This window comes from Porites lutea, chromosome 13 (genome assembly GCF_958299795.1).
Source record: "Porites lutea chromosome 13, jaPorLute2.1, whole genome shotgun sequence".
Lineage (NCBI taxonomy): Eukaryota > Metazoa > Cnidaria > Anthozoa > Scleractinia > Poritidae > Porites > Porites lutea.
Window position 1 is genome coordinate 2952001 of NC_133213.1, and position 72089 is coordinate 3024089.

The 72089-nt window shown below is 38.5% G+C and overlaps 9 protein-coding genes and 1 pseudogene across 9 annotated transcripts; 2 read left to right on the plus strand and 8 right to left on the minus strand.

Annotated features, from left to right (window-relative positions):
* Positions 1-6515: 6515 nt before the first annotated feature.
* On the minus strand, positions 6516-7418 carry LOC140923585 (adenosine receptor A2a-like). The gene has a single exon (XM_073373661.1). It carries the CDS (start codon positions 7416-7418, stop codon positions 6516-6518), a length of 903 nt encoding a protein of 300 aa, XP_073229762.1.
* Positions 7419-12866: 5448 nt separating this feature from the next.
* Positions 12867-13778, minus strand: LOC140923586 (adenosine receptor A2a-like). The gene has a single exon (XM_073373662.1). The coding sequence runs from the start codon at positions 13776-13778 to the stop codon at positions 12867-12869; it is 912 nt and encodes a 303-aa protein (XP_073229763.1).
* A 3447-nt stretch (positions 13779-17225) lies between these two features.
* LOC140923587 (adenosine receptor A2a-like) lies at positions 17226-18137 on the minus strand. Its single transcript, XM_073373663.1, has one exon. The coding sequence runs from the start codon at positions 18135-18137 to the stop codon at positions 17226-17228; it is 912 nt and encodes a 303-aa protein (XP_073229764.1).
* A 3236-nt stretch (positions 18138-21373) lies between these two features.
* LOC140923588 (adenosine receptor A3-like) lies at positions 21374-22360 on the minus strand. Its single transcript, XM_073373664.1, has one exon. It carries the CDS (start codon positions 22358-22360, stop codon positions 21374-21376), a length of 987 nt encoding a protein of 328 aa, XP_073229765.1.
* Positions 22361-42173: 19813 nt separating this feature from the next.
* LOC140923443 (melanocortin receptor 5-like) lies at positions 42174-43085 on the minus strand. Its single transcript, XM_073373537.1, has one exon. The coding sequence runs from the start codon at positions 43083-43085 to the stop codon at positions 42174-42176; it is 912 nt and encodes a 303-aa protein (XP_073229638.1).
* A 4045-nt stretch (positions 43086-47130) lies between these two features.
* On the minus strand, positions 47131-47964 carry LOC140923590 (adenosine receptor A2a-like). The gene has a single exon (XM_073373665.1). The coding sequence runs from the start codon at positions 47962-47964 to the stop codon at positions 47131-47133; it is 834 nt and encodes a 277-aa protein (XP_073229766.1).
* A 3621-nt stretch (positions 47965-51585) lies between these two features.
* LOC140923592 (adenosine receptor A3-like) lies at positions 51586-52497 on the minus strand. Its single transcript, XM_073373666.1, has one exon. It carries the CDS (start codon positions 52495-52497, stop codon positions 51586-51588), a length of 912 nt encoding a protein of 303 aa, XP_073229767.1.
* A 7407-nt stretch (positions 52498-59904) lies between these two features.
* LOC140923593 (adenosine receptor A3-like) lies at positions 59905-60816 on the minus strand. Its single transcript, XM_073373667.1, has one exon. It carries the CDS (start codon positions 60814-60816, stop codon positions 59905-59907), a length of 912 nt encoding a protein of 303 aa, XP_073229768.1.
* Positions 60817-64023: 3207 nt separating this feature from the next.
* LOC140923594 (uncharacterized) lies at positions 64024-64821 on the plus strand. The gene has a single exon (XM_073373668.1). The coding sequence runs from the start codon at positions 64024-64026 to the stop codon at positions 64819-64821; it is 798 nt and encodes a 265-aa protein (XP_073229769.1).
* A 6185-nt stretch (positions 64822-71006) lies between these two features.
* LOC140923595 (adenosine receptor A3-like) lies at positions 71007-72088 on the plus strand (annotated as a pseudogene).
* Position 72089: the final 1 nt, after the last annotated feature.

The window sequence follows — 72089 nt, forward strand, 5'->3', positions numbered from 1 at the left end:
ATTATATTAAAAGCACATTTCCAATAAACTTCCGTCCTGCAAAGGTGGTGTGCATTACCCAGTATTTTTTTTTTCATGTTTTTTTTTTCACATTTTGTGAAGTCGCATGGTTTTTATTAGCACAAAGTCAAAGTTAAAGCCCTTCCTAGAAGCCTCAGAAAAACGAATAAACGGAAGATTTGTTTAACTTCGTATTCTGCATCAGTTTTGCTAGAGTTCTTTGTATATTTTAGGGAAAGAAAATTACTGCTCGTCTTAAAAAAGGGGGAGATAGAGGGTTCCGGATTCAACAATTTCCACGTCCACACGTATCCGTATTTAAATCGAATTTTCCTACAGGTATCCGGATTCACTCTAGTTCCTAGGACTCCCCTGGGAATATTGGTAGCAGAGGGCTACCAGTGGGTTGATATATTGTTTGTGTAAATGCGTCATTTGAATTCAGCAATTTCCTTGTAATAAGCTCTTAAAGAAGATTTTTCTGCCTCGCTACAATTACTTGTGTGGTGTCAAGGTTAAATTTTCTGGTAGTTTTCTTGTCCTTGTGCTTGTCAAAGTTAGAACACCTCCGGTTTTGAATTGTCGTTTCGCCAACAAGTTGTTTCGCCTACTCTGAGGTCGATTGGCCTGCAAGTTCTTAATTGATAGGCTTCATTGACGTTTTACATAATTTACAATCGTCGCTAAAGAAAAATTACAAAATGCGGCCGGATTTGCGATGGATTTTGTGATTTAATATTTTGCCATTTGCTTAGTCGATTAACTTGCGTGATCAAACTTTTGTTTTTTTGAAAAAATATTTCAAGAACCAACATCTCTGTGAGTATTATGTTTTACCGATTAGTTACAATCTATTTTTGCACTTCGATAGATGCAGTCGGCGTTGGTTGTACAGCTGTATGCTATATCCCATTTTATAAATTAACGTAGATAGTAGGTGCACTCTGATTGGCCGAGAGGCGTGTTTGTATGAAAGTATGTAAACGTGGTTGTGACGTCAATGATGTTTTGCACAAATTTGAAAAAGGTTTTGAGTTGAAAAATTCGTCGACCAGTTTACTTTATTTACCCATTTCCTTGTCGGCTGAAACTTGGAAAATCTTTAGAAACATGCTGTGTTAATTTTTTTTGCTCTTGAGCTGACATTGTAAGCGGCAAAAACCCGTATTTTGGAAAGCATCTTTCTTGCAAAATAAGAACTGATTACGCGTACAAGCTTCGTGTACAAGACTTCGCGACTGGTAAGAATTTCTCTTTTAATCAGTGCTCTGAACAAGAGAGTTTGGATTTTTTTTCCTCGGGAAAGTTATTTCATAAAAGCAATAGAAAACGTTTTTTGCTGTGTTTGCATATCCTGATATAAACACTCGAGGGACTGAGAGAATTCTCGACCGTTTTTGCAAACCCTCGACTTCGTCTCGGGTTTGCATAACTGTCTCGAATTCTCCCAACCCCTCTCGTGGTTATATCAGGCTATTGAAACACGGAAAACGTTTGCTATTGCTTAAATGCCATTTAAATGCGATAAACGCTCTTGCCAACAGTACGACTTTCAGGGGTCTCCCGGAAGGGGGGGGGGGGGGGGGTATTTGTTCCCTTGTTCCCTTCCAGAATTGCCCTATATTCGCACGTTCCCACACGTTTTCCTTATTCGTTCCCCTTTTAATTTTTTTACTTACCACTTATCACCGCACTCAACGGCGACTGTTATTACATTTACTACAGGTATTACAATTCACGACATTATTACAAATCACGACAGAACAGGGGACCTTAACTACAGTCTGCAATGACGCACTAAACGCCAAAAGAGCTAGTATACAAGTGGATTTACCATATAGCGTAATTTTTGTAAAGAGTTGATCTGAGTCTAAGGACATCTAACAATTAGAAAAATGCAAAATTGCGAGGAAATATTTACAAGCATAATTAGCTCGGTGGCTGTGAATTCCTTTTGACGAATCATAAAAATAATGTTAACTCTGTTTTTTAGAGCTTATGGCGCTGATACATTGAAACATTACAGCAAGGAGCCCAAAAATTTGACCGCTTTTGATTTTATTCACATTCTTTCATGCAGATTTAATCCAATCAGAAGCCAGCTGGAAACTGTCCTCAACTTCTGACTTCGGCACCTTTGAGTGTTATCGAGAAGAAGAAGAAGAAGTGTATTGCCACTGATGATGACAGTGGACAAATAGCTGGTTGTTTTCTGTATCATGAGAGTCTTATCATTTATTCAATACTACAGCGCGTCCTACCTATTTACTTGTCATAAATATAGGTCGGTGCATGCTACGTTAACAAGAACAAATAAATCGGCCGAGAAACAAAAGTCAACTGTCGCTTAAACATGACACAGGAAAACTGTTATAACTTCCTCTACGACTTGTGTACTAACAGTGTCTAGAAAGATCATGTCATTTTTCAAAGTCTGAACCTTGTCAGTAAAATTTAACTTTCCTAAGGCTGAATGCTGTTAATGAAATCTACCCTTCCTGAATCTGATTCTGGCTTGCGATGATCTTTCCTGTATTACATAACAAATAGTGCATCATTCTTTCCTAATTTAAAATTAATATTTATCCGCCCTGCCAATCACACGGCACGTTTAGTTCTTCCGCTTCTACTTCCGACTCCGACAATACACATTTGGTAACGTCAAGGCGCATGAAAAAGGGAAAAGGGTTTCACTTCCGGTTGACATGCGCAGCTCAAAAACTCTTTGCTTAAGCTCTCTAATAAATTAAAACTGACGACGTATATCAATGGCTACGGAGTTAACCTCGCTTTGAACAAAACGGCAAATGAAAACCTGAAAATAAAAATAGAGTCGTCTTGTATTTCCGTCCTCCAAATAACGTGAAATTAGGCAAGTTCAAATCGTAGTCGTAAATTAAGCTCGCTATTATGTTAACGGTTTTCAGAAACTTTTAAGGATGATGACGTTGATCATAACAAATCGTGCATCATTCCTTTCTAATTTAAAATTAATATTTTTGTGAGGTTTATCAATCGATTCACCAGAAAATTCTACCTTAAGTCAGACTGTTATATGTCATTCAAGAATGATAATTATAGAAAACTGAGAACTTTTAACTTATAGGTTACAGGTGTACGAGGTTATCTGCATAATATTGTTTTTAGATTAAAGTTCTAACTTGTGCCAATTTTTTGTCACCCAAATAAAACTCCAATTTATAATACAAATCTAAGAGCAGAAGTTACAATACGTTTGGAGTTTTTTATGTAATAAAGGACGAATAAGAACATCAAGAACGAATAAATCGGGAGACAAACAAATGTTTAGGTCTATCTTTTTAATATGACACGGGAAAACTATTATAACGTCCTGCACGATACGTATACAGACTGGAAAGGTCATGTCGTTTTTCAAAGCCTGAATTAAGTTAGTAAAATTTAACCTTCTTGAATCTGGTTCTGACTTGCATATGTGTTGTGCAGAATGTTCTTGATAGCGCGTCGGATGCGTCTAAACTTCCAGCAGTAGACCAGAGGAAAAAGGGATGAACTCAAATATAACAGCGTCCGAGCGTAAATTAACAAATGTTCTCTCATCTTATTCACATGTCCGACCAGGATCACAAAAGCGATTGGCAAGTGGCAGTCCAAAAACAACAGATAGACTTAAAGTTTAGCCTTCCTGAATCTGATTCTGACTTGCGAATATGTTGCACAGAATGTTCTTGACAGCGCATCGGATGTGTCTAGACTTCCAGCAGTAAACCAGAGGAACAAGGGATGAACTCAAATATAACAGCGTCTGAGCGTAAATTTTGAAATGTTGTCTCTTCTTATTCATCTTTTGTCCGGTCAGGATCTCAATAGCGCTTGGTAAATGACAGGCCAAAAACAACAGATAGACTTAAACTGACCAACTGCTGTTTTTCTCAGTCTTTCGAAATTTGAGCGATTTTCTTCGTTCGGTGCCACTGCTTGGGCTGGCTGTGCATGAACTTGAACGGTGTGGCGACGTACGACTATGTAAATCTTGAAATAGATTAGACCCATGGTAAGGAGACAAACCAATCCCACAGACACCCCTGCAAGGTTAGAAACATGTTCGCTGCTTAAAACTTCGAATTCGGTTAGTGCCAGGGAAGCGCCGAGAAGCCAGCTTAAGATCACTGTAGCCACAATACGCTTGTAAGTCACAATTTCTTGGTAGGTGAGAAGGTCCTGGTGTTTGAGGTGAAGGTGGATAGCAAGGAATCTGTCAACGCTGATAGTTGTGACACCGAAGAATGAGACATAAGCAAGGGTGCGTCCTATGACGTTAACTATTTCGTTATAAGTTTCCTGGTTGTTAGTGTTTTTCATGTCCATAATCATGCGAGCGATGTGCAAAGGCTGGAAAAGTATTCCCATACCAATATCAGAAACAGCCACGCTAAGGATCAATGCCTTTAGAGTCTTTGGCAGTGATGAAGTCCTTCGCAGCGCGAATATTAAGACGATGTTCAACATCACTGTTGCGTAAGACAGGAAGGAATTGACGACGCAGTTTAGGACGAGGGAAGCCTTTTTCATTGTGACCATAAGAACTTTAGCGGAGTCAGGAAGGCACGCTCTCTTAAATAAGTTTGCGTTTATGAGGAATACTTTAGATGAATCGATCGGATGAAGCACTCTCTCCCTTCACTTACGCCTCTGCCTTAGTCTTTCCTTCTTAGAGCTGTTCAAAACCGGAGTCCAGGTGGCCTTGAAAGATGTAACAAGGAACTGTTTTAGGATCGAATTAATGTCCTAGGGATGGTCACGTGATGAAACCTTCTTGCTGACGTTTTGAAACGTGTCACAAACTGGGGTAAATTTGGACGTAAGAAATATGAAAATCTTTGAACGTCAAGGCAATTACATTAACCCTTTTAAGCCCTAAGAGTGATCAGCATCAAATTTCTCCTTGTGATATCAATGCTTTGTAAAACAGAGTGGTCATGAGAATTATGGACATGATCACACAAGATGAATTTGCTTGATATTTTATCAACTTCTCCCCACTACGTCTCTAGGAAATGAACAGAGGAAAAAGTGAGAATTCAAATTTTGATCTTAGGGTTTAAAGGGTTAAAAGCCTATTTCCAATAAACTCCTGTCGTGTAAAGGTGGTGTGCATTATCCGATGTTTTTGTTTTGTTTTGTTTTGTTTTTTCACATTATTTGTCTTGTTGCATGGTTTTGTTAGCACAGATTGCTTTAACTTCGTATTCCCCATGAACTTCCAGCTGATTCCTATTCCTATTCCTATTGTTTCATTCCTCGAAGCCTTGGCGTGAAGTGTGAATTATTGCAGTGGTCTGGCTAACAACCTCGTTCCCAGAGTCCTTAAACTCGACTTCCTCCGTCGAACGAGAATGAGGTTGTTTGAGTATTCCTAAGCTCATTAATAATTCAAGAAGAGAAAACAAAAACAAGGAAATCATTACCGTATCGGAGGTTGGACAAAATTAATTACCATAAAATTTTGGGAACTTTTATTGCTTTGAATTTCTTCAAGAATCATTGTTCATTGAGAAGCTGTGTTAAACACAACATTTAGTGTTTTATCTAATATCCAGACGACTTAAGATGTTCGGTACAGCATAGTCCCTAGCTGCGAATTTAGGACATGATCACACAGAATGTATTTGCTTGATATTTTATCAACTTCTCCTCACTACTTCTATAGTAAATGAATAGGGGCGACAAAGGAAAATTTTAATATTGATCCTAGGATTTAAAGGGTTAAGGATGATGACTTTGATCGCTCTTCATGATCTTAACTTTATTAGTTAAAACTAGTACTTACATAACAAATCGTGCATCATTCTTTCCTAATTCAAAATTAATATTTTCGTGAGGTTTATTAATAGATTCGCCAGAAAATTCTACCTTAAGTCAGACTGTTATACATGTATGTCATTCAAAAATGATAATTATAGAAAACTAAAAATTTCTAATTTATATGTTACAGGTGTACGAGGTTATCGGCGTACTATTGTTTTTAAATTAAAGTTCTAACTTGTGCTAATTTTTTGTCACCCAAATAAAAGTGCAATTTTTAATACAAATCGAATAGCAAAAGTTACAGTACGTTTGGCGTTTTTATATGTAATAAAGGCCGAATAAGGCCATCAAGAACGAATATATCGGGAAACAAACATATTTAGGTCTATCGTTTAAATATGACACAGGAAAACTGTTATAACTTCCTGCACGATACGTATACAGACTAGAAAGGTCATGTCATTTTTCAAAGGCTGAATCAAGTTAGTAAAATTTAACCTTCGTGAATCTGATTCTGACTAGCGAATGTGTTGCGCAGAATGTTCTTGATATCGCATCGGATGCGTCTAAACTTCCAGCAGTAAACCAGAGGAAAAAGGGATGAACTCAAATATAACAGCGTCCGACGGAAAATTCAGAAATGTTCTCTCGTCTTAATCACCTGTCCGACAAGGATCACAAAAGCGATTGGCAAGTGGTAGACCAAAAACAACAGATAGACTTAAAAGTTAGCCTTCCTGAATCTGATTCTGACTTGCGAATATGTTGCGCAGAATGTTCTTAAAAGCGCATCGGATGTGTCTAAACTTCCAGCAGTAAACCAGAGGAACAAGGGATGAACTCAAATATAACAGCGTCTCAGCGTAGATCTTGAAATGTCGTCTCTTCTTATTCGTCTTTTGTCCGGTCAGGATCACAATAGCGCTTGGTAAATGGCAGGCCAAAAACAACAGATAGACGTAAAAGGTACCAACTGCTGTTTTTCTCACTCTTTCGAAAATTGAGCGATTTTCTTCGTTCGGTGCCACTGCTTGGGCTGGCTGTGCATGAACTTGAACGGTGTGGCGACGTACGGCTATGTAAATCTTGAAATAGATTAGACCCATAGTAAGGAGACAAACCAATACCACTGTCACCCCTGCAAGGTTGAAAACATTTTCGTGGCTTAAAACACCGGTTAGGGCCAGGGAAGCGCCGAGAAGCCAGCTTAAGATCACTGTAGCCACAATACGCTTGTAAGTCACAATTTCTTGGTAGGTGAGAAGGTCCTGGTGTTTGAGGTGAAGGTGGATAGCAAGGAATCTGTCAACGCTGATAGTTGTGACACCGAAAAATGAGACATTAGCAAGGGTGCGTCCTATGACGTTAACTATTTCGTTATAAGTTTCCTGGCTGTTAGTGTTTTTCATTTTCATTTTCATAACCAGGCGCGCGGTGTACAAAGGCTGGACAAGTATTCCCATACCAATATCAGAAACAGCCACGCTAAGGATCAATGCCTTTAGAGTCTTTGGCAGTGATGAAGTCCTTCGCAGCGCGAATATTAAGACGATGTTCAACATCACTGTTGCGTAAGACAGGAAGGAATTGACGACGCAGTTTAGGACGAGGGAAGGAGTGAAATCTCTCATTGTGTATTATAACTTCCTTTTCTCTCCAAGAAAAAGAAGCGGAGTCAGTAGGGTATGCTCCCTTGAATAAATATACGTTTGTGAGTAATACGTTGGACGAATAGATGGGATGAAGGACTCTCCACGAATTCCTCTCCTTTATTCCGCCTTTCCTCTTTAGAGCTGCTCATAACCGGAGTCCAGGTGGCCTTGAAAGATGCAACAAGGAACTGTTTTAGGATCAAACAAATGTCCTAAAGATTGTCACGTGATGAACCTCCTTGCTGACGCTTTGAAACGTGTTGCAAACTGGGGTAGATTTGGACGGAAGAAGTATGAAAACCTTTGAACGTCAAGCAATTACATTAAAATCCTATTTCCAATAAACTCCCGACGTGGAGGTGGTGTGCATTACCCGATGTTTTCTTGTTTTGTTTTTTTTCACATTTTGTCCAGTCGCATGGTTTTTGTTAGCACAGATTAGTTGAACCTCGTATTCTCCATCACTCTTGCTTGAAGTCTATGTTTATTCTAGAGGAAAAAAAATTAATGCTCATCTTGAAAGAGAGAAACAAATTGATAGATTACCATATTCGTTTAAAAGAAAATGATTTATCTTTCTCGAGAGCTCCAGCCTTAAGGCTGGTAATGTGCGCGGTCTGATCATGGATGTAATTATGTACAGTAAGGATGCAATAATAAGGAAAAAACTTAAACGCTGTAAGTCTCGTGATCCAGACTAGGTAGACAGCAAACAATCAGGTTTTGTAAAGATAACATAAATATTACTTTGTTCTTGAAACATGCGTTATTATTGCTTTAAATAAAGACAGGTTAATTCTTGTCACCAATCTGCCTTATAAAGCGTTGATACTATTCAAAAGTAGGTTGATTTTGATCGTCCGGGTGAACGTAGTCCTGAAATGACTCCTGGGTTCAGACCTTTCACAGTTTCACCGTTGATACTATTGCAAGGAAAAAATGGAATCTGATCACTCTAAAGGATTAGAGGGTTAAAAACGGAGGTGTTCTACCTTCGATAAACAGAAGGACGGGCAAAATGTCATAGAAAAGTTAATACCAAATGTAACTTGACAATAACACACAAGTTATTGTAGCGCGGTATGAGATACTGCTTTTTTTAAGAGCTTATTACGTGGAAATTGCTGAATACGACAAATAACGCGTTTACGCAAACAATATATTAACCCACTGGAAGCCCTTTGAATTATTTTCTGCCTGTCTTAGTGAGATAACACAAGATATAATAACGAGCTGATGAGTTCAGTCAAAGTATAGTAACTAATAATTAATTAAGAGACGGTCGCGCCTTTAATTTATAGATGGGGAACGAATCCGAAGAGGAAAACGCTACTTCTTCCGTGACATTTAATCTAACGACAGTGACTATTATTTTTTGCTCTTTTAATATTCTTCTTTCAATCACGGCATCTCTGGGGAACGCTCTGATCCTGATTGCTCTCCGTAACGTAAGTTCTCTTTATCCACCGACGAAACTGTTGTTTCAATGCCTTGCAGTGACTGATTTTGGCGTTGGTCTCACTTCGCAGCCATTCTATGCCATCCACGTCTTATACTCTGCGATAAACGCCAACCGGGATATCTTTCTTTTTTCCTTTATAAGTTGGGCTTTATCAATTTGTCTTTGTGGAGTTTCCCTGTTCACAACAACTGCCCTGAGTGTGGACAGACTTCTCGCCCTTTTGTTGAAGCTAAGATACAGGCACGTCGTAACACTAAAGCGAGTTCGTATAGTTATTTTCTACTTTTGTTTAATTTCTGTTTTGTGTAGTTTCATGTTCTTGTTCTGGGATAGAAACATCGCCGTGGCAACACTTACAGTCTTGGGAATGCTTACTATCATCACCTCACTTCTTTCTTACACCACGATATTTATCAAGCGGCGTCTACATCAAGCTACTATGCACCGTACTTTGCAATGCAATGATCATCATGGGCAACCAGTCGGAGAGGGAATTCCGGCGTGGAACATAGCACAATATAAAACAACCGTTACCAGCATTGCTTTGGTGCAGTCGGCCTTAGTTATATGCTATATCCCATTTGTTATTTTAAATGCGATATTGTTTCAACATTGCCTCAAATCGTGTGTTTTCAACTCTCGTCTACTTAAACTCATCACTTAACCCGTTCCTGTACTGTTGGAGGATCAAAGAAGTTAGACAAGCCGTGAAGGCCACAATTAAAAAGATGTACTGTATTTGTTTACGCTGAGTCTTTTAACCCTCAACGGCAGTAAACCCAAGGAAAAAGGGATGAACTAAAATATAACAGCGTCCGAGCGTAAATTAAGAAATGTTCTCTCATTTTATTCACCTGTCCGACCAGGATCACAATAGCGATTGGCAAGTGGCCGGCCAAAAACAACAGATAGACTTGTTTAGCCTTCCTGAATCTGATTCTGACTTGCGAATATGTTGTGCAGAATGTTCTTGACAGCGCATAGGATGTGTCTAAACTTCCAGCAGTAAACCAGAGGAACGAGGGATGAACTCAAATATAACAGCCTATGAGCGTAAATCATCAAATGTCGTCTCTTCTTATTCCTCTTTCGTCCGGTCAGGATCACAATAGCGATTGGTAAATGGCAAGCCAAAACAACTGATAGACGTAAAATGTACCAACTGCTGTTTTTCTCAGTCTTTCGAAGTTTGAGCGATTTTCTTCGTTCAGTGCCACTGCTTGGGCTGGCTGTGCATGAACTTGAACGGTGTGGCGACGTACGGCTATGTAAATCTTGGCGATTTATGGAGAAACTGTCTGATTTTTTTGGGAAAATCGCTTTTCAATCAAACGAGTATATGTTAAAAGAAGCAGTACACAAAATAAGGACTTACTAGGGATATTGACAGATAACATGGGGGACAATTATCGGTTCTTTTATCTTTTATGAAATCGATTTCAGGAAATGCCAGCTATACAGTAAATGTAAGCTTACGGTATATTGTTAATGTGAGCCTTATAGTACATGTAAATAATGAGGAAGAGCTAATTGTGACTAGATATAAATGTTGGAGGTTGGTTGTACGAGCAACTCGCTCGCTATCGAAGAGGTACTGAGAATCTAGGATCACATCTTGGAGGACTTTATTCTCCACAGGCTCGCTTACGTTCTTCTACAACAGATCCAAACATTATCGCCCCAACTTAACCGCTAGTTGACTACCAAGGTGGGTTAACACAAGCCTGCATGGTTGAACATGCCAAGTGTGCTTGACCTACGGAAGTTTGATAACCCTCGAGGCACTACCCGCTCAACTACTGAATCATGAACTACGATATAGGCAAAACCCAACGTTGGACAATTGCAAGCAAACCGATTCCACGATCGTAAAAGCACTGTTTTTAGTGGCTTTGGCAAAGGAAATTAAATCTTTGTTAATATTGTTAAAATGTTCAACATCATGGAAGTGTAAGAAAAAAGGGCGTTAAAGCTTTACAAGTCACAGCTGGCGGTCAAAGAGATCTCCATATTCCCTCACTGCTCGAAAAGTACTCATTCCTGAAGTTCTGTCCATGATTACACTTCCCGAGGCGCACGTGCCGCGAGACTGACCGGACGCTTCAGCTAGCGCTCCGCGTTCTTGCTTATATGTATTTGCTGTTAGGCTAGTTAGGATCGTCTCTTTTTTCTTCGTTGGCTAATGGGAGTCAGAGTGAAAGCGTTAAGAAGAGAAAACGATGATTTAAAGAGACAATTGAATGATCTGAAGAAGGAATTTCAGTCTATCAAGTTTATCAGTAGTCTCTAGTCATTAGAGAGATTAAGATTCACGTTTACGCCAAACGGCAAACGTCAGATTCAAGTTTAGAATTTCTCAGAATAGAAAATAAGCAGATAAAAACTGTCCAGGACAATTGTTATGTATAAAACTGGCGTAAAACTACTTACTTTTTAGTTGAAATAATAAACAGTTAACGACAGTTAAGGGAAAAACTTAGTCACGTGGTACAAATTCACGTTTGCCGTTTGGCGTAAACGTGAATCTTAATCTCTCTAATATTGTCAATTTTACTTTCTTTAGTTCTCTTGTTACTTTTAGCTTTAAACATGACCCGCCTAGATTAGCCTAGCTATCCGCGGGCATGTTATTGTACTTTTAACTCAAAACACAATAAAATAAAATATATGTAAAAAAAAGAGGCTTGGGAAGTGACCTTTTTTTCTTTTTCACTATCTAGCGAAAAAAAGCTCTTTACCACCTGACGTGTCTAGTGGCATGCTTAAACTCAGTAGAATATGGGATGACATTTTACCATTTATCGCTTTCGTAAATCCTTACATTAGCAATGTTGTAAGAGAAAACTGCACATAAAGTCATGCATTTGAATCCAACTCAAGCATCGGTCAGGTACCCGAGCCTCACTGGTGTTTATTGTAATCGTATTTTTTTAACTTAATTTCTTGCTAAGCTGGGCGAATAAACAGATGTCTCCTTTCTTCGACCTTGAATGGGGTAAACCGACTTAGCCAAGCTGATGGTGAGCATTTTAATAAGTTTCTCCACTTTGAAATGTATAATTACTTTCTTTTTGAAACAGCGACGCCATTTAAGTGTTCAAAATTTCACTTCGAGTTATTGTAATTTTTTTTTCTGAAAACAATTGAGCCAAAAGATACAATAATATCCAAATTTATAGCCCATGGCTTTGGGGAAACCTCTGCCCTTGTAACCGTCAGTAGATAGTCATACTGCTTGATCGTTTTTACCGATTTTAGTTTAAGCCTACAACTAATACGCTTAAAAACATGCTGTTTACAGTGAAGGTCTCGATCTACGTAAAGGAGGATGAGGAGGTGAGCGTTTGGGAGACGGGACCTTAACTACAGTCTTTAATGACGCACTATACTTCAAAAGAGCTAGTATACAAATGGATTTTACCATAAAGCGTAATGTTTTTAAAGAGCTGATCTGAGGCTAAGGACATGCATGCAACAATTAGAAAAATGCAAAATTGTGAGGAAATATATTTATACAAGCATAGAATTAGCACGGTGGCTGTGAATTCCATTTTAGAAATCATAAAATGTTAACTCTGTTTTATAGAGCTTAATGGCGCTGATACATTGAAGCGGAGACATTCACATTTGAGTCTTTTTGAGAAGAAGTGCCACTGATGATGAAAATGGACAAATAGCTGGTTGTTTTCTGTATCATGCGAGTCTTATCATTTATTCAATACTACAGCACGTTCTACGTATTTACTTGTTATAAGTATAGGTCGGTGCATGCTACGTTAACAAGAACGAATAAATCGGCCGAGAAACAAAAGTCAACTGTCGCTTAAACGTGACACAGGAAAACTGTTATAACTTCCTCTACGACGTGTTTACTAACAGGTTCTAGAAATGTCATGTCATTTTTCAAAGTCTGAATCTCCTCGGTAAAATTTAACTTTCCAAAGGCTGAACCATGTTAATGAAATCTACCCTTCCTGAATCTGATTCTGGCTTGCAAAAATGTCTCGCAGAATGTTCTTGATAGCGCATCGGATGTGTCTAAACTTCCAGCAGTAGACCAGAGGAAAGAGGGATGAACTCAAATATAGCAGCGTGTGAGTGTAAATTAACATATGTTCCCCCACCTCATTTCTCCGTGTCTCCAAGATCACAATAGCGATTGGCAAATGGCAGGCCAAAAACAACAGATAGGCGTAAAATGTACCAACTGCTGTTTTTCTCACTCTTTCAAAATTTGATCGGTTTTCTTCGTTCGGTGCCACTGCTTGGGCTGGCTGTGCATGAACTTGAACGGTGTGGCGACGTACGGCTATGTAAATCTTGAAATAGATTAGACCCATAGTAAGAAGACAAACCAATCCCACAGCCACCGCTGCAAGGTTACAAACATATCCACCGCTCAAAACACCGGTTAGAGCCAGGAAAGCACTGAGAAGCCAGCTTAAGATCACTGCAGCTACAACACGCTTGTACGTCAAAAATTCTTGGTAGGTGAGAAGTTCCTGGTGTTTGAGGTGAAGGTGGATAGCAAGGAATCTGTCAACGCTGATAGCTGTGACACCGAAGAATGAAGCATAACCAAGGGTGCGTCCTATGGGGTGCACAGCTCTATATATATCTTTAGAAGTTTCGTGGTCGTCAGTTTGTTGTATTTGCATAATCATGCGAGCGATGTACAAAGGCTGGACAACTAATCCAATACCAAGATCAGAAACAGCCACGCTAAGGATCAATGCTTTTAGAGTCTTTGGCAGTGATGAAGACCTTCGCAGCGCGAATATTAAGACAATGTTCAACATGATTGTTGTGTAACATGAGACGGAATTGACTGCGAGGTTTATGATGAGGCGGGGAAAGAAATCTGCTGCCTCTTTCATTGTGTATTATAACTTCCTTTTTAATGCTCTTGAATGAGTTTACGTTTATGAGGAAGACGTCGGATGAAGGATTCTCTCCCTCCAAGAATGCCTTTTTCTTACTCTTTCCTCCTTACTCAGCTGACGTTTTGAATCATATGTTGGGAACTGGGTAAATTTGGACGTTAAAAGATTTTAAAACCCCTGGACGTCAAGGCAATTAATATTAAAAGCGCATCGCTAATAAACATCCGTCGTTTTAAGGTCGTTTGCATGATCCTGTTTTTTTTTTCACGTTTCGTTTAGTGGCATGGTTTCCATTAGCAGAATTCAAAGTTAAAGCCCTTCCTAGAAACCTTAGAAAAACGAATAAACAAGAAGATTAATTAAACTTCATATTCTCCACAGTCTTGCTTGAAGTGTACGTTTATTCCAGAGAAGGAAGATTGGTGCTCATCTTAGAAAAAAGAAAAATTTACAAAATGATAGATCACCATACTCGTTTAAAAGAAAATGAAGATTTATCTCTCTAGGGAGCGCTAGCCTCAAGGCTGAAAAGGCGCCATGTTTTGATAATACGCGCGGTCTAATCATCTGATGCCTTTAATTATGAGTAGTAAGGATGTGCAATGTAATAATAAGGAAAAAGCTCAACCGTCATATGTCTCGTGTTCTAGACTAATGAAGGACGAGTGAATCAATTGATGCGAACGTAGATTGCAAAAATTCAGCTTTTGTTAAGATAACAGAAAAAAAAAAGGGTTAAATCCAGAGCAAAAATTAAACTAATTCAACAGGCACCTCTAGTCTGTAATATTAAGTTACACCCTCAGGGTCCACGCCTGTTTTTTGCCAGGTGACACTTATTTAACAATTAATGGCTGAGTATCTTATGAATGAGGCTGAGTATCTCGGACCCTCCTCGATCTCCATAATTCTTCATATGATACGAAAGCCGAATTCATTAATTGTTTTATTATTCATTCAAAATAATTCTTAGTTTAAAAACATGGCTAAAACATGCTTACCTCCATCGATCCATCGATGTTAAGTTCATCTTCGATAGTGCACGTTTAGGCTTGTCCAGCTCCGCAAATATTCTCCAAATAGCAGATGTCGCCCTTCGAGTTGTCTTCTTGCTGTTCTTGCCATGTTTTTAGCTATTTTTTCGCCTAGTTCTTACTCTTAAACGAGTGAAATGTCAGCCATTTTTCAAGTTCACAATCAAAACAACTCAACCTCGTCCCCAGGTCTTCTCGGTTAACGGTGCCTTAACCTGGGAAAACGCTGCACTTTTGACTTCATTTCCCCGTTAAACACAAAATTCTTCCAAATTTGGTCATGAGTAACTGGTTATGGTGAATTAAACGTGTGCTTTTAGCCAATCAGAATCGGGAAAATATTTTGAATGAATAATAACATGAGTTAATGTATTGTTTGTGTAAGTACGTTATTTGTCGTATTCAGCAATTTCCATGTAATACGCTATTAAAGAAGCAGTATGTCATACCACGCTACAATAACTTGTGTGCTGACTCAAGGTTAAATTTGATATGAACTTTTTCTATGACATTTTGCTCGTCCTTCTGCTTGTCAAAGGTAGAACACCTCAGCATCACATTTCTCCTTACAACTGATCAATGCTTTATAAAGCAGATTGGTGAAAAGAATTAAGGGTATAATTATATGTATGATATAACCCAAGGCGGGGTACTGCCATATATGTCCTAAAGTACCCCCGTCCCCCCCCTCCACAACCCGCCCTCTCAGAGGATATAACGCGCTGATACTTCCAAAACTGCTCCCACTACTTAAAGAGAAACCGTACAGGTGCACCGGTAAGGATTTCAATTTTGATATAAGAGGCTTTTTTAGGAATAATGTGAAACGGACGAAGTAGGAAATAATCACAGGTACCCGAAACTCACGAAAGAAAATCGTTGTTACGTAACAGAACTATTATATGGGTTTGTATGGGGATTTTACCGATCGTTATTTAGGACACTGAAATAGAAATGAAAATACACCAAAAATTCTTGCCTCACCTCCCTGTTTTATTCATGGTATGGTCTTAGCATCGCATAGAGAGAGCAGGTGAACAACGGCAGAACTAAAACTCGCTAGAATCGCGCTGACTAGGCCAGAAATGCTAGGATCATACATGAATAAAACAAGCAGGCAAGGTAAGAAGTTTTGAGGTATTTTTATTTTTTATTTTAGTGCCCTGAATAACTATCGCTAAAATCCCCTAACCAACCCTTATAATATTTCTGATTTCTGTTACCCAACAACGATTCTCGCTCCGGAGCTTGGGGTAACTGTGGCGTAACTAGTCGTAAATTGCGTGTGGTGCGGGGTTATATCAAGCTGGATTTTAATTTTCGATTTTAGTTGCAGCTAATCTACGTGGCTTCATTAACCATTCTAAAATGTTTTATTTACCTTCAAGCCAATGACTAAATGGTTTTGTAATCGTCTGCCTTGTGATAAAAAATTAATTGTCTTCTCAGCGCCATATCATGATGTGAAATAGCACTGCTACTGATGTGTTAGAAATCTCACAGCAAACTCAAGACAATATAAATGTTTGAACTTATTCCTAAGCTCATTGATTATTCATGAAAAGAAAACAAAAATAGGAAATCACTACCGTAACGGAGGTTGGAAAATATTAATTACCACAAAATTTTGCGAACTTTTATTGCTTTGACTTTCTTCAAGAATCATTGTTCATTGAGAAGCCGTATCAAACACAACAGTTAGTGTTTTATCTGATATCCAGACACCTTTAAGTCGCTCCTTTCTTGAAGGATGTTCGGCTTAGCATAGTCCCTAGCTGAAAATTTAGGACACGATCACACAGAATGTATTTGCTTGATATTTTATGAACTTCTCCTCACTACTTTTATAGTAAATGAATAGGGGCGACAACGGAGAATTTTAATATTGATCCTAGGGTTTAAAGGGTTAAGGATGATGACGTTGAATGCTCTTCATGATCTTTCCTTTATTAGTTAAACCCAGTACTAACATAACAAATCGTGCATCATTTTTTCCTAATTTAAACTTAATATTTTCGTGAGGTTTATTAATCGATTCGCCAGAAAATTCTACCTTAAGTCAGACTGTTATACATGTATGTCATTCAAAAAGGATAATCATAGAAAACTAAGAATTTCTAATTTATAGGTTACAGGTGTACGAGGTTATCTGCATACTATTGTTTTTAGATTAAAGTTCTAACTTCCGCCAATTTTTTGTCACCCAAATAAAAGTGCAATTTATAAAACAAACAAACCTAATAGCAAAAGTTACAGTACGTTTGGTGTTTTTATATGTAATAAAGGACGAATAAGTCTATCGTTTAAATATGACACAGGAAAACCGTTATAACTTCCTGCACGATGAGTGTACAGACTAGACAGGTCATGTCATTTTTCAAAGGCTGATTTACTGAGTTAGTAAAATTTAACCTTCTTGAATCTGATTCTGACTTGCGAATATGTTGCGCAGAATGTTCTTGATAGCGCATCGGATGTGTCTAAACTTCCAGCAGTAGACCAGAGGAAAGAGGGATGAACTCAAATATAGCAGCGTGTGAGTGTAAATTACCATATGTTCCCCCACCTCATTTCTCCGTGTCTCCAAGATCACAATAGCGATTGGCAAATGGCAGGCCAAAAACAACAGATAGGCGTAAAAGGTACCAACTGCTGTTTTTCTCACTCTTTCAAAATTTGATCGGTTTTCTTCGTTCGGCGCCACTGCTTGGGCTGGCTGTGCATGAACTTGAACGGTGTGGCGACGTACGGCTATGTACATCTTGAAATAGATTAGACTCATGGTAAGGAGACAAACCAATCCCACAGTCACCGCTGCAAGGTTGCAAACATATCCACCGCTCAAAACACCGGTTAGAGCCAGGAAAGCACTGAGAATCCAGCTTAAGATCACTGCAGCTACAACACGCTTGTAAGTCACAAATTCTTGGTAGGTGAGAAGTTCCTGGTGTTTGAGGTGAAGGTGGATAGCAAGGAATCTGTCAACGCTGATAGCAGTGACACCGAAGAATGAAGCATAACCAAGGGTGCGTCCTATGAGGTGGAGAGCTCTATCTATATCTTTAGAAGTTTCCTGGTCGTCAGTTTGTTGTATTTGCATAATCATGCGAGCGATGTACAAAGGCTGGACAACTAATCCAATACCAAGATCAGAAACAGCCACGCTAAGAATCAATGCTTTTAGAGTCTTTGGCAGTGATGAAGACCTTCGAAGGGCGAATATTAAGACAATGTTCAACATGATTGTTGTGTAACATGAGAAGGAATTGACTACGACGTTTATGATGAGGCGGGGAGAGAAATCTGCTACCTCTTTCATTGTGTATTATAACTTCGTCTTTCCAAGAGAACGACAGCGGTGTCAGGAAGGCGTGCTCTTGAATGAATTTACGTTTATGAGGAAGACGTCGGATGAAGGATTCTCTCCCTCCACGAACGCCTCTTTCTTACTCTTTCCTTCTTACTTAGCCCACGTTCTGAAACATATGTTGGACAGTAAAAGGTTTTAAAACCCCTCAACGTCAAGGCAATTAATATTAAAAGCGCATCTCCAATAAACATCCGTCGTTTTAAGGTGGTTTCCATTATCCTGTTTTTTTTTTTCCCCACATTTAGTTTAGTGGCATGGTTTCTGTTAGCAGAATTCAAAGTTAAAGCCCTTTTTACAAACCTCAGAAAAACGAATTAAATAAACAAGAAGATTAGGTAGACTTCATATTCTCCACAGTCTTGCTTGAAGTGTACGTTTATTCTAGAAAAAGAATATTAGAAAAAAAGAGAAATTTACAAAATGATAGATCACCATACTTGTTTAAAAGAAATTGAAGATTTATCTCTCTAGGGAGCGCCAGCCTCAAGGAAAAAGGCGCCATGTTTTAATAATGTGCGCGGTCTAATCATCTGATGCCTGTAATTATGAGTAGTAAGGATGTGCAATGCAATAATAAGGAAAAAACTCAACTGTCGTAGGTCTTGTGATCTAGACTTTATGAAGGACGAGTGAATCAAATGATGCGAACGTAGATTGCCAAAATTCAGCTTTTGTTAAGATAACAAAAATGTTTGTACTTGAAACATGCTTTATCATGCTAGAAAAAAGAAGGGTTAAATCCAGAGCAAAAATTAAACTAATTAAACAGACGCCTCTAATCTGCAATATTAAGTTACACTCTCCGGCTCCACGCCTATTTTTTGCCAGGTCACACTTATCATGATGCAGCAAATAATTCGCAGGGCTTCCAGTGAGTTAATGTATTGTTCGTGTAAATACGTTATTTGTAGTATTCAGCAATTTCCATGTAATAATTAATTTCTTAAAGAAGCGGCGCGTCATACCACGCTACAATAACTTGTGTGCTGACTCAAGGTTAACTTTGATATGAACTTTTTCTATGACATTTTGCTCGTCCTTCTGCTTGTCAAAGGCAGAACACCTCAGCATCACATTTCTCCTTGCAACTGATCAATGCTTTATAAAGCAGATTGGTGAAAAGAATTAAGGGTATGATTATACGTATGATATAACCCCAAGCGGGGTCCTGCCCCCCCCCCCCCCCCCCCCTCAGGGGATATAACGCGCTGATACTTCAAAACTGCTCCCATTACTTAAAGAGAAACCGTACAGGTACACCGGATGAGGATTTTAATTTTGATATTAGAGGGTTTTGTAGGATTAATGTGAAATGGACGAAGAAGCAAATAATCACAGGTACCGCAAGCTCACGAAAGAGAATCGTTGTTACGTAACAGAACTATTATATGGGTTTGTATGGGGATTTTACCAATCGTTATTTAGGCCACTAAAATAGAAATGAAAATACACCAAAAATTCTCACCTTGCCTCCCTGTTTTATTCATGGTATGGTCTGAGCATCGCATAGAGAGAGCAGGTGAACAACGGCAGAACCAAAACTCGCTAGAATCGCGCTGACTAGGCCAGAAATGCTAGGAACATGCCATGAATAAAACAAGCAGGCAAGGTAAAAAGTTTTGATGTATTTTTATTTTTTATTTTAGTGCCCTGAATAACTATCGCTAAAATCCCCTTTACCAACCTTTATAATATTTCTGATTTCTGTTACGCAACAACGATTCTCAGTCCGGAGCCTGGGGTACCTGTGGCGTTACTTGTCGTAAATTGCGTGTGGTGGGGGGTTATATCAAGATGGATTTTAATTTTCGATTTTAGCTGCAGCTAATCTACGTGGCTTCATTAACCATTCTAAAATGTTTTATCTGCCTTCAAGGCAATGACTGAACGATTTTGTAATCGTCTGCCGTGTCATAAAAAATTAATTGTCTTTTCAGCGCCATATCATGATGTGAAATAGCACTGCTAGTGATGTGTTAGAAATCTCACAGCAAACTCAAGACAATATAAATGTTTGGACTTCGATAGATCCAAAAATAATTTAAACTTCTTTTGTATTGTACCTTAGGTGATTCCTATTGTTTCATTTCCCCAATCCTTGGGGTGAGGTGTGAATTATTGCAGTGGTCTGGCTAACGACCTCGTTCCCAGAGTCCTCCTCCGTCGAGCGAGAACGAGGTTGATTGAGTTTTTCCTAAGCTCATTAATAATTCATAAAAAGAAAACAAAAACAGTAAATCACTACCGTAACGGAGGTTGGAAAATATTTAATACCACAAAATTTTGCGAACTTTTATTGCTTTGAATTTCTTCAGGAATCATTGTTGATTGAGAAGCTGTATCAAACACAACATTTAGTGTTTTATCTGATATCCAGACGCCTTTAAGTCGCTCCTTTCTTGAAGGATGTTCGGCTCAGCATAGTCCCTAACTGAGAACCTAGGACATCATCACACAGAATGCATTTGCCTGATATTTTATCAACTTCTCCTCACTACTTCTATAGTAAATGAATAGGGGCGACAAAGGAGAATTTTAATTTTGATCCTATAGGACTTGAAGGGTTATCGATGATGACGATGATCGCTCTTAATTTCATGATCTTTCCTGTATTATTAAAACTAATACTTACATAACAAATCGTGCATCATTCTTTCCAACTAATTTAAAATTAATATTTTCGTGAGATGTATTAATCGATTCGCCAGAAAATTCTACCTTAAGTCAGACTGTAATACATGTATGTCATTCAAAAATGATAATTATAGAAAACTAAGAATTTTTTAATTTATAGGCTACAAATCGAATAGCAAAAGTTACAGTACGTTTAGCGTTTTTATATGTAATAAAGGACGAATAAGGCCATCAAGAACGAATAAATCGGGAAACAAACAAAAGTTTAGCTCTAACTATCGTTTAAATATGACACAGGAAAACCGTTATAACTTCCTGCACGATGCGTATGCGGACTAGAAAGGTCATGTCATTTTTCAAAGCCTGAATTAAGTTAGTAAAATTTAACCTTCTTGAATCTGATTCTGACTTGCGAATATGTTGTGCGCAGAATGTTCTTGATAGCGCATCGGATGTGTCTAAACTTCAAGCAGTAAACCAGAGGAACGAGGGATGAACTCAAATATAACAGCGTCCGAGCGTAAATAAAGAAATGTTCTTTGAAATTAATCTTATTCATCTGTCCGACCAGGATCACAATAACGATTGGCAAATGGCAGGCCAAAAGCAACAGATAGACGTAAAGTTTCGCCTTGCTGAATCTGATTCTGACTTGCGAATATGTCGCGCAGAATGTTCTTGATAGCGCATCGGATGTGTCTAAACTTCCAGCAGTAAACCAGAGGAACAAGGGATGAACTCAAATATAACAGTGTCCGAGCGTAAATCAACAAATGTTTCATCTTATCCATCTGTCGTCCGGTCAGGATGACAATAGCGATTGGCAAATGACAGACCAAAAACAACAGATATACATAAAATGTACCAACTGCTGTTTTTCTCAGTCTTTCGAAATTTGAGTGACTTTCTACGTTCGGTGCCACTGCTTCGACTGGCTGTGCATGAACTTGAACGGTGTGGCGACGTACGACTATGGAAATCTTGAAATAGATTAGACCCATAGCAAGGAGACAAACCAATACCACTGTCACCCCTGCAAGGTTGAAAACATTTTCGTGGCTTAAAACACCGGTTAGGGCCAGGAAAGCACTGAGAAACCAGGTTAATATCACTGCAGCTACAACACGCTTGTAAATCACAATGTCTTGGTAGGTGAGAAGTTCCTGGTGTTTGAGGTGAAGGTGGATGGCAAGGAATCTGTCAACGCTGATAGCTGTGACACCGAAGAATGAGACATAACCAAGGGTCCTTCCTATGAGGCGCAGAGCTCTATCTATATCGTTAAAATTTTCCTTGTCGTCAGTTTGTGGTATTTGCATAATCATGTGAGCGATGTACAAAGGCTGGACAACAAATCCAATACCAAGATCAGAAACAGCCAAGCTAAGGATCAATTCCTTCAGAGTCTTTGGCAGTGATGAAGTCCTTCGCAGCGCGAATATTAAGACAATGTTCAACATGATTGTTGTGTAACATGAGAAGGAATTGACTACGACGTTTATGATGAGGCGGGGAGAGATATCTCCTGCCTCTTTCATTGTGTATTATAACTTCGTTTTTCCAAGAGAACGGGAGCGGAGTCAGGAAGGCATGCTTTCTTGAATGAGTTTACGTTTATGAGGAAGACGTCGGATGAAGGACTCTCCCCCTCCACGAACGCCTCTACTTAAAGTTGTTCAAAAGCGGACTCCAGATGGCCTTGATCATGAAAGACGCAACAAGGAACTGCTTAAGGATCGAACAAACGTCCTAAAGATCACGTGATGTAACCTTACCGCTGACGATTTGAAATATGTTGCGAACTGGGGTAAATTTGGACTTTTAAAAATTTGAAAACCTCTGAACGTCAGAACAATTATATTAAAAGTCCATTTCCAATAAACATCCGCCATTTAAAGGTGGTGTGCATCATCCTGTATTTTTTTCACATTTTGTTTATTCGAATGGTGTCTGTTAGCACAAAGTAAAAGTTACAGTCCTCCCTAGAAGCCTCAGAAAAACGAATAAACGAAAATATTTAGTTTAACTTCGTATTCTCCATCAGTTTTTCTTGAAGTCTACGTTTATTCTAGAGAAAGAAAATTGATGCTCATCTTAAAAGAGGGAAACAAAATGATAGATCACCATACTCGTTTAAAAGAAAATGAAGATTATCTCCCTAGGGAGCTCCAGCTTTAAGGCAAAAGGCACCATGTTTTAATGTGCGCGGTCTAATCATGCATGTAATCATGTGCGGTAAGGATGTGCAATTCAATACCGTAAACGATCTAATAAACGCCCACTCTCAAATAAACGCCTCTTATCTCCTTACGCTGGTAAGTTAGTATTAAACGCTCCTCTCTAATGAACGCCCCCCTTGAGAATTGCCACCAAATACTAGGAAATGGCGAAATTGAGCAAAATCAATCAATTTAACATCAGTTTGTGTATTATGTCATGTTCAATTTCTAGATAAGGCGTCAGCCCGCAGTCGAGATTCTGTTAACACAAAAACGTTTTTAGCCGAAAGCATACTGTATACAGTTTTGTTGAGTTCGTTAAAATGAGTTACGAGAATAAACGCCGCTCTCTTTTAAACGCCTCCCATCTATTAAACGTCCCCACTTGGACCCCTAAAATTAAATAAACACCCCGGGCGTTTATTAGAGTTACACCGTCCGACTCCTCCGGCTCCACCCCTGTTTTTTGCCATGTCACACTTATGAAACAGCAAATAATTCACAGGGCTTCCAGTGGGTTAATGTATTGTTTGTGTAAATACGTTATTTGTCGTATTCACCTGAATGTCCATGTACAGTGTAATAAGCTCTTAAAGTAGCGGTATGTCATACCACGCTACAATAACTTGTGTGCTGTCAAGGTACGTAAATTTGGTATTAACCGTGACATTAACTTTTATCTAAGATATTAACTTTTCTCTGACATTGCTCGTCCTTCTGCTTGTCAAAGATAGAACACCCCCGTTTTTAATCCATCAAGAGTGATCAGCATCACATTTCGCCTTGCAATATTGGTGACAAGAATTAAGGGTATGATTACACAAGACATAATAGGGCCATTTATACGAGGAAAAATAAGACGCGTCTTACATAAGACGCGTCTTAAATAAGACGCGAACTTTCTGTATAAACGGCACATTTCGTCTAAAATAAGACGCGGCTTAGCTAAGACGCGTCTTATTAGATAAGACATGCTCGTATAAATGGTACAGTTCGTGTCTTATTGAAGACGCGTCTTATGTTTCCTCGTATAAATGGCCCTTATGTGCTGATACTTCAACAACTGCTCCCCACTACTTCAGGGAAAACGCGGCACGAAATGAGAATTTAAATTTTGATATTAGGGGCTTTTTTAGGGTTAATAGGAAACGGAGGAAGTAGCAAATAATTAATTTGCAATTTAAACTACATTTAGTATTAATTGCATGCGGTGCGGGGTCGCATCCATCTGAATTTGCGGGAAGTTTACATTTAATTTTCGATTAACATTCAGCTGAAGTTAATCCATGTGGCTACGTTAACTGTTCTCATTAAAATGTTTTATACCACCATTGTCGTCAAGCCGGTTACTGAATGATTTTGTAACTGTCCGCCTTATGATAAAAAATTAAGTGTCTTGTCAGCGCCAAATCATGATGTGAAATAACTGCTACCAAAACAATATTTTGGCGTCTGACATATAATTGTCACTTCGCATTGAATTATCACTTTGAATAATCAGCAATTAAGGCTGAACAGTTATAAAGGACGGTTTTCTAGCCCACCAGCCCAATATTTGTTATTATGTCAGAGTACAGTATATATGACTGAAAGGCAGTCGCACCCTATAGATGGGAAACTCAACCGAAGATGGAAACGTTATCTCTTCCGAGGCATTTAATCGGGCGACAGTGACTATTATATTTTTCTCCCTTAATATTCTTCTTTCCATTACGACATCTCTGGGGAACACTCTGATCCTGATTGCTCTTCGCAAGGTAACTTCGCTTCATTCACCAACGAAACTGTTGTTTCAATGCCTGGCGATCACTGATCTTGGCGTTGGTCTCATTTCGCAGCCACTCTATGCCATCTACAACATGTTTCTGATAAACTCCAACCTTAAGCTTTCGAATATCATCTCTATTCTCTACTATATAATCTGGGCTTTATCAATTTGTCTCTGTGCGGTTTCCTTGCTTACAACGACTGCTTTAAGTGTGGACAGACTTCTCGCCCTTTCGTTGAAGCTAAGGTACAGGCACGTTGTAACACTGAAGCGAGTTCGTGCAGTTGTTTTCTGCTTCTGGTTAATTCCTGTTTTGGGCATTTTCAGGTTCTTGTTCTGGGATACAAACATCGCCTTGGCAACACTTTCAGTCTCGGCAATGCTTTGTATCGTTACCTCACTTCTTTCTTACACCATCATATTTATCAAGCTGCGTCTACATCAAGCTACTGTGCACCCTACTGTGCAATGCAATGTTCATCATGGGCAACCAATCGGAGGGGGAATTCCGGCGTTGAACATAGCACAGTTTCAAAAAACCGTTACCAGCATAGCTTTGGTGCAGTGGGCGTTAGTTATATGCTATATCCCATTTGTTATTTTAAATGCGATATTACTGTTGAATAGCGTTCTTGCCAACAGTGAGGTTTTCGGCTTGGCCTCGAATCTTGTATTTTCAACTCTCATCTTCTTAAACTCATCTCTTAACCCGTTCCTGTACTGTTGGAGGATCAAAGAAGTGGGACAAGCCGTGAAGGCCACAATCAAACAGTTGTATTGTAATTGTTTACGCTGAGTTCCAAACCTCGGCGACCGATTTATGGAGAAACAGTCTGATTGTATAATCGCTTTTCAATCAAACAAGTATATTTTAAAAGAAGGACGTACTAGAGATATTATAGCTGATAACATGGTACACAATAATCGGTTGTTTCATCTTTTATGGAATTGGTTTCAGGAAATGCGAGCTTTCTAGTAGATATAAGCTTACAGAAAATTGTCAATATGAGCCTTATAATACATGTGAAGAACGCCACGATATAAATTGGGAATAAAACTGATTGTGACTGGATTAATGTTCGGGGTTGGTTGAACTCGCAACTAGCTGGCTAAGCGAAGAGGTACCGTGTCTTGCCACGCTGAGCAAATAAAGAGATCTCTCTTTGCTTTATCTTGCTATTTATGAGTCGACTTAAATGGGATAAGCCGACTTAGTAGCCAAGCTGATGGTGAGCATTTTAATAGGTTTCTCCAGTTTGGGAAGCATAATTACATTCTTTTTAAAACAGCCACGCCAATAGTCTTAAAAATTTTCCCTTTGAGTTGGTGCAATTTCTCAAAACAATTAAGATCCATTTTTAAAGTCCATGGCTTTAGGGAAACTTCCGCATGCTTCGGTATTGTGAGTCCTTTTCTTAATTAATTTTTTTGAAATTAAATAAAGAAATAGCTGTCTTATTCTCCTGTGTTTTGCGGTGTTCTCTTCTCTTTGAATACACAAAGTCCTTCCAAATCATCCATTGTCGGTATTACCTGCGGAAACAAATGTCAAAAATTTCAGCCACAAAGACCTACGAGGTTTTGTTCGTATGAGCGGCTCTCTTGTTTTTTTTCCCTTTTTTTGTTCCCTTTTTTTCGTTATGTGTCAAAAAGTCAAGCGTAGACTTGTCGTTAGGTCGAATGATGACCGTCGTCATTCTACTACGATTTTTAGCGAGAGTGTCGCAGTGACGGAGATAAGTAAGCAAATAGTAGAAGTTTTATCATTTTGCGATCGCGAGAGAGCTTAACCTCTTTTTATAAAACGAATCTTGTTAACTTTCTGGTGAAAAAACAAAAAACAAAACAAAACAAAAAAAACCGTGAAGCTTTCCGGGATGAACAGTTTTTTTGAGAATACGCAAACAAACTATAAGTTCGATCTCGTCCTCGTCCTAAAATTTAAAGGTTTTAACTCTGCATAAGGGTTACGTGATGGGAAACGGAAGAAGTAGCAAATGATCACAGGTACCCCAAGCTCACGAAAAAAAATCGTTGTTTCGTAACAGAACTATTATGTGGGTTTGTATGGGGATTTTAGCGATCGTTATTTAGGCCACTAAGATAGACATGAAAATACACCAAAAATTCTTACCTTGCCTCCCTGTTTTATTCATGGTATGGTATTAGCATCGCATAGAGAGGGTAGAACTAAAACTCGCTAAAATCGCCGTGAAATGGCCAGAAATGCTAGGAACATACATGAATAATACAAGCAGGCAAGGTAAAAAATTATTGATGTATTTTTATTTTTTATTTTAGTACCCTGACTAACTATCGCTAAAATCCCCTTACCAACCTTTATAATATTTCTGATTTCTGTTACTCAACAACGACTCTCACTCCGGAGCTTTGGGAACCTGTGGCGTAACTTGGCGTAAATTGCATGTGGTGCGGGGTTTTTTCAAGCTGGATTTTAATTTTCGATTTTAGCGGCAGCTAATCTACGTGGCTTCATTAACCATTCTAAAATGTCTTATTTGCCTTCAAGCAAATGACTGAATGATTTTGTAATCGTCTGCCGTGTGATAAAAAATGAATTGTCTTTTCAGCGCCATATCATGATGTGAAATAACACTGCTACTGATGTGTTAGAAATCTCACAGCAAACACAAGACAATATAAATTTTTGCACTTCTGTAGAAGCAAAAATAAATTAAACTTCTTTTTATCCTTGTGTTAATTATAAAACTGTTTTATTGAAAATGCAAGTGTTCGTGGTCTTTACAGGCTCAGAGTTTCGGGGCAATAAAACAAAAGATATATATTTATTCATGACTGAACTTCCAGGTGATTCCTATTGTTTCATTTCCCCGAGCTTTGGGGTGACGTGTGGTCTGTCTAACAACCTCGTTCCTAGAGTCGAACGAGAACAAGGTTGATTGAGTATCCCTAAGCTTATTAATAATTCAAGAAGAGAAAACAAAAACAAGCAAATCATTACCGTAACGAAGGTTGAAAAAAATTAATTACCACAAAATTTTGCGCACTTTTATTGCTTTGAATTTCTTCAAGAATTATTGTTCATTGAGAAGTTGTATTTGGCAAACACAACATTTAGTGTTTTATCTGATATCCAGACGCCTTTAAGTCGCTCCTTTCTTTAATGATGTTCGGCTCAACCTAGTACCTAGCCGTTCTCGCCTAGGTCAATCCTGGACTCTACGTGAGCTGTGACGTCACCGAGAAGGACCTTTCCGAGACTTGGTCTCATACCCACCCTTTCCCAGACTTCGAGTGGACACTGGGGCAAGAGGGAAAGCCTAAGGCCTAATAAATTGTGTCCTGCCCAGGCGAGCTGTGACGTCTTAAACAGTCACCCCCACTTACGTACCTCATCTCTCTCTGGCACTTCCTCATCTATCTCATTAACTTTGTCCCGCCATCTGGTCAGTTCCGCAGACGCTGAAATGACCAAACGTAAAAGTTATTCAGTCGTCCATAGCATGACTCTGCTAGACAGTCCATCAGTGTTTCACATGTACGATGCACATGATCATTGCCAGTATGATCACTACTTCTTTCCCGTCTTCAGTCTCCTTGCGTCCTCAGAGAGATGTGGTCCCTGATTCGCCCCATGTATTAGAGGTAATCAAAACAGTCTTGTGTTCTGGATTCCATGTTATGGCTCTTGATGCTGTAGATTAATTTGATTCCAAGTACTGGATTCCGGATTCCTTGTCAGTTTACAGCAAGAAACCCCAAAGTGTGACCTCTTTTAATTAATTCACATTCTTTCATGCGGACATTAACCAATCGGAAGTCGAGGACAGTTTCCAGCTGGCTTCTGACTGGATTAAATCTGCACGAAAGAAAGTGAATGAATTAAAAGCGGTCACACTTTTGGGCTCCTTGCTGTAATCTTTAGTCTTTAATCATGGTAATTGCCACTAGCGTTACAAATAATGCTAATCCGGCAATGGAGCGGCTAGCGGTCGCTTAATTTCATGGTATCCAAAAAATGAAAAAACAACGATGTCAATTATATTATTATGTTGAATTAGTAGACACTCTTCGGATGAATTCTGGGTACGATGAAGAACTAACAACGTCAGCTGACAAAGCGTTCCATACGGTGATTGCTCTTACATAAAAAGAGTGTTTGTAAGCGTCAACTTAAGAGGATGAGAGTCTGATCTTAAAGTCGTGACTGGCCCTTGTACGGCCATACGCAGGCATGGAGATGAGGTCATAGGGAAGGAAGATGTTGACTTGACCTCTATGTATTTTATAAAACATGCCGAGACCTCATATCCTGCGCCTTGACTGCAGTGAAGGCCAGTTCAAATCAGTAAGCATTCACGAAACGCTACTATAGTCAAGTAATACATCAAGAATGAGACGCAGTATTTCATCGCCAGATGAAACACAGCTCAACACCGAGAAGAGAGTTGAAAATACGACGCGCAGCGGAAAATTTTTGACGAACTTCGAGGTGTTTCATCTGGTGATGAAACACTGTCGAATGCTTGATATTACTTCTCAAACAAAAGGATTTTAGAAGGAGAAATTAAGGATGCAAAAATGAGCTGTTTTTCATTTTATTTCCAAACACTCATTAAACATTAATGTCATTTGTATTTTCTTTACGAATTATTAATGAGTTTAAGGTTTCAGAGTCTCAGACTGTCTTGGATTACTTTACGTGGGGCTATATATCTTTCATTTGGCCTTTCCGCCTAAAAACGGAACCGGTGTGTACAGGTATTAACATTGTTATTAATTATTTTGGTTGATCTTTATCCATTAATTATTGTTATTTAAGAATTTCAAAATTTCCCGAAGAATACTTTTGATGGCGTATCGAATATGTCTCATCTTCCAACAGTAAATCAGCGGATTGAGGGAAGAATTGAGAAACAACAATGTCAAAGTATAGAGAGACAAATGTTCTACCACCCCGGATTGTTTATTGCTACCTTTTGCAGCCGTAGCAATTGCAAGGGTATTTGGCAAATAACAAGCCACAAAAATTAGGTTCACCAAAAATGAAACTCGCGCAGCCTTCAAAGAAGAGTTCAAGAAATGTGAATCAGATGTTCTACCACGTTGAGAGATGCCGGATGCGGCTTGAAGTGTTTGGATTAGAGTTTTATGGCGTCGCGCCACTAACCAAATCTTGCAATAAAAAAATACTGTACCTATGGAGCAAAGAGCAACAATAGCTACAGCAAAGACGACTCTTACAGCTTTTGGAATCCAGAAACTAGCCATCGAAGTAAAAGCACTGAAAAGCCAAATCAGGATCGCAAGAGCAACGACACGCCTGTGGGTCACAAGTTGATTGTATCTGAGATGAAGACGAATCGCCAAGAATCGGTCCACAGTAAGGGCTGAAACACCAAGGAAAGAAGCATAAAAGAAAACAACGCCTGTTTTGTGTATTGCACTGCAAATATTATGGTACGAGTTGCTGTCAGTGTCTGATTGCAACTCCATGACAAGACGTGATATCTGCAAAGGCTGGACAACCAAACCGATTCCAAGATCAGAAACGGCCAAACTCAAAAGCAGTGTTTTTAAAGGCTTGGGCAAAGAAAAAGTCTTTCTCAGCGGCAGAATTGTTAAAATGTTCAACATGATTGCAGTGTAAGACAAAAAGGCGTTAAAGATACAGGTCACGGCGCGCGATGTAAAGAGACCTCCAGATTCCGTCATTCTTTGATTATAGTTCCGAAAGTCATGGAGGTCGACTATTTTCGGCTTGTTATTCTTCTTTCTAGCCAAAAAACGTTCTAAGGCTAATCAGCGGCTGTGTTCTACAACACACGCATTGGTTAGGGACACGGGCCTCACCGCGCGGGGGCGTTCAATTCAACGTCTTGCCGAGCTGGGCAATTAACGAGATGTCTGTTTATTTTTTTTTTCTTGTAATCCATAAGTCGACCTTAATTGCCAGCCGAGCTGATCATAATGATGGACTGAGCATTTCAAGTTTCTCCACGTAAGGCACTATAATTACTTTCTTTCCACCACTTCCGGAGAAAACGCACAGGTGCACCAAATGTGGGTTTAAATTTGAATATTAAAGGCTTTTTTAGTGTTAATAGGAAACGGAGGAAGTAGCAAATAATCACAGGTACCCCAAGCTCACGAAAGAAAATCGTTGTTACGTAACAGAACTATTATATGGGTTATGTATGGGGATTTTAGCGATCGTTATTTAGGCCACTAAAATAGAAATGAAAATTCACCAAAAATTCTTGCCTCTCCTCCCTGTTTTATTCATGGTATGGTCTTTGCATTGCATAGAGAGAGCAGGTGAACAACGGCAGAACTAAAACTCACTAGAATCGCGCTGACTGGGCCAGGAATACTAGGAACATGCCATGAATAAAACAAGCAGGCAGGATAAGAAGTTTTGATATATTTTTATTTTAGTGCCCTGACTAACTATCGCTAAAATCCCCTTACAAACCTTTATAATATTTCTGATTTCTGTTACCCAGCAACGATTCTCGCTCCGGAGCTTGGGGTAACTGTGGCGTAACTAGTCGTAAATTGCATGTGGTGCGGGGTTATATCAAGCTGGATTTTAATTTTCGATTTTAGCTGAAGCTAATCTACGTGGTTTCATTAACCATTCTAAAATGTTTTATTTGCCTTCAAGACAATGACTGAATGATTTTGTAATCGTCTGCCTTGTGATAAAAAATGAATCGTCTTTTCAGCGCCATATCATGATGTGAAATAGCACTGCTACTGATGTGTTAGAAATCTCACAGCAAACTCAAGACAATATAAATGTTTGCACTTCGATAGAAGCAAAAATAAATTAAATTTCTTTTGTATTGTACCACTTAAAGAAAAAGAAAGTGATCCTTGTGTTAATTATAAAACTGTTTTATTAAAAATGCAAGTGTTCGTGGTCTTTACAGGCTCAGAGTTTTGGGGCAATAAAACAAAAGATATATTTTTATTCATGACTGAACTTCCAGGTGATTCCTATTGTTTCATTTCCCCAAGCCTTGGGGTGACGTGAATTATTGCAGTGGTCTGTCTAACGACCTCGTTCCCAGAGTCCTTAAACTCTACTTCCTCCGTCGAGCAAGAACAAGGTTGATTGAGTATTCCTAAGGTCATTAATAATTCATAAAAAGAAAGCAAAAACAGGAAATTACTACCGTAACGGAGGTTGGAAAAAATTAATTACCATAAAATTTTGCGAACTTTTCTTGTTTTTAATTTCTTCAAGAATCATTGTTCGTTGACAAGCTGTATTAAACACAACATTTAGTGTTTTATCTGATATCCAGAGGCCTTTAGCTGAGAATTTAGGACATCATCACACAGAATGCATTTGCTTGACATTTTATCATCTTCTCCTCACTACTTCTATAGTAAATGAATAGGGGCGACAACGGAGAATTTTAATTTTGATCCTAGGATTTGAAAGGTTAAGGATGATGACGTTGATCGCTCTTCATGATCTTTCCTGCATTAGTTAAAATTAATACTTACATAACAAATCGTGCATCATTCTTTCTTAATTTAAAATTAATATTTTTGTGAGGTTTATTAATCGATTCGCCAGAAAATTCTACCTTAAGTCAGACTGTTATACATGTTATGTCATTCAAAATGATAATCATAGAAAACCAAGAACTTTTAATTTATAGGTTACAGGTGTACGAAGTTATCTGCATACTATTGTTCTCAGATTAAAGTTCTAACTTCCGCCAATTTTTTGTCACCCAAATAAAACTGCAATTTATAATACAAACCTAATAGCAAAAGCTACAATACGTTTGGCGTTTTTATATGTAATAAAGGACGAATAAGGCCATCAAGAACGAATAAATCGGGAGACAAACAAATGTTTAGGTCTAACTATCGTTTAAATATGACACAAGAAAACCGTTATAATTTCCTACACGATGCGTATACAGAGATCAGAGAGGTCATGCCATTTTTCAAAGGCTGAATCAAGTTTGTAAAATTTAGCCTTCTTGAATCTGGTACTGACTTGCGAATTTGTCGCACTGAATGTTCTTGATAGCGCATCGGATTTCTCTAAACTTCCAGCAGTAAACCAGAAGAAAAAGGGATGCACTCAAATTTAACAGAGTCCGAGCGTAAATTAAGAAATGTTCTTTCATCCTATTCATCTGTCCGACCAGGAACACAATAACGATTGGCAAATGGCAGGCCAAAAACAACAGATAGATGTAAAGTTTAGCCTTCCTGAATCTGATTCTGACTTGCGAATTTGTCGCGCAGAATGTTCTTGATAGCGCATCGGATGTGTCTAAACTTCCAGCAGTAAACCAGAGGAACGAGGGATGAGCTCAAATATAACAGTGTCCGAGCGTAAATCAACAAATGTTTCCTCTTATTCACCTGTGGCCCAAACAGGATGTCAATAGCGATTGGCAAATGACAGGCCAAAAACAACAGATATACATAAAATGTACCAACTGCTGTTTTTCTCAGTCTTTCGAAATTTGAGTGACTTTCTACGTTCGGTGCCACTGCTTCGACTGGCTGTGCATGAACCTGAACGGTGTGGCGACGTACGACTGTGGAAATCTTGAAATAGATTAGACCCATAGTAAGGAGACAAACCAATCCCACAGTCATCCCAATAAGGCTACAAACATTTTTGCTGCTCAAAACACCGGTTAGGGCTAGGCAAGCACTGAGAATCCAGTTTAAGATCACTGCAGCTACAACACGCTTGTACGTCACAATTTCTTGGTAGGTGAGAAGTTCCTGGTGTTTGAGGTGAAGGTGGATAGCAAGGAATCTGTCAACGCTGATAGTTGTGACACCGAAGAATGAAGCATAACCAAGGGTCCTTCCTATGAGGCGCAGAGCTCTATCTGTATCGTTAAAAGTTTCCTGGTCGTCAGTTTGTGGTATTTGCATAATCATGCGAGCGATGTACAAAGGCTGGACAACTAATCCAAAACCAAGATCAGAAACAGCCACGCTAAGGATCAATGCTTTCAGAGTCTTTGGCAGTGATGAAGTCCTTCGCAGGGCGAATATTAAGATGATGTTCAACATGATTGTTGTGTAACATGAGAAGGAATTGACTACAACGGTTATGATGAGGCAGGGAGAGAAATCTGCTGCCTCTTTCATTGTGTATTATAACTTCGTTTTTCCAAGAGAACGGGAGCGGAGTCAGGAATGCATGCTTTCTTGAATAAGTTTACGTTTATGAGGAAGACGTCGGATGAAGGACTCTCTCCCTCCACGAACACCTCTTCTTAGAGGTGTTCAAAACCGGAGTCCAGATGGCCTTGAAAGATGCAACAAGGAACTGCTTAATTATAAGGATCGAACAGTGGTCCTAAAGCTCGCATGATGTAACCTTATTGCTGACGTTTTGAAACATTGTTGCAAACTGGGGTAAATTTGGACGTTTAAAAATTTGAGAACCTCTGAACGTCAAGGCAATTTTATTAAAAGTCCATATCCAATAAACATTCGTCGTTTAAAGGCGGCGTGCGTTATCGCGTATTTTTTTCACATTTTGTTTAGTCAAATGGTGTCCGCTAACACAAAATAAAAATTACAGTTCTTCCTAAAAGCCTCAGAAAAACGAATAAACGAAAAGATTAGTTTAACTTCGTATTCTCCATCTGTCTTGCTTGAAGTCTACGATTATTCTAGAGAAAGAAAGTTGATGCTCATTTAAAAAAAGGGAAACAAAATGATTGATCACTATACTCGTTTAAAAGAAAATGAAGATTATCTCTCTAGGGAGCTTCAGCTTTAAGGTAAAAGGCGTCATGTTTTAATGTGCGCGGTCTAATCATGGATGTAATTATGTGCAGTAAGGATGTGCAATGCAATAATAAGGAAAAAACTTAATCGTGGTAAGTCTCGTGATCCAGCTTAATGAAGGACGAGTCAATCAAATGATGCGAACGTAGGTAGCAAAAATTCAGCTTTTGTGCTTGAAAAAAAAAAAGGTTAAATCAAGAGCAAAATTCAACAGATACCTCGAATCTGTAATATTAAGTTACACCCTCCGGCTCCACGCCTGTTTTTTGCCAGGTCACACCTATGAAACAGCAAATAATTCACAGGGCTTCCAGTGGGTTAATGTGTTGTTTGTGTAAATGCGTTATTTGTCGTAGTCAACAATTTCCATGTAATAAGCTCTTAAAGAAGCGGTATGTCATACCACGCTACAATAACTTGTGTGCTGTCAAGGTTAAATTGTTATTAACTTTTCTCTGACATTAACTTCATCTAACTTTTATCTCGATATTAGCTTTTCTCTGTTCTGCTTGACAAAGGTAGAACACCTCCGTTTTTAACCCATCAAGAGTGATCAGCAACACATTTCTCCTTGCAATATTGGTGACAAGATTTAAGGGTATGATCAAAAAAGATATGATGTGCTGATACTTCAACAACTCGGCCCCCAATTACTTCAGGGAAAACGCGGCACGAAATGAGAATTTAAATTTTGATATTAGGGGCTTTTTTACCGTTAATAGGAAACGGGGGAAGTAGCAAATGATTAATTTGCAAATGTAACTACATGTACTAGTCGTAGATTGCATGCGGTGCGGTGAATTTGGAGTAAAACTTTCGATTAACATTCACCTGAACCAAGAGCCATAATAGGACAGAGAGGGACACTCAGGGCGTTGGCCGGGATATCTTAATCCCAAAAAAGTTATTTTTAGAACTATGCGGACCACGCGGAAACAGATTCCGGTAAACTGATTGACTTCCGGAAGACTCGCTTTCACGATTCAGCGCGCGAAAGCGAGGCGGCGTCAACAAATAAAAAAAATGGCGGCCTAAGTGGAGGGACGATGTGGAGTTGATAAATTGTCCTTCTTCAACGAAGAACCTACCATAGAAACTGGTTAAAACTTCAAACACAAAAGGGTCCTTTACAAGCAACGGTAGAAATCGGTTAAAGCGACCCCGTGACCATCGTTTTTGTTTGAACAGCTGGAAAGAGGACAAGTAGCGTTGCGACCCGGATAAGCGTTACCGTTTAAGTGACCATGTGGACGTATTTTCTATTGAAAGAGGAAGAAATAGAACGTATAAAGGTTTCCAGTATTAATGTCAAGGACATGACCGGGCAGGCGGGAATCTTGTGGAACACACCTTTTCCTGCTTGACTGATATTTTGTTCCGCACTTCACATTGGACAATTAGCAATTATTGTTTATTGAACACGAGGTTAATAGAAGCGGAATATTCGGTAAACAATAGGTTGATCTTTACAGAATTTTCAAACATTGCAAATCAAATAGGAAACAATAGCCTACATGGAATCGCCAGAAGTTTAAATTCAGCTGTAAATTGTACTTCCAAACCTAAGAAGAAAAGTAGCGCTTTGTTTTCATCTGTCGACTCGCCAAGTTAGGGAAAAAGGTATTTTGTGCAGTTAATTTGTGTTGTTCTTCGTTAGTGCAGACAATGGTGGCCCGCTTGCTCGAGGTAAGGAACCGTTTCTCTGTAGTTTTCTCTGTCCTGATGAATTTATAACTGAAATCTCGAGATTTCGTTAAGATTTGCTTTCATTTTTTTCCTCATAAGTCAGTTGAATTTGATGTCGGGGGAAAATTTGTCTTTAAATGTTGAGTTTACACACCTCTTCTACTCCGTTTAAACTGTAATTGTCAACATTCCATCGAGCAAAAAATAATGCTAAAGTTAATCTGAAAACGGTCCGTGTAACTTTGAGGTCCTTTCATACCTTCAAAAAATGGACCCTAGAATTTTGCCGAATTCCAAAGGTTCTTACTCTAAGAAAAATTGGCAAAACAACGAGCTCACGAATTATTTACTCGCGAGGCTAAAACACTACAAAGATCACTGAGTGTGTATCCTGAAACCGATTTTTGCTTGTAAAAGCTTTATTTGTGTAAGGTTATTCGTGTTTTTCATGTTGCAAACGGTGTTGAAATAAATACGACAGTATGATAATCTCATCTGGAGTTTATTTACTTTATGTGGTTTTATTTATGTGGTTTTACCAAGCCTCATAGTTTTCTCATACACCTGTAATAATTAACCTTTACAGATCCTGCACCACAATGTATAGGTAAGATTTCCATGCAACCCCAAACATTTGTGTGTTAAATAATATAAGCTTACTACATGGATAGCAATAACGATAAGTGTCTTGTCAGCGCCAAATGATGATGTGAAATAACTGCTACCAAAACAATATTTTGGCGTCTGACATATAATTGTCACTTTGAATTATCACTTTGAATAATCATCAATTAAGGCTAAACAGTCATAAAGGACGGTTTTCTAGCCTACCGGCCCAATATTTGTTATTTTGTCAGAGTACAGCATATATAACTGAAAGGCAGTCGCGCCCTATAGATGGGAAACTCAACCGAAGATAGGAACGCTATCTCCTCCGAGGCATTTTATCTGGCGACAGTGACTATAACCCTTAATATTCTTCTTTCCATTACGGCATCTCTGGGAAACACTCTGATCCTGATTGTTCTTCGCAAGGTAACTTCTCTTCATTCACCAACGAAACTGTTGTTTCAATGCCTGGCGATCACTGATTTTGCCGTTGGTCTCATTTCGCAGCCACTCTATGTCATCTACCTCTTTCTGATAAACTACAACCTTAAGCTTTGGAATATCATCTCTATTCTCCACGATATAACATGGGCTTTATCAATGTGCCTTTCTGGAGTTTCCGTACTCACAACGACTGCTCTAAGTGTGGACAGACTTCTCGCCCTTTTGTTGAAGCTAACTGTACAGGCACGTTGTAACAGTTAAGCGGGCTCGTGCAGTTGTTTTCTGCTTCTGGTTAATTCCTGTTTTGGGCATTTTCGAGTTCTTGTTCTGGGATACAAACATCGCCGTGGCAACACTTTCAGTCTCCGCAATGCTTTGTATCGTTACCTCACTTCTTTCTTACACCATCATATTTATCAAGTTGCGTCTACATCAAGCTACTGTGCACCCTACTGTGCAATGCAATGTTCATCATGGGCAACCAATCGGAGGGGGATTTCCGGCGTTGAACATAGCACCGTTTCAAAAAACCGTTACCAGCATAGCTTTGGTGCAGTCGGCGTTAGTTATATGCTATATCCCACTTGTTATTTTAAATGCGATATTACTGTTGAATAGCGTTCTTGCCAACAGTGAGGTTTTCGGCTTGGCCTCGAATCTTGTATTTTCAACTCTCATCTTCTTAAACTCATCTCTTAACCCGTTCCTGTATTGTTGGAGGATCAAAGAAGTGGGACAAGCCGTGAAGGCCACAATCAAACAGTTGTATTGTAATTGTTTACGCTGAGTTCCAACCCTCGGCGACCGATTTATGGAGAAACAGTCTGATTGTATAATCGCTTTTCAATCAAACGAGTATATTTTAAAAGAAGGACTTACTAGGGATATTATAGCTGATAACACGAGTGGTACACAATAATCGTTTGTTTCATCTTTTATGGAATTGATTTCAGGAAATGCGAGCTTTCTAGTAGATGTAAGCTTACAGAAAATTGTCAATATGAGCCTTATAATACATGTAAATAACTCCACGATATAAACTGGGAATAAAACTGATTGTGACTGGATTAATGTTCGGGGTTGGTTGCACGCGCAACTCGCTGGCTAAGTGAAGAGGTACCGTGTCTTGCCACGCTGAGCAAATAAACAGATGTCTCTTTGCTTTATCTTGCTATTTATGAGTCGACTTAAATGGGATAAACCGACTTAGTAGCCATGCTGATGGTGAGCATTTTAATAGGTTTCTCCAGTTTGGGAAGTATAATTACATTCTTTTTAAAACAGCCACGCCAATAGTCTTAAAAATTTTCCCTTTAAGTTGGTGCAATTTGTTTTCTCAAAACAATTAAGATCCATTTTTAAAGTCCATGGCTTTAGGGAAACTTCTGCATGCTTCGGTATTGTGAGTCCTTTTCTTTATTAATTTTTTTTGAAATTAAATAAAGAAATAGCTTTCTTATTCTCATGTGTATTGCGATGTCCTCTTCTCTTTGAATGCACGAAGTCCTTTTAAACCATCCGTTGTCGGTATTACCTGCGGAAACAAATGTCAAAAATTTCAGCCACAAGGACCTACGAGGTTGTGTTCGTATGGGCGGCCCTCTTTTTAAAATTTGTTCTCTTTTTTTCGTTATGTGTCAAAAAGTCAAGCGTAGACTTGTCGTTAGGTCGAATGATGACCGTCGTCATTCTACTACGATTTTTAGCGAGAGTGTCGCAGTGACGGAGATAAGTAAGCAAATAGTAGAATTTTATCATTTTGCGATCGGGAGAGAGCTTAACCTCTTTTAATAAAACGAATCTTGTTCACTTTCTGGTGAAGAAACAAAAACAAAACTAAAAAAATAGTCAAGCTTTCCGGGATGAACAGTTTTTCTGAGAATACGGCAACAAACTATAAGTTCAATCTCGTCCTCGTCCTAAAATTTAAAGGTTTTAACTGTGCATAAGGGTTACGTAATGGGAAACGGAAGAAGTAGCAAATGATCACAGGTACCGCAAGCTCACGAAAGGAAATCGTTGTTACGTAACAGAACTATATATAGGTTTGTATGGGGATTTTAGCGATCGTTATTTAGGCCACTAAAATAGAAATGAAAATACACCAAAAATTCTCACCTTGCCTCCCTGTTTTATTCATGGTATGGTCTTGGCATCGCATAGAGAGAGAAGAAATAAAACTCGCTAGAATCGCGCTGAAAATTAAAAGGCCAGGAATGTTAGGAACATACATGAATAAAACAAGCAGGCAAGGTAAGAAGTTTTGATGTATTTTTATTTTTTATTTTAGTGCCCTAAATAACTATCGCTAAAATCCCCTTACCAACCCTTATAATATTTCTGATTTCTGTTACGCAACAACGATTCTCACTCTGGAGCTTGGGGTACCTGTGGCGTAACTTGTCGTAAATTGCATGTGGTGTGGGGTTATATCAAGCTGGATTTTAATTTTCGATTTTAGCTGCAGCTAATCTTCGTGGCTTCATTAACCATTCTAAAATGTTTTATTTGCCTTCAAGACAATGACTGAATGATTTTGTAATCGTTTGCCTAAAAAATGAATTGTCCTTTCAGCGCCATATCACGATGTAAAATAGCACTGCTACTGATGTGTTAGAAATCTCACAGCAAACACAAGACAATATAAATGTTTGGACTTCGATAGAAGCAAAAATAACTTAAACTTCTGTTTTATTGTACCACTTAAAGAAAAAGAAATTGATTCTGTGTTAATTATAAAACTGTTTTATTGAAAATGCAAGTGTTCGTGGTCTTTACAGGCTCAGAGTTTTGGGGGCAATAAAACAAAAGATATATATTTATTCATGACTGAACTTCCAGGTGATTCCTATTGTTTCATTTCCCCAAGCCTTGGGGTGACGTGTGAATTATTGCAGTGGTCTGTGTAACGACCTTGTTCCCAGAGTCCTTAAACTCGACTTCCTCCGTCGAGCGAGAATAAGGTTGATTGAGTATTCCTAAGCTCATTAATAATTCAAGAAAAGAAAAGAAAAACAAGTAAATCACTACCGTAACGGAGGTTGGAAAAAATTAAGTACCATAAAATTTTGCGAACTTTTATTGCTTTGAATTTATTTAAGAATTATTGTTCATTGAGAAGCTGTATCAAACACAACATTTAGTGTTTTATCTGATATCCAGACGCCTTTGAGTCGCTCCTTTCTTGAATGATGTTCGGCTCAGCCTAGTACCTAGCCGTTCTCGGCTAGGTCAATCCTGGACTCTACGTAGGCTGTGACGTCACCGAGAAGGACCTTTCCGAGACTTGGTCCCTTGCCCACCCTTTCCAAGATTTCGCGTGGATACTGGGGTAAGAGGGAACGCCTGAGGACTAATAAGTTGTGCCCTGCCCAGGCGAGCTGTGACGTCTTGAACAGTCGTCACAGTTGCGTACCTCAGCACTCTCTGGCACTTCCTCATCAATCTCATTAACTTTGTCCCGACATCTGGTCAGTTCTGCAGACGCTGGAATGACCAAACTTAAAAGTTATTCAGTCGTCCATAGCATGACTCTGCTAGACAGTCCATCAGTGTTTCACATGTACGATGCACATGATCATTGCCAGTATGATCACTACTTCTTTCCCGTCTTCAGTCTTCTTGCGTCCTCAGAGAGATGTGGTCCCTGATTCGCCCCATGTATTAGAGGTAATCAAAACAGTCTTGTGTTCTGGATTCCATGTTATGGCTCTTGATGTTGTAGATTAATTTCATTCCAGGTACTGGATTACGGATTCCTCAGTCAGTTTACAGCAAGGAACCCCAAAGTGTGACCTCTTTTAATTAATTCACATTCTTTCATGCAGACATTAACCAATCGGAAGTCGAGGACAGTTTCCAGATGGCTTCTGGATTCAATCTGCACGAAGGAAAGTGAATAAATTAAAGCGGTCACACTTTTGGGCTCCTTGCTGTAATCTTTAGTCAGTTTAATTATGGTAATTGCCACTAACGTTACAAATAATGCTAATCCGGCAATGGAGCGGCTAGCGGTCGCTTAATTTCATGGTATCCAAAAAATGAAAAGACAACGATGTAAATTCCATTATTATGTTGAATTAGTAGACACTCTTCGGATGAATTCTGGGTACGGTGAAGAACTAACAACGTCAGCTGATAACGCGTTCCATTCGGAGATTGCTCTTACATAAAAAGAGTGTTTGTAAGCGTCAACTTAAGAGGATGGGAGTCCGGAGGGGAGTCTGATCCTAAAGTCGTGACTGGCCCTTGTACGGCCATACGCAGGCATGGAGATGAGGTCATAGGGAAGGAAGATGTTGACTTGACCTCTATGTATTTTATAAAACATGCCGAGACCTCATATCCTGCGCCTTGACTGCAGTGAAGGCCAGTCCAAATCAGTAAGCATTCACGAAACGCTGCTATAGTCAAGTAATATATCAAGAATGAGACGCAGTCTTTCATCGCCAGATGAAACACAGTTAAACACCGAGAAGAGAGTTGAAAATACAACGCGCAGAGGAGTATTTTTGACGAACTTCGAGGTCTTTCATCTGGTGATGAAACAGTGTCGAATGCTTGATATTACTTCTTAAACAAAAGGATTTTAGAAGGAGAAATTAAGTATGCAAAAATGAGCAGTTTTTCATCTGATTTCCAAACACTCATTAAACATTAATTTTATTTGTATTTTCTTTACGAATTATTGATGAGTTTGAGAACAGGGCATGAAAGTTTCCGAGGCCCACACTGTCTTGGATTACCTTACGTGAGGCCATATGTGTTTCATTTGGCCTTCCCGCAAAAAAGCGGAACCAGTGTGTACAGGTATTAATATTGTTATTAATTATTTTGGTTGATCTTTATTCATTAATCATTGTTATTTAAGAATTTCAAAATTTCCCGAAGAATACTTTTGATGGCGTATCGAATATGTCTCATCTTCCAACAGTAAATCAGAGGATTGAGGGAAGAATTGAGAAACAACAATGTCAAAGTATAGAGAGACAAATGTTCTACCACCCCGGATTGTTCATTGCTACCTTTTGCAGCCGTAGCAATTGCAAGGGTATTTGGTAAATAACAAGCCACAAAAATTAGGTTCACCAAAAATGACACTCGCGCAGCCTTCAAAGAAGAGTTCAAGAAATGTGAATCAGATGTTCTACCACGTTGAGAGATGCCGTGTGCGGCTTGAAGTGTTTGGATTAGAGTTTTGTGGCGTCGCGCCACTAACCAAATCTTGTAATAAAAAGATACTGTACCTATGGAGCAAAGAGCAACAATAGCTACAGCAAAGACGACTCTTAAAGTTTTTGGAATCCAGACACTAGCCATCGAAGTAAAAGCACTGAAAAACCAAATCAGGATCGCAAGAGCAACGACACGCCTGTGGGTCACAAGTTCATTGTATCTGAGATGAAGACGAATCGCCAAGAATCGGTCCACAGTAAGGGCTGAAACACCAAGGAAAGAAGCATAAAAGAAAACAACGCCTGTTTTGTGTATTGCACTGCAAATATTATGGTACGAGTTGGTGTCATTGTCTGCTTGCAACTCCATGACAAGACGTGATATATGCAAAGGCTGGACAACCAAACCGATTCCAAGATCAGAAACGGCCAAACTTAAAAGCAGTGTTTTTAAAGGCTTGGGCAAAGAAGAAGTCTTTCTCAGCGCCAGAATTGTTAAAATATTCAACATGATGGCAGTGTAAGACAAAAAGGCGTTAAAGATACAGGTCACGGCGCGCGATGTAAAGAGACCTCCAGATACCGTCATTCTTCGATTATAGTTCCAAAAGTTATGAACGTCAACTATTTTAATTTCGCCTTGTTATTCTTCTATCTAGCCAAAAACTGTTCTAAGGCCAATCACCGGCTGTGCTCAACAACACAAGCATCGGTCAGGAACGTGAGCCTCACCGCGCGCGGGCGTTCAATTTAACGTCTTGCCAAGCTGGGAAAATAACGAGATGTCTCTCTATTGTTTTTCTTGTACTCCATAAATCGACTTTACGATTGGGGGAAGCCAGCCGCTCTGATCATGATGTTGGACTGAGCATTTGAAGTTTCTCCCCTTTAAGTGCCATAATTACTTTCTTTCTAATAAGGCAAAGACATTAGTGACTAAAATTTCACTTTGAGTTGGTGTCATTTGCTTTCTCAAAACAATTAAGCACAAAATAGAGTTGAAACTGACAGCTTCTTTATTGTTTTTACCATTTTCAGTTAAAGGCTTTCAATACTTACATGCAGGTGCAAAAAACAAGCTGTTTTATATAGCACAAATAAATTTACCATATTTAGCTGAGCAAAAGAGTAAGTTCAACTTTACACTCAATAAATGCAGAGATGATCACAGTTAAAAACGCAACTTATACTGTTGCTAATAGGAAGCCTGAAAAAAATTCAAGCTCTGCCATACCGGTGCAGCGCTCAAACCAATTGAGTTACCAAGCCAACTGGTTTGAAACTACCGGGGAAAGATCAAGATGAAACGATAAATTCATGTATTTAATATAATTATTTGAACTACGGGATAAAGGAACACATAAATGCATAAATACATGCAGAGAAGATCATCACAGTTAATGTGATGTCACTGTGATAATCAATCTTCTCTGCATTTATTTCTTCATCCGCAGTTCAAGTATATGAAATTCATATATTCATCATTTTAAACTCTATGTTTTAGAGTTAATCAATAATGCCGCTGATACGTTCAGCTGTACATTAAAACTGACTACTGCCGAAAACCCAGACATTCACCCTCGAGTCTTGATGCAAAGTGTATTGCCACCGATGCAACGTTCCTAACCAAAGATACGCGCGAAAATGGACAATAAACTGGTTGTTTTTCTGTACCGTGAGTCGTTTTATTCATTCATTCATTGAAATTAAATGAGGAACTTTTTTTTCTCATTCTCCCGTGTATTACGGTGTTCTCTTTTCTTTGAATGCTCGATAGTCCTTCCAGGCGATCCTTTGTTGGTATAACCTGGGAAAAAAATGTTAACATTTTCAGCCACAAGGAACTACGAGTGTTACAAATGATGCCGCGTTAAATCATGCCAATCACCCTCCTCCCCTTGTTTTTGTTCCCCTATTCTGGCGATACGAAGTGTCAAGCGTCGGTTGTCGTTAGGTCTGTATAGAGCGATTTTCGTATGACCTTGAGAAATGGTTTTGGTAAGTGTTCGCTATTTGTTTTATCAGCCAATGAATGAAAAGATCAAACATGGACTCTTCGTTTTCCCGCCAAAGAAAAACCAAATATGGAGAAGACATTGTTCGATAGGCCAATCGTGTTGCAGTATGACAACAAGGCGAAGTATCGATTGATTTCTAGAAAGTTCTTGGAGCATGAAGTTTTTTCAGCCGAGCGTTCGCTTATAACCAACAAAAAGCCACGCGCGTTGTATCCGTTCGATAAACCAATCAAATCGCTCTTTTTCCGTTTGTTTGTTGTTTCTCTTTTGTTCGCGAGTTTTCATTTCAAGGTCATACGAAAATCGCTCTATTCGGCTACACCAAGATAGTCTGAAACATCAGCCGTCTCATCGCCGGCGGAGACCACTAATAAATTCTACATCTAACATTCTCGCCCCCCGCCCTAGAGTTTACCAAATTTTGATGTGCCTGTGCGTGGCATGTCTCCTCAAATGACAAGGCATAAGTAAGGTCAACCTGGAGTTAAAATAACAACAACAACAACAACAACAACAACAAATAATGGTGTTGGTAAGTTTAGCAGAGTCGAACCTGGTGTAAGCGACAACTCAAAACGCCAATATTTAGTGGTCACTTACAAGAGGTTTTAATCCCGGAGTGCTTTGGGGTGTTCTAGTGTTCCGGGTATTTCTACATCCCGAGCGTGGCGAAAGTTAGTACCCAGCCGCATACTAGATTATCCGTTTTTTTTCCAAAGTGTTCCGGGTTGTCCCAGGGATGCTCTGGGGTGCTCCGGTGTTCCATATATTAGTGTACATCCCAAGCGTGGAGCAGTTAGAATTCACTGGCATGCAAGGTTAGCCGGGTTGTCCGAGGGACGTTCCGGAATGTTCCGGTGTTCCGGGTATTAGTACAACCCCTGTTTTATTCATGGTATGGTCTTAGGATCGCATAGAGAGAGCAGGTGAACAACGGCAGAACTAAAACTCGCTAGAATCGCGCTGAAATGGCCAGAAATGCTAGGATCATACATGAATAAAACAAGCAGGCAAGGTAAGAAGTTTTGAGGTATTTTTATTTTTTATTTTAGTGCCCTGGCTAACTATCGCTAAAATCCCCTAACCAACCTTTATAATATTTCTGATTTCTGTTACGCAACAACGACTCTCACTCCGGAGCTTGGGGTACTTGTGGCGTAACTAGTCGTAAATTGCATGTGGTGCAGGGTTATATCAAGCTGGATTTTAATTTTCGATTTTAGCTGCAGCTAATCTACCTGGCTTCATTAACCATTCTAAAATATTTTATTTCCCTTCAAGCCAATGACTGAATGATTTTGTAATCGTTTGCCGTGTGATAAAAAATGAATTGTCTTTTCAGCGCCATATCATGATGTGAAATAACACTGCTACTGATGTGTTAGAAATCTCACAGCAAACACAATACAATATAAATTTTTGCACTTCGATAGAAGCAAAAATAAATTAAAGTTCTGTTGTATTGTACCACTAAAAAAAAAAAGAAATTGATCCTTTTGGTAATTATAAAACTGTTTTATTGGAAATGCAAGTGTTCGTGGTCTTTACAGGCTCAGAGTTTTGGGGCAATAAAACAAAAGATGTATATTTATTCATGACTGAACTTCCAGGTGATTCCTATTGTTTCATTTCCCCAAGCCTTGGGGTGACGTGTGAATTATTGCAGTGGTCTGGCTAACGACCTCGTTCCCAGAGTTCTTAAACTCGACTTACTCCGTCGAGCGAGAACGAGGTTGTTTGAGTATTCCTAAGGTCATTAATTATTCATGAAAAGAAAACAAAAACTGGAAATCACTACCGTAACGGAGGTTGGGAAATATTAATTACCACAAAATTTTGCGAACTTTCATTGCTTTGAATTTCTTCAAGAATCATTGTTCATTGAGAAGCTGTATTAGACACAACATTTAGTGTTTTATCTGATATCCAGACGCCTTTAAGTCGCTCTTTTCTTGAAGGATGTTCGGCTCAGCATAGTCCCTAGCTGAGAATTTAGGACATGATCACACAGAATGTATTTCCTTGATATTTTATCAACTTCTCCTCACCACTTTTATAGTAAATGAATAGGGGCGACAAAGGAGAATTTTAATATTGATCGTAGGGTTTAAAGGGTTAAGGATGATGACGTTGAATGCTCTTCATGATCTTAACTTTATTAGTTAAAACTAGTACTTACATAACAAATCTTGCATCATTCTTTCCTAATTTAAAATTAATATTTTCGTGAGATTTATTAATCGATTCGCCAGAAAATTCTACCTTAAGTCAGACTGTTATACATGTATGCCATTCAAAAATGATAATCATAGAAAACTAAGAATTTCTAATTTATAGGTTACAGGTGTACGAGGTTATCTGCATACTATTGTTTTTAGATTAAAGTTCTAACTTCCGCCAATTTTTTGTCACCCAAATAAAAGTGCAATTTATAATACAAACAAACCTAATAGCAAAAGTTACAGTACGTTTGGCGTTTTTATATGTAATAAAGGACGAATAAGTCTATCGTTTAAATATGACACAGGAAAACCGTTATAACTTCCTGCACGATGAGTGTACAGACTAGACAGGTCATGTCATTTTTCAAAGGCTGATTTACTGAGTTAGTAAAATTTAACCTTCTTGAATCTGATTCTGACTTGCGAATATGTTGCGCAGAATGTTCTTGATAGCGCATCGGATGTGTCTAAACTTCCAGCAGTAGACCAGAGGAAAGAGGGATGAACTCCAATATAGCAGCGTGTGAGTGTAAATTACCATATGTTCCCCCACCTCATTTCTCCGTGTCTCCAAGATCACAATAGCGATTGGCAAATGGCAGGCCAAAAACAACAGATAGGCGTAAAAGGTACCAACTGCTGTTTTTCTCACTCTTTCAAAATTTGATCGGTTTTTTTCGTTCGGCGCCACTGCTTGGGCTGGCTGTGCATGAACTTGAACGGTGTGGCGACGTACGGCTATATACATCTTGAAATAGATTAGACTCATGGTAAGGAGACAAACCAATCCCACAGTCACCGCTGCAAGGTTGAAAACATATCCACCGCTCAGAACACCGGCTAGAGCCAGGAAAGCACTGAGAATCCAGCTTAAGATCACTGCAGCTACAACACGCTTGTAAGTCACAAATTCTTGGTAGGTGAGAAGTTCCTGGTGTTTGAGGTGAAGGTGGATAGCAAGGAATCTGTCAACGCTGATAGCAGTGACACCGAAGAATGAAGCATAACCAAGGGTGCGTCCTATGAGGTGGAGAGCTCTATCTATATCTTTAGAAGTTTCCTGGTCGTCAGTTTGTTGTATTTGCATAATCATGCGAGCGATGTACAAAGGCTGGACAACTAATCCAATACCAAGATCAGAAACAGCCACGCTAAGGATCAATGCTTTTAGAGTCTTTGGCAGTGATGAAGACCTTCGAAGGGCGAATATTAAGACAATGTTCAACATGATTGTTGTGTAACATGAGAAGGAATTGACTACGACGTTTATGATGAGGCGGGGAGAGAAATCTGCTACCTCTTTCATTGTGTATTATAACTTCGTCTTTCCAAGAGAACGGCAGCGGTGTCAGGAAGGCGTGCTCTTGAATGAATTTACGTTTATGAGGAAGACGTCGGATGAAGGATTCTCTCCCTCCACGAACGCCTCTTTCTTACTCTTTCCTTCTTACTTAGCCCACGTTCTGAAACATATGTTGGACAGTAAAAGGTTTTAAAACCCCTCAACGTCAAGGCAATTAATATTAAAAGCGCATCTCCAATAAACATCCGTCGTTTTAAGGTGGTTTCCATTATCCTGTTTTTTTTTCCCCACATTTAGTTTAGTGGCATGGTTTCTGTTAGCAGAATTCAAAGTTAAAGCCCTTTTTACAAACCTCAGAAAAACGAATTAAATAAACAAGAAGATTAGGTAGACTTCATATTCTCCACAGTCTTGCTTGAAGTGTACGTTTATTCTAGAAAAAGAATATTAGAAAAAAAGAGAAATTTACAAAATGATAGATCACCATACTCGTTTAAAAGAAATTGAAGATTTATCTCTCTAGGGAGCGCCAGCCTCAAGGAAAAAGGCGCCATGTTTTAATAATGTGCGCGGTCTAATCATCTGATGCCTGTAATTATCAGTAGTAAGGATGTGCAATGCAATAATAAGGAACAAACTCAACTGTCGTAGGTCTTGTGATCTAGACTTTATGAAGGACGAGTGAATCAAATGATGCGAACGTAGATTGCCAAAATTCAGCTTTTGTTAAGATAACAAAAATGTTTGTACTTGAAACATGCTTTATCATGCTAGAAAAAAGAAGGGTTAAATCCAGAGCAAAAATTAAACTAATTAAACAGACGCCTCTAATCTGCAGTATTAAGTTACACTCTCCGGCTCCACGCCTATTTTTTGCCAGGTCACACTTATCATGATGCAGCAAATAATTCGCAGGGCTTCCAGTGAGTTAATGTATTGTTTGTGTAAATACGATATTTGTCGTATTCAGCAATTTTCATGTAATAAGCTCTTAAAGAAGCGGTATGTCATACCACACTACAATAACTTGTGTGCTGACTCAAGGTTAAATTTGATATGACCTTTTTTCTCTATGACATTTTGCTCGTCCTTCTGCTTGTCAAAGGTAGAACACCTCAGCATCACATTTCTCCTTGCAACTGATCAATGCTTTATAAAGCAGATTGGTGTAAAGAATTAATTAAGGGTATGATTATACGTATGATATAAACCCAGGCGGGGTACTGCCATATATGTCCTAAAGTACCCCCCTCTAAGCCCCCCCCCCCCCCCCCCCTCAGGGCATATAACGCGCTGATACTTCAAAAACTGCTCCCACTATTTTTTAAGAGAAACCGTACAGGTGCACCGGATAAGGATTTCAATTTTGATATTATAGGCTTTTGTAGGAATAATGTGAAACGGACGAAGAAGCAAATAATCACAGGTACCGCAAGCTCACGAAAGAAAATCGTTGTTACGTAACATAACTATTATATGGGTTTGTATGGGGATTTTAGCGATCGTTATTTAGGCCACTAAAATAGAAATGAAAATACACCAAAAATTGTCACCTTGTCTCTCTGTTTTATTCATGGTATGGTCTTAGCATCGCATAGAGAGAGCAGGTGAACAACGGCAGAACTAAAACTCGCTAGAATCGCGCTGACTGGGCCAGAAATGCTAGGAACATGCCATGAATAAAACAAGCAGGCAAGGTAAAAAGTTTTGATGTATTTTTATTTTTTATTTTAGAGCCCTGAATAACTATCGCTAAAATCCCCTTACAAACCTTTATAATATTTCTGATTTCTGTTACCCAGCAACGATTCTCGCTCCGGAGCTTGGGGTAACTGTGGCGTAACTAGTCGTAAATTGCATGTGGTGCGGGGTTATATCAAGCTGGATTTTAATTTTCGATTTTAGCTGAAGCTAATCTACGTGGTTTCATTAACCATTCTAAAATGTTTTATTTGCCTTCAAGACAATGACTGAATGATTTTGTAATCGTCTGCCTTGTGATAAAAAATTCATCGTCTTTTCAGCGCCATATCATGATGTGAAATAGCACTGCTATTGATGTGTTAGAAATCTCACAGCAAACTCAAGACAATATAAATGTTTGGACTTCGATAGAAGCAAAAATAAATTAAATTTCTTTTGTATTGTACCACTTAAAGAAAAAGAAATTGATCCTTGTGTTAATTATAAAACTGTTTTATTAAAAATGCAAGTGTTCGTGGTCTTTACAGGCTCAGAGTTTTGGGGCAATAAAACAAAAGATATATTTTTATTCATGACTGAACTTCCAGGTGATTCCTATTGTTTCATTTCCCCAAGCCTTGGGGTGACGTGAATTATTGCAGTGGTCTGTCTAACGACCTCGTTCCCAGAGTCCTTAAACTCTACTTCCTCCGTCGAGCAAGAACAAGGTTGATTGAATATTCCTAAGGTCATTAATAATTCATAAATAGAAAGCAAAAACAGGAAATTACTACCGTAACGGAGGTTGGAAAAAATTAATTACCATAAAATTTTGCGAACTTTTATTGTTTTTAATTTCTTCAAGAATCATTGTTCGTTGACAAGCTGTATTAAACACAACATTTAGTGTTTTGTCTAATATCCAGACGACGTAAGATGTTCGGCTCAGCATAGTCCCTAGCTGAGAATTTAGGACATGATCACACAATGTATTTGCTTGATATTTTATCAACTTCTCCTCACTACTTCTATAGTAAATGAATAGGGGCGACAACGGAGAATTTTAATTTTGATCCTAGGATTTGAAAGGTTAAGGATGATGACGTTGATCGCTCTTCATGATCTTTCCTTTATTAGTTAAAACTAGTACATACATAACAAATCTTGCATCATTCTTTCCTAATTTAAAATTAATATTTTCGTGAGGTTTATTAATCGATTCGCCAGAAAATTCTACCTTAAGTCAGACTGTTATACATGTATGTCATTCAAAAATGATAATCATAGAAAACTAAGAATTTCTAATTTATAGGTTACAGGTGTACGAAGTTATCTGCATACTATTGTTTTCAGATTAAAGTTCTAACTTCCGCCAATTTTTTGTCACCCAAATAAAACTGCAGTTTATAATACAAACCTAATAGCAAAAGTTACAATACGTTTGGCGTTTTTATATGTAATAAAGGACGAATAAGGCCATCAAGAACGAATAAATCGAGAGACAAACAAATGTTTAGGTCTTTCGTTTAAATATGACACAGGAAAACCGTTATAATTTCCTACACGATGCGTATACAGAGATTCGAAAGGTCATGTCATTTTTCAAAGGCTGAATCAAGTTAGTAAAATTTAGCCTTCTTAAATCTATTACTGACTTGCGAATATGTCGCACTGAATGTTCTGATGGCGCATCGGATTTGTCTAAGCTTCCAGCAGTAAACCAGAAGAAAAAGGGATGAACTTAAATTTAACAGCGTCCTAGCGTAAATTAAGAAATGTTCTTTCATCCTATTCATCTGTCCGACCAGGATCACAATAACGATTGGCAAATGGCAAGCCAAAAACAACAGATAGACGTAAAGTTTAGCCTTCCTGAATCTGATTCTGACTTGAGAATTTGTCGCGCAGAATGTTCTTGATAGCGCATCGGATGTGTCTAAAATTCCAGCAGTAAACCAGAGGAACAAGGGATGAACTCAAAAATAACAGTGTCCGAGCGTAAATCAACAAATGTTTCATCTCATTCATCTGTTCTCCGCACAGGATCACAATAGCGATTGGCAAATGACAGGCCAAAAACAACAGATATACATAAAATGTACAAACTGCTGTTTTTTTCAGTCTTTCGAAATTTGAGTGGCTTTCTTCGTTCGGTGCCACTGCTTGGGCTGGCTGTGTATGAACTTGAACGGTGTGGCGACGTACGACTGTGGAAATCTTGAAATAGATTAGACCCATGGTAAGGAGACAAACCAATCCCACAGTCATCCCAATAAGGTTACAAACATTTTCGCTGCTCAAAACACCGGTTACGGCTAGGGAACCACTGAGAATCCAGCTTAAGATCACTGCAGCTACAACACGCTTGTAAGTCCCAATTTCTTGGTAGGTGAGAAGTTCTTGGTGTTTGAGGTGAAGGTGGATAGCAAGGAATCTGTCAACGCTGATAGTTGTGACACCGAAGAATGAAGCATAACCCAGGGTTCTTCCTATGAGGCGCAGAGCTCTATCTGTACCGTTATAAGTTTCCTGGTCGTCAGTTTGTTGTATTTGCATAATCATGTGAGCGATGTACAAAGGCTGGACAACAAATCCAATACCAAGATCAGAAACAGCCACGCTAAGGATCAATGCCTTCAGAGTCTTTGGCAGTGATGAAGTCCTTCGCAGCGCGAATATTAAGACAATGTTCAACATGATTGTTGTGTAACATGAGAAGGAATTGACTACGACGTTTATGATGAGGCAGGGAGAGAAATCTCCTGCCTCTTTCATTGTGTATTATAACTTCGTTTTTCCAAGAGAACGGGAGAGGAGTCAGGAAGGCATGCTTTCTTGATTGAGTTTACGTTAATGAGGAAGACGTCGGATGAAGGACTCTCTCCCTCCACGAACACCTCTTCTTAGAGGCGTTCAAAACCGGACTCCAGATGGCCTTGATCATGAAAGATGCAACAAGGAACTGCTTAATTATAAGGATTGAACAAAGGTCCTAAAACTCACATGATGTAACCTTATTGCTGACGTTTTGAAACATGTTGCAAACTGGGGTAAATTTGGACTTTTAAAAATTTGAAAACCTCTGAACGTCAAGGCAATTATATTAAAAGTCCATTTCCAATAAACATCCGTCGTTTAAAGGTGGCGTGCGTTATCCTGTATTTTTTTCACATTTTGTTTAGTCAAATGGTGTCCGTTAGCACAAAATAAAAATTACAGTCCTTCCTAGAAGCCTCAGAAAAACGAATAAACGAAAAGATTAGTTTAACTTCGTATTCTCCTTGAAGTCTACGTTTATTCTAGAGAAAGAAAATTGATGCTCATCTCAAAAAAGGGAAGCAAAATGATAGATCACTATACTCGTTTGAAAGAAAATGAAGATTATCTCCCTAGGGAGCTCCAGCTTTAAGGTGAAAGGCTACATGTAATAAGCTCGTAAAGAAAGGGTATGTCATACCACGCTACAATAACTTGTGTGCTGTCAAGGTTAAATTTGTTATTAACTTTTCTCTGACATTAACTTTTATCTTGATATTAACTTTTCTCTGACATTGCTTGTCCTTCTGCTTGTCAAAGGTAGAACACCTCCCGTTTAACCCATCAAGAGTAATCAGCATCGCATTTCTCCTTGCAATATTGGTGACAATAATTAAGGGTATGATAAAAAAAGATATGATGTGCTGATACTTCAACAACTCGGCTCCCCATGCCACTACTTCAGAGAAAACGCGGCACGAAATGAGAATTTAAATTTTGATATTAGGGGCTTTTTTTTACCGTTAATAGGAAACGGAGGAAGTAGCAAATGATTAATTAGCCTAGCTTGCTTGAGCGGCGAGACTCTTAAAATGCAGTCGTTTTTTTTTTTTGTCGGACCTAGTTTGTAGGCCCCGCGTTCTTAGCGAAGACCGTGGAAACTGGGGATAAGAATCGTGACGACTTCCATTGTATGGAAATGAGTCTCGTGATGAGAATGCAGTTTATTTCGGCGATGACTGAAATGACGCATGTAAGTTTGGCAATGACGTAATTTTCCTCGAATGGAGGCCCTTGATTTTCGTGTAATTATGCACGACATGCAGGCACATCCCCAAGTAGGATGAGAAAATATTATAGCGGGGAAATCTTCAGGATTTTGTGGCTTTTTAAGGCGTTACGTTTCTCAGAATATTGTCGCAATTACAGGAGATGTACGGTTAAATAGATTCACTTTGTTTTATGTATTTAATTGATAGATTTTCGCAGTTGTTACGATGTGAAGTCGTGTTGCACTTCATAAATACTTGAGATATGAAGTATCCACTGTCACGTAATTTTTACGTGCGCACATGCGTAAAATTTGCCTTCGCAAATAAAATAAAGGCAATGTATGAAAGGCTGCACGTACAATTATGTAAGCGTAAAAGTAGAAACTCGCTTAATTTGACGTTCAATCTCAATACTTTATGTCTTACCTCTATTTGATTTACGTGATTAAAATTTACGTGCGTTAACGTGCGTAGCCAAAAACGCATCAGTGGAAATCCACGCTAACGTGTCACGGATGTGTTTATACGCGTAGCTTTGAACTTGACTAACGGCACACTCTACTTGCAGCACTTCACGGTCCATAGTTAATAGAAATCCCATATCGAGCTTTTCCGGAACGGGTTGGTCCAAGAATTCTATGGCTTGAAAGCGTTAATTATTTTGGAACAACTGATCACTTCAGAAGTCGAAAAAAAAAAAAAAATCTTAATGAGCAAAACTTCAAGGTTTACTGGAAAATCAGGATCGAGGATCGAGAATCGAGAAATCAGGGATCAAGGATTGGTTAAAAAGAACTTGAAAATAAAATAAATAAATAAATCGTGGATCAGTGATGATGTGATCCGCAGACTGTAGATAAATTTTACAGAACATAACCCCGTTCGCTGTACTGAACGCTAAATTCAAGTAAACTAACCTGAGTCTGTCTGAGTCAGTGATTGTTTTGACGAGAAAGTGAAATTTTCCGGGAAAATAAAACGCTTTATCCTGGTGATACTGTAATACAATAAAAAACTTTTAACAGTGTTTAATTTTTAAGTGTATATTTGCTTTCAGTACTCCTTATCTATCTATCTATCTATCTATCTATCTATCTATCTATCTATCTATCTATCTATCTATCTATCTGTCTGTCTGTCTGTCTGTCTGTCTGTCTGTCTGTCTATCTATCTATCTATCTATCTAAAATGCATGCTGTGTACAACTCTAAACATTGTACTCTGAGACTGTACGAAGATATTAAAAGTAGATACTACGCAGCCATGGAAAATGTCATTACTTTCATGTGATATTGATATCTTATAAAACGGACAACAAATTCAACAGGAATACGTGCGAACTGAATTAACTGTGTGTTGTATAAGGTTCTGTTCAACTTACACTTTTTTCCTGTGCTGAACATATACTCTACCGAGCCGTATCTTGGTCCGGTACAAAGAAGCTATGTATATTTATACTGACAGAGTCATGGGCCCCTGATACCGATAAAAATTATCGTTCAATTTTTCGAGTGTAGAATCCCTGAAAGAGTACTCCTCAATGGAGCAATATCAATATGTAGAAGGTTTTCAAAGGTTTCACACCGGTTTGAGGCTAAGATGTGCAGCCTGTCTCTCCTTGCAATTTTTACTTTTTGAGTATATACATTATGACATACAACACTCGTTTTGTATTCCAAACGAAAAAGTAGCTCCAAGCAAGCGAGACTCAACGCTACTAAGAGCGTTCTTGTTTGCAATTGTAACTACATGTACTAGTCGTAAATTGCATGCGGTGCGGTGAAGTTGGAGTAAAACTTTCGATTAACATTCACCTGAAGTTAATCCAAGTGGCTACGTTAACTGTTCTCATTAAGATGTTTTATACAACCATTTTCTTCAAGCCGATTACTGAATGATTTTGTAATTGTCCGCCTTATGATAAAAAATTAAGTGTCTTGTCAGCGCCAAATCATGATGTGAAATAACTGCTACCAAAACAATATTTTGGCGTCTGACATATAATTGTCACTTTGAATTATCACTTTGAATAGTCAGCAGTTAAGGTTGAATAGTCATAAAGGACGGTTTTCTAGCCTGTCGGCCCAATATTTGTTATTATGTCAGAGTACAGTATATATGACTGAAAGGCAATCGCGCCCTATAGATGGGAAACTCAACCGAAGATGGAAACGCTATCTCCTCCGAGGCATTTAATCTGGCGATAGTGACTATAACCCTTAATATTCTTCTTTCCATTACGGCATCTCTGGGACACACTCTGATCCTGATTGCTCTTCGCAAGGTAACTTCTCTTCATTCACCAACGAAACTGTTGTTTCAATGCCTGACGATCACTGATCTTGGCGTTGGTCTCATTTCGCAGCCACTCTATGCCATCTACAACATGTTTCTGATAAACTTCAACCTTAAGCTTTGGAATATCACCTTTATTCTCTACGATATAACTTGGGCGTCATCAATTTGTCTTTGTTCAGTTTCCTTGCTCACAACGACTGGTCTAAGTCTGGACAGACTTCTCGCCCTTTTGTTGAAGCTGAGGTACAGGCACGTTGTAACTCTGAAGCGAGTTCGTGCAGTTGTTTTCTGCTTTTGGTTAATTGCTCTTTCGAGCAATTTCATGTTCTTGTTGTGGGATACAAACATCGCCTAGGCAACACTTTCAGTCTGGCTAATGCTTTGTATCGTTACCTCACTTCTTTCTTACACCATCATATTTATCAAGCTGCGTCTACATCAAGCTACTGTGCACCCTAATGTGCAATGCAATGTTCACCATGCCAGGCAACCAATCGGAGGGGGAATTACGGCGTTGAACATAGCACAGTTTAAAAGAACCGTTACCAGCATAGGTTTGGTGCAGTCGGCGTTAGTTATATGCTATATCCCATTTGTTATTTTAAATGCGATATTACTGTCAAATAGAGTTCTTGCCAACACTGATGTTTTCGGCATGGCCTCGAATCTTGTATATTCAACTCTCATCTTCTTAAACTCATCTCTTAACCCGTTCCTGTACTGTTGGAGGATCAAAGAAGTGAGGCAAGCCGTGAAGGCCACAATCAAACAGTTGTATTGTAATTGTTTACGCTGAGTTCCATACCTCGGCGACCGATTTATGGAGAAACAGTCTGATTGTAAAATGGCTTTTCAATCGAACGAGTATATTTTAAAAGAAGGACTTACTAGGGATATTATAGCTGATAACATGGTACACAATAATCGGTTGTTTTATCTTTTATGGAATTGATTTCAGGAAATGCGAGCTTTCTAGTAGATGTAAGCTTACAGAAAATTGTCAATATGAGCCTTATAATACATGTAAATAACTTCAAGATATAAATTGGGAATAAAACTGATTGTGACTGAGTTAATGTTGGGGGTTGGTTGCACGCGCAACTCGCTGGCTAAGCGAAGAGGTACCGTGTCTTGCCACGCTGAGCAAATAAACAGATGTCTCTTTGCTTTTATCTTGCTATTTATGAGTCGACTTAAATGGGATAAACCGACTTAGTAGCCAAGCTGATGGTGAGCATTTTAATAGGTTTCTCCAGTTTGGGAAGTATAATTACATTCTTTTTAAAACAGCCACGCCAATAGTCTTAAAAATTTTCTCTTTAAGTTTATGCAATTTGTTTTCTCAAAACAATTAAGATCCATTTTTAAAGTCCATGGCTTTAGGGAAACTTCTGCATGCTTCGGTATTGTGAGTCGTTTTCTTTATTAATTTTTTTGAAATTAAATAAAGAAATACCTTTCTTATTCTCCCGTGTATTGCGGTGTTCTCTTCTCTTTGAATGCACGAGGTCCTTCCAAACGATCTTTTGTCGGTATTACCTGCGGAAACAAATGTTAAAAATTTCAGCCACAAAGACCTACGAGGTTTTGTTCGTATGGGCGGCCCTCTTTTTAAAATTTTGTTCCCTTTTTTTCGTTATGTGTCAAAAAGTCAAGCGTAGACTTGTCGTTAGGTCGAATGATGACCGTCGCCTTCTACTACGATTTTTAGCGAGTGTCGCAGTGACGGAGATAAGTAAGCAAATAATAGAAGTTCTATCATTTTGCGATCGGGAGAGAGCTCAACCTCTTTTAATAAAACGAATCTTGTTAACTTTCTGGTGAAAAAACAAAAACAAAACCAAAAAAAAAAACAGTGAAGCTTTCCGGGATGAACAGTTTTTTTGAGAATACGCGAACAAACTATAAGTTCAATCTCGTCCTCGTCCTAAAATTTAAAGGTTTTAACTCTGCATAAGGGTTACGTAATAGGAAACGGAGGAAGTAGCAAATAATCACAGGTACCCGAAGCTAACGAAAGAAAATCGTTGTTACGTAACAGAACTATTATATAGGCTTGTATGAGGATTTTAGCGATCGTTATTTAAGACACTAAAATAGAAATGAAAATACACCAAAAATTCTCACCTTGCTTCCCTGTTTTATTCATGGTATGGTCTGAGTATCGCATAGAGAGAGAAGAACTTAAACTCGCTAGAATCGCCGTGAAATGGCCAGAAATTCTAGGAACATACATGAATAAAACAAGCAGGTAAGGTAAGAAGTTTTGATGTATTTTTATTTTTTATTTTAGTGCCCTAAATAACTATCACTAAAATCCCCTTACCTGAACCTTTTTATGATATTTCTGATTTCTGTTACGCAATAACGATTCTCACTCCGGAGCTTGGGGTACCTGTGGCGTAACTAGTCGTAAATTGCATGTGGTGCGGGGTTATATCAAGCTGGATTTTAATTTTCGATTTTAGTTGCAGGTAATCTACGTGGCTTCATTAACCATTCTAAAATGTTTTATTTGCCTTCAAGCCAATGACTGAATGATTTTGTAATCGTCTACCTTGTGATAAAAAAATGAATTGTCTTTTCAGCGGCATATCATGATGTGAAATAGCACTGCTACTGATGTGTTAGAAATCTCACAGCAAACTCACGACAATATAAATGTTTGGACTTCGATAGATGCAAAAATAACTTAAACTTCTTTTGTATTGTACCACTAAAATTATAAAATTAATAAAACTGTTTTATTGAAAATGCAAGTGTTCGTGGTCTTTACAGGCTCAGAGTTTTGGGGTAATACAACAAAAGATATATATTTATTCATGACTGAACTTCAAGGTAATTCCTATTGTTTCATTTCCCCGAGCCTTGGAGTGAAGTGTGAACTATTGCACTGGTCTGGCTAACGACCTCGTTCCCAGAGTCCTTAAACTCGACTTCCTCCGTCGAGCAAGAACAAGGTTGATTGAGGATTCCTAAGCTTATTAATAATTCATAAAAAGAGAACAAAAACAGGAAATCACTACCGTAACGGAGGTTAGAAAAAATTAATTACCATAAAATTTTGCGATCTTTTATTGCTTTGAATTTCTTCAAGAATCATTGTCCATTGACAAGCTGTATTAAACACAACATTTAGTGTTTTATCTAATATCCAGACGACGTAAGATATTCGGCTCAGCATAGTCCCTCAGCTGAGAATTTAGGACATGATCACACAGAATGTATTTGCTGGATATTTTATGAACTTCTCCTCACTACTAATAGGGGAGACAAAGGAGAATTTTAATTTTGATTCTAGGGTTTAAAGGGTCAAGGATGATGACGTTGAATGCTCTTCATGATCTTCCCTGTATTAGTTAAAACTAGTACTGACATAACAAATCGTGCATCATTCTTTCCTAATTTAAAATTAATATTTTCGTGAGGTTTATCAATCGATTCGCCAGAAAATTCTACCTTAAGTAAGACTGTTATACATGTATGTCATTCAAAAATGATAATCATAGAAAACTAAGAATTTCTAATTTATAGGTTACAGGTGTACGAGGTTATCTGCATACTATTGTTTTTAGATTAAAGTTCTAACTTCCGCCAATTTTTTGTCACCCAAATAAAAGTGCAATTTATAATACAAACAAAGCTAATAACAAAAGTTACGGTACGTTTGGCGTTTTTATATGTAATAAAGGACGAATAAGGCGATCAAGAACGAATAAATCGGGAAACAAACAAATATTTAGGTCTATCGTTTAAATATGACACAGGAAAACCGTTATAACTTCCTGCAAGATGAGTGTACAGACTAGATAGGTCATGTCATTTTTCAAAGGCTGATTTACTGAGTTAGTAAAATTTAACCTTCTTGAATCTGATTCTGACTTGCGAATATGTTGCGCAGAATGTTCTTGATAGCGCATCGGATGTGTCTAAACTTCCAGCAGTAAACCAGAGGAACGAGGGATGAACTCAAATATAGCAGCGTGTGAGTGCAAATTAACATATGTTCCCCCACCTTATTTCTCTGTTTCTCCAAGATCACAATAGCGATTGGCAAATGGCAGGCCAAAAACAACAGATAGACGTAAAAGGTACCAACTGCTGTTTTTCTCACTCTTTCAAAATTTGATCGGTTTTCTTCGTTCGGTGCCACTGCTTGGGCTGGCTGTGCATGAACTTGAACGGTGTGGCAACGTACGGCTATGTAAATCTTGAAATATATTAGACCCATGGTAAGGAGACAAACCAATCCCACAGTCACCGCTGCAAGGTTACAAACATATCCACCGCTCAAAACACCGGTTAGGGATAGGAAACCACTGAGAAGCCAGCTTAAGATCACTGCAGCTACAACACGCTTGTAAGTCACAAATTCTTGGTAGGTGAGAAGTTCCTGGTGTTTGAGGTGAAGGTGGATAGCAAGGAATCTGTCAACGCTGATAGCTGTGACACCGAGGAATGAGACATAACTAAGGGTGCGTCCTATGGGGTGCAGAGCTCTATCTATATCTTTAGAAGTTTCCTGGTCGTCAGTTTGTTGTATTTGCATGATCATGCGAGCGATGTACAAAGGCTGGACAACTAATCCAATACCAAGATCAGAAACAGCCACGCTAAGGATCAATGCTTTTAGCGTCTTTGGCAGTGATGAAGACCTTCGCAGCGCGAATATTAAGACAATGTTCAACATGATTGTTGTGTAACATGAGAAGAAATTGACTACGAGGTTTATGATGAGGTAGGGAGAGAAATCTGCTGCCTCTTTCATCGTGTATTATAACTTCGTCTTTCCAAGAGAACGGGAGCGGAGTCAGGAAGGCATGCTTTCTTGAATGAGTTTACGTTTATGAGGAAGACGTCGGATGAAGGACTCTCTCCCTCCACGAACGCCTCTTCTTAGAGTTGTTCAAAACGGGAGTCCCGATGGCCTTGAAAGATACAACAAGGAACTCCTTAAGGATCGAACAAACGTCCTAAAGATCACGTGATGTAACCTTATTGCTGACGTTTTGAAACATGTTGCAAACTGGGGTAAATTTGGACTTTTAAAAATTTGAAACCCTCTGAACGTCAAAGCAAATATATTAAAAGTCCATTTCGAATAAACATCCGTCGTTTAAAGGTGGTGTGCATCATCCTGTATTTTTTTCACATTTTTTTATTCGAATGGTGTCCGTTAGCACAAAGTAAAAGTTACAGTCCTCCCTAGAAGCCTCAGAAAAACGAATAAACGAAAATAATAGTTTAACTTCGTATTCTCCATCAGTTTTGCTTGAAGTCTACGTTTATTCTAGAGAAAGAAAATTGATGCTCATCTTAAAAAAGGGAAACAAAATGATAGATCACCATACTCGTTTAAAAGAAAATGAAGATTATCTCCCTAGGGAGCTCCAGCTTTAAGGCAAAAGGCACCATGTTTTAATGTGCGCGGTCTAATCATGCATGTAATCATATGCGGTAAGGATGTGCAATTCAATACCGTAAACGATCTAATAAACGCCCACTCTCAAATAAACGCCTCTTATCTAATAAACTCCCTCCTTACGCTGGTAAGTTAGTATTAAACGCTCCCCTCTAATAAACGCCCCCCTTGAGAATTGCCCCCTTACAACGTTTAAACCGTCACTTTGCAAACGTTTTTTTGAAATCGACCTTAACTAAGACGATATAGTTATGTCATTATTACGATATAAATACTGGTGAAGCTAGGAAAAATAACACACTGATATTTAACATTAACAATTTTAAAAGAAATTTCATATGAACCCTTTTCTCATTGAAAGGCGTAAATGGTATTCATACCCCACAACATTTAAAGTGTACGAGATTATTCTCAATAAAAGGGGGGGGGAAGGTATGATAAAAAAATTCCCTGAAACTGTTGACTTTACGATTTTATGGTTTAACTATTTACGTATCAAAAAACATATGTATTATCAAATCTGTTTTGGTATTTTGTATTCTTTTGCAGTTTATTTGTTATTATTGTTATTTTGATTTCAGTAAGCAACATTTCACCAAGGATAATAATGAAAAGAAAAGCATGCTGAACTTTAACAGCTGTCGTGCGCGCTATTAATTTTCATGACAATTTCGATCGATTGTGGAACCTTAACGGTTTTAGCGGTTTACAAGCTTTATTGGGTACTGATACTATATTTTCACTTCCATTCTGACCTAGAAAGGTCTGAAATAGCTTCCAACAAGAGCCTGAAGGAGAGAGGGAGTTCGTGAAAATAACGCGTTCTCGCCTAAATATAAATTGTTGGTGCCACTTTCATAGTCCAGTTGGGTAGCAAATGAATTTCACCTCAACAACAATAACAACAAAAGAGACAGTTTTTAATCCCGCTTGAGTTTAATGGTGGGGTGGAAAACAAAGGAAAAACTGTCCACTAATAGGTTATGTCGTCGATATTACAAAATGGCCAATACAACACAAGTTAATGAAAGAGTTAGGGAACCATATCAATGGAAATTAAACAGCTGAAATTTTCCGAGTTGGTTATTTAAAACCTGTTCTTAACTAAGTATTATTTTTTCGACATGTATAAAAAATATAAAAAAAAAAATTCTCCACCTTTACAGAGACGAAAACACGTTGTAACTCCTTTAATAGGGACTGTGAAGCCCTTACGTCAACGCCAAAAACTGTGGAAGTCTTTAATTTTGAAATATTGGGGCATTAAGCCTCAACATATTCATCAAAATTAAATGGGCTAAAAGACTAACGAAGAAGAGTCTTGTTATATTTCAATCGACCGCTTTTAGTCCCAACTAATAAACAACATCTCATTTTGCAGTAAGAATAATAATGATAATGAATATCACTTTCTTTTAAAACACAGCATGTAGAGCATACACAAGGATGAAGGGCAGTTTTGTCCGTTTTCGCATTTCGCTCGCGCGGATGTAATATAGCCATATAGTGGCCCCAATAAAGAAAAAAAACTTCAAATATGACTTAACTATCAAAAGCGGGAAAAATGGTGGGGCAAGTTTCCTGTGTTTCACTTGAAGTTACTTTAAACAGAACTTCCTGTTTTTAAATTGGTATGAAGCTAACAAAATCACATAACAATTTTACAATTTGCCTTGCAAATAACCAAGAGATCTATTCTGACACTTAGACCATCAATACTAAATGATCAGCTGCTGCATCATCGTGTTCAGATGAATTGTTTCATAGTGGCTCAGTTAAAGAGGAATTTAGAAGAAGTTGCATGACGAAACTAACTCTATTGAATTCATAAAAGATCAATGACTCTTGCATCATCTGATAGGAATTTAAGGTGGCTGAACACAGTTTTACGAGCAGTCAGCTGTAACTCGCGTGCCGGTGTGTGTTTTAAATTAGACAAACAAACATGGCGGCCAAAAAACCATGGTACACAGAAGAGGATTTCTCAAAATCTACTCATTAAAATTCTGTGATATTTAGCAGAATTTTTACTTTTATCGTATTTTAAATAATGAGAACTTTAAAATGGAAGTTGAACAGACGAATCTTGTGACACATTTTATAATCACACTCACTGTACAATTATATAATTGATTATCTAAATGCCCATCTGTTAAAATTTGGTCAAATAAGTTTCAATGATAATGATTAATTACAGTAAGCTGTGTGCAAGTTGATAGGAAAATCTAATGAACAAAATTTTATGTAAACTGAGCAAAAGTGAAATTTTAAGGTTGTATTCAATCGTTCATGTTGCCATGAAAACTACGAAAACGTCAAATTTTACCTGTCAATCAAAAACTTTCATCAGAATATCTTTCACTTGCCAAGTTTCAGCTTGCAACCTGCAACCTTTCTCTTGCATTGGTTTGCAAATGACATACACTCACAAACTGTCAAAACTGTGTTCAGCCACCATAACTCGCTACGGCACAAATCCAAAAAGGACAACAGATGGATTCCTCGTATCTCGTAGGTTGCCTTTTAAATGCATTTTTATCCTACACCGACACCATGCTAAACATTGTTACAATCCACGCCATAAGAAAAACTCCGTCGTTGTCAAAGAATTTAAAAACACTGCTCCTTAGTCTGGCTGTTTCTGATCTTGGTGTTGGTTTAGTGGCGCAACCTTTGTATGTGGCACGTCTTATTATGGAGTCACGGCTAAACATTGAAACGTATAATGCCATCTATATCGCGTTCCTTATCCCCGCGAATTTACTTCGTTTCGCTACGCTGTTTCTCGTCATTGTTCTTTGTGCAGAGAGATTTATAGCCATTCATTATTACCTTACATATCAAGAACTTGTAACACACAAGCGAGTTGTTGCTGTTGTCGTCTCAACTTGGGTATTAAGCGGACTGTTTTCGTTGACGAGGCTGTGGATCCCAAAGAGTATTATGTACGTGATTTTTGCCTTTACACAACTTGCATGTATTATAGCTGCCACTTTCTTCAGTATCAGAATTTACTCGTCCGTGCGACTTCACGTGAACGAAATACAAGTGCTGCAGCTACAACATGCACCACAGAACGCTCAAGTGGTTAACGTTCGAAGGATGCGAAAGTTTGCGATGATGTCAGTTTACGTTTGCCTCGTTTTGACGGTTTCCTATCTGCCAGCCATTTATACGCTCTTTGCTATTGCCTTAACTTCTAGACCAAGCATAAAGCATTTAATGGTTTACGCTGTGACACTGGAGTTCCTTAATTCGTCGCTTAATCCTGTGATCTACTGCTGGAAGATGAAACACATCCGACACACGATCATTGACTTTATACGCAATGCATTTACGAAGCAAAACTAAAGAGAGCTTCAAAACAATCCATCTGGAGATAATAAACGATATGAAAAAACGACAACAACAACAAGAAACAATAACAAATGTAAAATAGTGTTATGTTAAACTTACAATAAAAAAAGATATAATAGAATAAAAACAAAAGTGAACAATAGAGATTGCTGTAGTTCTCGCTAGAATCAATGATTTAGAAAACAATTTGTCTCGGAGGAATAATTTATGCAATGTAATAAAACACGAAAGTTGTCAAAACTCCGTTAAAAGTATGAAGCATTGTGGTTTACCTCCACACCCACCCCTACAGATAAATAGGAAAGTAAATAAAGGAAGTAAACAGAATCACACGCTCCAGATCTTATCAAAGCCAGCGAGAAGATGAAAACACCCGATGAAAACATCCTCGAGTTCAGAAATGCTTTTAAAACATCCTCGAGATAACAAAGGCTTTAAAACTTTCTTTCGTAGACTTAAAAACCAAGATGATAGTGATCGAACTAAATATGGTAACGATTGCACTCAGTGACTAAGCATCTGCACGAGCAGATGGCTCCTAAAAATGCGTGACGGGGAACTTTAGACTCAAAAACACAAACAAAAGAGAGAAAATGGGTCAGTTGCGAATTATTAAAATTCGTACTTGGCTCCGGGACTGAAGGGAATAAAACAAGTACACGAAAAGGTACACGAAACCTTTGATTTCCCCGAAATCGAATCAGTTATGATTTTACATTTCTTCTTAAAGGCTCCAAAAAGACGGTGGTATCGATTCAAACCAGAAAGAATCTGCTATCAGGCGATCTTTTTACGGAGAAAGTCGGCGGACGCCTCCTTAACAAAAAGGGAAGAAGGACCGGCTGATCGCAGGTTAAACCAGAATTTGCCAAGAATTAAGGTGGAGCAGAAGAGAGTCAATGTAATTTTACAATACCTTAGGATGCGTTCGATAGATAAAAACAAAAACATTAAAACAACTAAAAAAAAAAAAAATTCTTTTGTTCAATTATGACTTAACTGTGAGAGGAGGGGAACAATAATGGTTGGGCAAGTTTGCCTGTTATTAAGATGAAGTTTAATTTGTTTGACAAAACTTCCTCTTTCCTAATTGTTTGGAAGTTTAGGAAAACCTAGACACAAATTTCAAAAATTGTTTGAAAACAAGGACATCTGCAAGAAGATAGAAATGCGCATGCTCTGTCAACAATGTGCTCAGTCCGATGAGATAAATTGAAGGCAGTCCCGCCGACAAAACATGGTTGAAGTTTACTTTTGAAATAATTCCTCCTGCTTTCAAAATACCTTGAAGTATAGAAAAACCTATGTTTCAAAGAGCATTGAGACAATCGTTTTACCACTTAGATACCTTCAAAGTGCCCTCCGACCCAAAACAGCTACGGGTTAGGGAACCATTTCACAAGTATATAAAACAGCTGATATTTAAAATCTTTTCGCTTCCAAGATTTTGTCACGTTAGACTGCAATTCTGTAAAAAAATATCGAAGATTTTACCACTCTAAAGAGTACAGAAAAAACGTTATTGTAAACTTCTGGGTAACATTAAACAAATACGAAAGTTAAAAAAGTTCTCATTTATATCACTATTTGCCGATGCGATTAAGCGGTCCCTCCGCAAAAAGGTTGAACAAGTTTACCGGTTATTAAATTGAAGTTAAACTCTGAACGAAAACCTCCTGTTTTCTAATTGCTTTGAAATTGAGAAAAACATAATAACAAACATACAAACAAGAATCGCCGAAAGGCGATTTTACCATGGCTGCCAAGGGGCGATCTTTTCTGAGGGGAGGGGGCGGCTGGAAACTAAAGCGAACACCGCAACCCAAAGAAACAAATAGAAACAAAACCGTGTTCTAAGTCATTTTCACTTTGCCCAACGCTTTTATCTCAACACCATTTATCGTAACCAGTTTCATGATAGCACATGGCGTACACTAGAAAAAGCATTTATCTTCTTAAAATAACCCACTAGGGAAGATATCTGGAGGTCCAAACATTTGCTAAACCGCGGCCTAAGTTAAACTTCGTTTTAATAACCGACCAATAATTATTGAGGCCGCTTTGTTAAACGACGCAGTGCAAAACAACACTGTCTGACAGCTTCTCTCTTCAACCTTACAAATTGCAAATGAAAGAATATTCATCCGGATTATTTGGGGGCTTATGGTTAAGGTGCAAGATTATTAAATACTAAGCATCCGAAAGAAATTATTGATAAAACTGCTTTTATTATGCAGCATGCCATCTTGCGGGTTATTCTGGTCGATTTAACTTGAAATACAGTATATAATAATGAAGTAGTCAAGAACCATTTAGCTGAAATTTTCCAAATCGAGCACAAAAATAATCATTAAAAAAGGGATGTCACATCCAATATTTCAGGGGCACCAAAGGAGAATATAGTTTAAAACCACTTAAACATGGCATTGTTAAACGTATTTTAGTATTCAAACGGTAGATATAGTATATTTTTATCCCCTAAAAATTTTTCATCTGTCCGGATTTCGTAGCTGAAAGTCTAGTGATCCGAAAATTATAGGGATCAAAAGTTACCTTTTCGAAAATTTTAGCCAGAAAAAAGGCTGCCGAAAATTCTAGGTGACCTTTTTAGGGTAAAAATCCGTTAAAAATAGGCAATTATACCATTTTTTAAATGTTCGAAAATCCTAGGAGAGGAAGGCAAGAAAGAAAATTTACAACAAATGTTCCAAAAATTCTAGATCTCAAATCGTCTTCCGAACAGATATTTTCCAAAAATTGACGTTGGGTTCCCCTGATATTTGTTCATGTTTTATGAATGAGTCAGAGATCAACACCTTTACTTTTTGCACAAACATCTTTAGGCAGTTTTGTTACATTTTCATTTTAAACTATTTGGTTAAAGAAACAGAGCAGGAGGAAAGCCTTTACTGAACATTTAGCTGCACAGGATGCGATAAAGCGGCCCCACCGACAATACTGATTGGAGAAATTCTTTTTGCCGGTGATTAAGTTTAAGTTATATTTTGAAACAATAACTCCCGTTTTTTAAATGCTTAGCAGTTTAGAAAAATACGTCTGACAATTATCCAAAGCCTCTTAAAAACACATAGGACATCTGTTTTCCCACACCAGCAATGCCCTATCACCAGCAGTAATCGTATATTTAGAAAAGAGTTTCATCGTAGCTCAGTTAAAGACGCATTTTAGTCAGTCAAACTGCTTTTCATCAAAGTCTAACGTACTAAACGTTTTGGAACTCTGTGAACGTTAGTCAATCAGTTACGTGGGTTTGGTGGGATCATATTGAAAAACACAAACGTTTGCAAGGTCCGACAATAATTTTCTTGCTTCAAGCGCCGCAACTATCCAAAAAAAAGTCAACTAATGGATTACTTGCACCTCACACTTTGCGTATTCCACGCGTGCTTGTCTTACACCGCCACCACGCTGAACATTGTAGCAATCTACGTGATCAGAAAGACTTCGTCTTTGCCAAAAAATTTAAAAACATTGCTTCTGGGTCTGGCTGTTTCTGATCTCGGTGTTGGTTTACTAGCTCAGCCAATGTATGTTGCACATATCATGGACTCTAAACAAACAAAATGAGACCAATGAAACTTATAACGCCTTATATAGCGCGTTTCTCATTCCGACGAATTTCTTCATTTATGCGTCATTGTTTGGTGTCACGGCTCTCTGTGCGGACAGATTCTTGGCAATTCACCTTCACCTCAGATACCAGGAATTTGTGACACACAAGCGCGTTGCTGCTGTAGTGGCCTCAATTTGGGTGACAAGCGCACTTATTTCACTGATCAGGTTGTTTATACCCAAAAACATAATGTACATCACTTTCGTCATTATTATATCTGCCTGTATTATAACTGCAACTTCCCTGAGGGTCAAACTTTATCTACCTCTACGTTGCCACATAACTGACCAAATTCAAGTCCCACAAGTAGCGCAGAATGGCCATGGCGAAAGTGTTCAAAGAAAAAAGAAATCTGCGATGGCATTGCTTCACGAGTACATAGTTTTCATAGTTTGCTATTTGCCTAAAATTTAATTATTGTCGCTAACATTTCCGAAGCAAGGAACGATCTACAGCATTTGCGGCTTTATACTCCGACCCTGGCATTTCTTAATTCAACACTTAATCCACTGATCTACTGTTGGAAGATTAAACGCATTCAGCACACTATTGTAGGCACACTACGCAGTCTTTTTTCAAGTCCCACCTAGAGAAAGCTCCACCATAGACTATGACGAACAGAGGACTTTGAAAGTCTTATAAAGTCATCCTTATACGGTCTGTAAGTAAACGAAGCTATGCCACTGAAATGCTTTGCGAATTTTCTTCATGCCATTTCCATAACACAATCCAAGCTGTCATCATTCACTTTTTAAACGTCCTTATGCAAAGATTTAGTTTAAAAAATCATTACTTTTGTAAATGAACCTTTAAAAGGGAGATTGACGCTCCTCGTAGTCTCTTTATGATGCAAGAGTTAGCCAGCTTACGAGCTAAATGACGTAAGTTTCTTCTTCACAGATAACCTTTTCACAGTGTATTAAAACCTGAAATACTAGGAAATGGCCAAATTGAGCAAAATCAATCAATTTATTAATTTCAGTGCTTGATTAACATCAGTTTGTGTATTATGTCATGTTCAATTTCTAGATAAGGCGTCAGCCCGCAGTCGAGATTCTGTTGACACAAAAACGTTTTTAGCCGAAAGCATACTGTATACAGTTATGTTGAGTTCGTTAAAATGAGTTACGAGAATAAACGCCGCTCTCTTTTAAACGCCTCCCATCTATTAAACGTCCCCACTTGGACCCCCTAAAATTAAATAAACGCCCCGGGCGTTTATTAGATCATAAGGAAAAAACTTTACCGTTGCAAGTCTCGTGATCCAGACTAATGAAGGACGACTGAATCAAATGATGCGAACGTAGATAGCAAAAATTCTGCTTTTGTGCTTGAAAAAAAAAAAAAGGTTAAATCCAGGGCAAAAATTAAACTAATTCAACAGATACCTCGAATCTGTAATATTAAGTTACACCGGTCGACTCCTCCAGCTCCACCCCTGTTTTTTGCCATGTCACACTTATGAAACAGCAAATAATTCACAGGGCTTCCAGTGGGTTAATGTATTGTTTGTGTAAATGCGTTATTTGTCGTATTCACCTGAATGTCCATGTACAGTGTAATAAGCTGTTAAAGTAGCGGTATGTCATACCACGCTACAATAACCTGTGTGCTGTCAAGGTACGTAAATTTGGTATTAACCGTGGCATTAACTTTTATCTAAGATATTAACTTTTCTCTGACATTGCTCGTCCTTCTGCTTGTCAAAGATAGAACACCCCCGTTTTTAATCCATCAAGAGTGATCAGTATCACATTTCTCCTTGCAGGGTATGATTACACAAGACATAATAGGGCCATTTATACGAGGAAAAATAAGACGCGTCTTACATAAGACGCGTCTTAAATAAGACGCGAACTTTCTGTATAAACGGCACATTTCGTCTAAAATAAGACGCGGCTTAGCTAAGACGCGTCTTATTAGATAAGACATGCTCGTATAAATGGTACAGTTCGTGTCTTATTTAAGACGCGTCTTATGTTTCCTCGTATAAATGGCCCTTATGTGCTGATACTTCAACAACTGCTCCCCACTACTTCAGGGAAAACGTGGCACGAAATGAGAATTTAAATTTTGATATTAGGGGCTTTTTTAGGGTTAATAGGAAACGGAGGAAGTAGCAAATAATTAATTTGCAATTTAAACTACATTTAGTATTAATTGCATGCGGTGCGGGGTCGCATCCATCTGAATTTGCGGGAAGTTTACATTTAATTTTCGATTAACATTCAGCTGAAGTTAATCCATGTGGCTACGTTAACTGTTCTCATTAAAATGTTTTATACCACCATTGTCGTCAAGCCGGTTACTGAATGATTTTGTAACTGTCCGCCTTATGATAAAAAATTAATTGTCTTGTCAGCGCCAAATCATGATGCGAAATAACTGCTACCAAAACAATATTTTGGCGTCTGACATATAATTGCCACTTTGAATTATCACTTTGAATAATGAGCAATTAAGGCTGAACAGTTATAAAGGACGTTTTTCTAGCCCACCGGCCCAATGTTTGTTATTATGTCAGAGTACAGTATATATAACAGAAAGGCAGTCGCGCCCTATAGATGGGAAACTCAACCGAATATAGAAACGCTATCTCCTCCGAGGCATTTAATCCGGCGACAGTGACTATTATATTTTGCTCCCTTAATATTCTTCTTTCCATTACGGCATCTCTGGGAAACACTCTGATCCTGATTGCTCTTCGCAAGGTAACTTCGCTTCATTCACCAACGAAACTGTTGTTTCAATGCCTGGCGATCACTGATCTTGGCGTTGGTCTCATTTCGCAGCCACTCTATGCCATCTACAACATGTTTCTGATAAACTGCAACCTTAAGCTTTTGAATATCATCTCTATTCTCTACTATATAATCTGGGCTTCATCAATTTGTCTCTGTGCGGTTTCCTTGCTTACAACGACTGCTTTAAGTGTGGATAGACTTCTCGCCCTTTCAATAAAGTTAAGGTACAGGCACGTTGTAACACTGAAGCGAGTTCGTGCAGTTGTTTTCTGCTTCTCGTTAATTCCTGTTCTGGGCATTTTCATGTTCTTGTTCTGGGATACAAACATCGCCTTGGCAACACTTTCAGTCTCGGCAATGCTTTGTATCGTTACCTCACTTCTTTCTTACACCATCATATTTATCAAGCTGCGTCTACATCAAGCTACTGTGCACCCTACTGTGCAATGCAATGTTCATCATGGGCAACCAATCGGAGGGGGAATTCCGGCGTTGAACATAGCTCAGTTTAAAAGAACCGTTACCAGCATAGCTTTGGTACAGTCGGCGTTAGTTATATGCTATATCCCATTTGTTATTTTAAATGCGATATTACTGTTGAATAGCGTTCTTGCCAACAGTGAGGTTTTCGGCTTGGCCTCGAATCTTGTATTTTTTAACTCTCGTCTTCTTAAACTCATCTCTTAACCCGTTCCTGTACTGTTGGAGGATCAAAGAAGTGGGACAAGCCGTGAAGGCCACAATCAAACAGTTGTATTGTAATTGTTTACGCTGAGTTCCAAACCTCGGCGACCGATTTATGGAGAAACAGTCTGATTGTAAAATGGCTTTTCAATCAAACGAGTATATTTTAAAAGAAGGACTTACTAGGGATATTATAGCTG

Coding starts and splice junctions, on each gene's coding strand:
- LOC140923443 (XM_073373537.1), bottom strand. CDS start 43,085: ATGACGGTATCTGGAGGTCTCTTTACATCGCGCGCCGTGACCTGTATC.
- LOC140923594 (XM_073373668.1), top strand. CDS start 64,024: ATGCTAAACATTGTTACAATCCACGCCATAAGAAAAACTCCGTCGTTG.
- LOC140923586 (XM_073373662.1), bottom strand. CDS start 13,778: ATGAAAGAGGCAGCAGATTTCTTTCCCCGCCTCATCATAAACCTCGCA.
- LOC140923592 (XM_073373666.1), bottom strand. CDS start 52,497: ATGAAAGAGGCAGGAGATTTCTCTCCCTGCCTCATCATAAACGTCGTA.
- LOC140923588 (XM_073373664.1), bottom strand. CDS start 22,360: ATGAAAGAGGCAGGAGATATCTCTCCCCGCCTCATCATAAACGTCGTA.
- LOC140923590 (XM_073373665.1), bottom strand. CDS start 47,964: ATGTTGAACATTGTCTTAATATTCGCCCTTCGAAGGTCTTCATCACTG.
- LOC140923593 (XM_073373667.1), bottom strand. CDS start 60,816: ATGAAAGAGGCAGCAGATTTCTCTCCCTACCTCATCATAAACCTCGTA.
- LOC140923587 (XM_073373663.1), bottom strand. CDS start 18,137: ATGAAAGAGGTAGCAGATTTCTCTCCCCGCCTCATCATAAACGTCGTA.
- LOC140923585 (XM_073373661.1), bottom strand. CDS start 7,418: ATGAGAGATTTCACTCCTTCCCTCGTCCTAAACTGCGTCGTCAATTCC.